The sequence below is a fragment of the Ochotona princeps genome, chromosome 18, assembly GCF_030435755.1.
Source record: "Ochotona princeps isolate mOchPri1 chromosome 18, mOchPri1.hap1, whole genome shotgun sequence".
NCBI lineage: Eukaryota > Metazoa > Chordata > Mammalia > Lagomorpha > Ochotonidae > Ochotona > Ochotona princeps.
Genome location: NC_080849.1, coordinates 23,834,633 through 23,906,721, shown reverse-complemented (window position 1 = coordinate 23,906,721; position 72,089 = coordinate 23,834,633).

Genomic DNA, 72,089 nt, shown 5'->3' with positions numbered 1-72,089 from the left:
CATGTTATCTGTGCACATTAACATAGAGTATAAAATGATATAGATCTCAATTTGGATTACAGGTAAAAGCATTTCTTCATTGAATCACATTATGTATGTAACAATATGCTTATGTTTTCCAATGTCATAATCAGTTATGACTCCCCCACTGTATGATATTAATACATAGTTTACAGAAAAATTTGTCTCTCTCTGTATATAATGTCTTGCTTTATATATGTATAATGTATATGATATAATGTATATGATATATTATATTATATCGTATATTATGTATTATCTATATGCTATACCATATATCATACATATATTATTATATATCATACATATACATATATGTGACATCATATATTATGCATCTATTACATGTTATTACATATATAATATATAATATGCTGTATCTTATATATTATACACATGTATAATGTCTAAAATGAGATGAATTTTGAAAAATTCTAAATTAGGCCCGGCGCCACAGCTCAAGGCTCAGTGGCTAAATCCACACCTTCCATGCACTGGGAGCCCATCCATTTCCCTATTTGCGCCCTGGGATAGCAGTAGAGGATGACACAAAGCTTTGGGACATTGTACCCATGCAAGACACCCGGAAGAAACTTTGGGCTCCTGGCTTTGGATAGACTCAGCTCAGCTCCAGCCATTGCAGCCACTTTGGGAGTAAACTAGCAGAAATCTTTCTCAGTGTCTCTCCTTCTCCCTGTAAATCTACCTTCCCAATCAAAATAAACAATACTTCAAAAATGTTAAATATTTAAACTAAAATAAATCTTATACTTCAAATATTTTTTAAAGATTTATTTTTATTGGAAAAGCAGATAAACAGAGAGAAGGAGGTTCCCATGTAGGTGTAAGGTTCCAAGGCTTTGGGCTGTCCTCGACTGCCCTCCCAGGTCACAAGCAGGGAGCTGGATGGGAAGCAGGGCCAATGGACCTGGAACTAGCACCCTTATGGGATCCTGGCATTTGCAAATTGAAGATTTTAGCCACTAGGCTACCACACTGGGCCCCAGAGAAAGAAAAACATCTTCTGAAAATACATACTTTATGATTCCATTTTTCTAAAATTGCCAAAAATCAAAAACTCTAATGCTAAAAGTAGATCGATAGTTTGCAGAGTTTTATTCCTGGAAGGAATGCAAGAAAATCCAAGCAGACAGCAAAAAGAAAGATTTTAGGATATGGAAATGTATTCTTTTTGTTTTAGTAGTTAGCTGAATTTATACTTTCACTAAAATTTGGCAAATTATTCTGTATGCCAATTTGAAATTACCAGAAAGACGGGAAATGACATGCAAATATTTTTTGCCAAATAGGGAAAAATAAGGCCATAACTTGGTGGCCTTTGGTCAGGATAAGTTGAAGTGCTGTTGCTTCACTGTATGATTCACTGAGGTTCGGTTGCTTAGGACAAAATCATACACTTAGGTTAGGTTACAATCTTAGGTTAGGTACAACAAACTAGATTGAAATTCAATACATGTGGAAGCCCTATAAACCAAACATACTGCTCAAATACAAAGATTAATTTAGGCCAATTTTTTTTGCATTTCATTTTTTAAATTAATTACATTGCATTATATGATACATTTTTTTATGCACTGGGATTCCCCCAGCCCCTCCCCACACCCTCCCCCCATGGTAGATTGCTCCACCTTGTTGCATTTCCATAATTCAAATTCAGTTGACATTCTTTCATTGGAGGTATTTACCAAGCATAAAGTCCAGCATCTTATTGTCCTGATAAGTTCAATGGTTTCTTGGTGAGACCATCTCTTGTCTGAAGGTAGAGCTGGCAGAGTATCATCCCAATCAATTAAAAGCCCCAACATAATATTTCCAACCATTTACAACATTGTGGCATTAATTGACATGGTATTGATTAACCAATATGTTAATAGGAAAATGCAGGTTCTCAACCACAACCTGTGACTTCTTCATAGAGATTTCAATTTTGGTTTATATTCAACCGTGTTCTATATGCCTTAAAATGGCTTAGATTGTTATTCAGCTGTCTCATGCCTATTTTAATTTTAGTATTTAGCAGTTTATAGCATTGAAGCACGTTTTCGCTGAACCTGGCTGTTTTTCAGGTGGTCTAACTCTATAATTCTAACAGGATATATGTCAACAGTTTAGGTGAGCCTGTTTAGGAGGGGTGTGCAGAGAAATCTTTCATACCCCAGTGAGGAGTAACTAATCTTTGTGTCCCAACCAGTGAGTTATAAGTGTATCCCCGCTGACCGTTTCCTGTCTGTTTCTAAGCTTTCCTTGTTGTTCTCTGTCTATCTATTCTAGTTTTGTTTGTTTGTTTGTTTGTTTTGAGGGGTTTCTGGAGGGCTCCTGATGGTTATTACGAGAGGGGGTGGGGACCCAAAATTGGAAGCAGACAAGGACCAGACAAAGCTCCTCTCCCCAGTCCTGAAGGAAGTTTATTGTTCTTCTGTTTCTGCGGACCGCTCAGGGATCCTGGTTGTTGTTCCAATGACCTTGGATCCTGCAAGGCAGGATTTGGGCTTCTTCCATCCCATGTGGTAGATCCAATTGGGGGTGGGTGACCTCAGAGTTCTTGGTCTCCGAAGGCACTCCATTTCCCCATGGTCTCCTTGGCAGTAGGGATGTAGTCCTTGGTGCTCATACTGATAGTCCTTGGTGAGGATCTAGGAGTCTTCAGGTTTGGGGTAAAAGCCTCCTCCTGTCCGCCTGCTCCACTCTGGGGACCCCTCCCTGCTCTATGCACATGACCTCCTGTTAAGAGGTTGTTAGGATTACTCCTGATTCCCCCATTTAATTTAGGCCAATTTCATCCAGTGCCTTTACGGTATTTTCCCCTGACTAGGTGAGGACTTCTCTGGTTGCTTCGCTTCAACTCACTCTTGGTCAAAGTGTCTTTGCTCAGTTGCTCCTGTTAAGTACCATTTATCACCTAATAGTATATTTGCAAAACTAACTCATAAAATAAACCAACACAAGCCTCCTGCATGGATTGAACAGGATTTAGCTCTAAAAATTCAGAGGGTTGTTTAACCCTGAAAGATCTATGCTGAAGGTGGATGGATATAGAATGGGGCTTTGACATGTCTGGTAGGAGGGTTTGTAGGTGATCTTCAGCCCTTTATGGCCTTGTGTCCAGAAGGTAGCTCTTGTGGGAGTTGGTAAGTTGAGCTTCCTGTGTATCTTCCTGTTTCCTGGTTCATCCTGTGATCATTCCTCAATACCCACTCTGTCCTTGCAGCCTTCACCAGATGCCAGGCTGATGGGACCTCCTGGATCTCGTCTGTGATGCTCTAAACTTCAACCTGAAATTAACGTTTTGCTCTTCCAGAAGCAACTCTTGGGTAATTTTTCTCATTTAAGTGATAAAAATCGAATACAATCTTGTAAGAAAAAAATAAAAAAAAAAACTTTTGAGTCCCATGGGGGAACTATGTGCACATCAGACTGGAAAAACATTTATTTTTTTTAATAAGCAACTGTCTTGGCTTTATAAATTCCCCGAATCAACTGATTTTTTTTCAATAATTAGAAAATGTACTTTCCTTTTCCTCTCTCTCTGTTAGGACCTTTTGAAGGCATGAAGCAGCTAGACAAAAACTCAGGCAAAGCTTCAAAAATTGATCTGTTCTACAAGGTAAAGATGATGGTAATTTCACTTCACTGCTCTTGTATTTGCTACTCTCATTAATTCTGGTGTCAAAACCAAGACCTGAAGAAAGCCACCTGACAAGACACCCGGTAGAAATCAAGCATTTGCACTCATCACGAGAATAAAATGTATTTTGTACTACCAGAGTTCAGTGCGCTTCTACAATTTTCTACATGAAATGGAGAGTACTTGGGCCGGGCTAAATAAACAGTACCACATTTGAAGCACAATGTACAATAGCTGAAGTAGCTGCCAGAGTCATTCCCTGCCATGATGAGAAGCTGTCATTGAGCCTTTCAACACTGGATTTTTAAATGATATTTGGATGTATTGTGTGGAGGCCAGATCTTCTGAACCACACTCTTCCTTGTGGCTCTTCCCGGGTGAGTTTGAAAATCAATATCTAATGTGTTTCCTGTCATATCATCAAGCGTATCTGACAGCAATTCCACTTACAGACAAGGATGTCCTTATGTAGAGATTCAACAGCGAATCACTTGTCATGCTCTCAAAACTACATCCTGAACAGGCAAAAGCAGCTGGTGAGAATTCTCCTCTGAAGCCCATCTGTCCTTGTATCTCTATAACTGCCCCATGTACTCTTATACTTTTTGGTATTTGTATGATTAAAATGGTCTTTAAGCTTGTAAATATGCTTTCGCAATCTGTGTAGACAGCTGCTTAGAAAGGACCAAAATGTGGTTCTTTGCTTGTATCTGTATTTGTTTCATGAACTTTATTTTCTCTTTTCAGGTCTCTATTTACCTACAAACTTCGAATTTTCCCATCATTTATTTATATAGCCTTTTGTGATGCTGTGATGTTTGCCTTAGGTAACCTTGTGTCCATATTAATTGAAATTTCACTCTGAGACACATAGTTAGTAAAATAATATTATGCCTTCTGCCCCAAATATGCTGCTTTTTATGCATCACTTAGCTTTATATTGATGTCACTTTCATTCTCTATTGATCCTTTTTTTGTACACATCAAATCTGCTCATGCATTCTTGTTATTTAACTGCATTATTTTTAGTCGCCAATCATATGCCATTTGTAACGCATAAATTAGATTACTTATCATTAGATTTAAAACCATACTCTACCATTGCCTTGATTCCTTCAAGACCCTGAGAATGTAGTGCAAAATGATCTTACATTTGCATTGAAACCAGGCATACTTATTGGGAAGGTTTCTGTTGACATAAAACAACAACATCAATGTCTAGAAATCTACTGTAAAATGTTTGGAAACCACTGAAGGTACATGCTTTAAAGAAAGGATAATCTATTCTTATGTGTCTCTCCCAGTATAATTTCCCAAAGACTTCTAATCAATTTAATAATACCAGAACAAAACATTTTTAAGACAATTAGCAGTTTAGCAGTTGGAAACAGTCATTCTTCTATTGATTTATATAAGAGGTAGTGACTTTCCTCTCAAGTACAATTCTTTGCATTATTTACGGTCTTCTCGGGCACTGTTAAAGCCATGACTCCTAGGAGAGAAGGACAGTTCTGTACACATGTTCAATCATCTGTCGCCTGTGACTGAGGAGGATGAGGCTGACTGTAAGATGTCTGCCTGTGACCGTGACTCTGCAGATGCAGTGACTGCAAATGCCTGAATCATCGAGGGTAACTTCCGGATTCTGTGAGCTCTCTTAGCTCTCCCTGGCAGCTGCCTCTCAAAGTCTGCGGATTTTAATTGCATAATGTATTCAGGTGGTTCTGGAGCTACTAAATACTCAGAAATATTTAAATCCCCTAGAAATTCGTGAGGACACAAATACTCAACCTGGCTAAGAATTTTGGCAGGGTGGTTGTCAGACTGAACAGTAATCCTCATTTTAACCATCAAGCACCTTGTCCTTTCAAAAGATCATAGTCACTGCGTTTGATGAATGCAAAGCATTTCATCTGCTTCTTTTTTGAAAGCATTCAAAGAAATAAAAATAGTTTTAGATTATGCAACCATGTGTAATGTTTCCAGAAAATGCTGAGAAAACTCAAATTATCTCTTTTTTTCATTTTTAAGATATTTGAACTTACTATTATTGTCCATGAACTTAATATACTTAAGTATAAACGTACATCAAGCATTATAGAAGCAAAAATAAAACTTATTTTTGTATGCTGAGAGTCAGTTGAAAAACCCGAATCTCTGCATGATGCTGAACTAAAAACTGTCCCCATTGTCATCTAAAATTAAAATGTGTCCCCTAGTTATCAGCATTCTTCTCATTGCTTCTCTGCATGCATTGATATTTATGGGATCAATATGTAATTTAGTATCAGTATGTTTAATCATAATCACCCACAGTGCTATGTTTGCCTGAACCTATAAAATGTACTATAATGATTCTAAAATGTTTAATTTAAGAGTCACTGCCCATGTGCATATGAATCAGAGACCTGTGTTTAATTATTGATAGCAATTAGTACAAAGAAGCAGCCAAACACCATCTGCTGGTGGAAGTGGTTCTAGAGCTACACTCCTTTCATTTTTTATTCTGAATAATGCACCTTTGATTGGGTTCCTGCAAATAGATAAATAGTTTCCTTTTTTATCCTACTTCTAGAATTTCTACCCCTTTTATCATCACACCATTAGTAGCCACTGATCTCTGAGCTAGGCACAGCCAATAGAATCATAAAGTGAGTTTGATTTCCATATTATAATCAGGTAAATATTTTATGCAGAGAACAATAGGTGTGCGTGCATTTTATGGTATAGGAGAGTAGCTTTTATCTGTCCAAGGAAGCTTAAGATTTGGGAATGAGGGCGGAGTGGACTTAAGGAGATCCTCCAATGCCATTCCTCAAGGGCATCGAATCGCTTTGCATTTCTACTGCTGTCTCACAACAACGTCCTAAACTGCAGATGAAAACATGTCCTTGGAGTCACATAGATGATTGTTTTCTTTCTTGCTGCTATTGTTTAATTCAACTTGTGTGACTCCCATTGAATACAAGATTTTTATGACAGAGCTCTTACTGTTTGTCACAACATATCCACTTCAACAAAAATACAAAATCAAATCAAGACTTGTCATCCTATTCCACTAAGTAGAACATAGCCTAGAAACCTACTTCAGTGGTCAGGAATAAAGGGTTAATTTCTCCTGCTTGAGCCAGGGACCTGCACAACTACTGAAAAGCTTTTGTCCTTTCAGGGGATCCAAGCATGAAGTAGTCAAACAGCTGAAAGCAAAATAAAATTACTCAACTACAAGGTCTAAAGAAGTAGGAAATGATGAGGTGCCAGAAAGTTACACATTGCAATGTGTTTACAGCAAATTGTCCATTCTCAATATGAGCCCTGGAATAGGTAGGAGACTCCTAAACGCCACGTGAGTGATTCGTGATCAGTGTAGGACCCTAATTTGAAGGAAAGTATAGAGGACTCTGAAGAGAGCTCAAAAATTTTCAGAGGCAAAGGAAATAAATGCACAAAACCAGGCCTCTGGCTAGGCTAGGACCTCTGAACCACAAGCACAAAGTCTTGTAAACCTATGAAAATACCCCAGATGCCATATGCAAAGTGGTAACTTTACAGTGAAATTGTCAACACCCCACAACCAGTTTTATCTACTGTTGTATTTGCAGGACAAGTGCTTTCTATTTCACATAGCAGACCTCTTCATTGAAAAAGTACTCATTTAAAAAGTCTAAAAATCTACTCCACCAGACTGCAGTGTTGAGCAAAATTTAACTTCTCAGAAACTAGACTGTGGTTCTGTTCAAAGAGCAGCATGATGTCCTAGCAAAGACAAATGATGGCCGCATAGTCGCTCTTGCTGCCAGGTCATTCTCAGGATCTGAGGTAGTCCCGAAGAGTGGCTGTCTAGGGAAGCACGGGGCGCAAAGACAGGCTGTCAATTGAGATGCACGCAATATTCTTCAGGGAAATTTGTGATACGGGCGTGTGTCTGCTCTGTTTTCAGGGATAAAGTTGGAGAAGAGATTCCGTATGTGACCTCTCCCAGTTGCAGGGAATTTGATCTGGACTTTGATTTAACAAGGCAAGATATATGTTATTTATCCAATCCACTGTTTTAATCAAATCTCTGTAAAGAGGTTAAAGGCATCACAAATTGCACTTTGTTCTTTATACATTGTTCCTGGTCTATAGATAATTGTAGCTACAGGTGTTCATGATATATGTATTCATTCTAGCACGTCTTAAGGAAAGTCAGGAATAATAACATAATCACAATGGAGCACATTTGGGCAAAAGACCACCTATATGTTTTCCCCAACAAAATTCTGGTTTATGATCCAAAATGATGCTTATTTCATCATAAAGTGCAACAAACTAAACCAGTTAGTTACCCAGTGTTAATGAGAAACCCCAACTTTGTTATTTAGAAAGACAGGTGATACATTTTGATCACCTCTGTCTACATTTTGTGGCAGTCTGCTCTACCAAATTATCCCCACACACCCCCATTTCTCAATCAAATAGGAGTGGAACTGAGGTGTTTTTCCTTTGCTCTGGAAAGCCCCATTAAAGTTATGAATGCCTCTGGTAAGGGAGTCACAGACAGGTTGATGGTTAGTAAGAGTACAGTTTATCTAATTGAAGTTAGAAAATCTATTTTAAAACATTGTATCCAATGAGGACTTTCAGAACTTGCATTTGAGGGCTCAGATCAAACTCAGTTCCTGAAAAGGGACAATGTAGTATTTGCAATTCTTGATCTTGTTATTGTGTGTACACACTGGTGGATCACAAGAAAACATGCAGTAGATTTTTAAAAAATCAACCGTTACTTAAATCATAGTAGTTTGGTGGCAGTCAATGAATGATGATAGTAAAATAGAGAGAAATCTCCAGTACAGATTTTTATAAAACAGATTTAGCAATACAATTCAAACAAGTCTTTTATATTATAGAAGGCATAGAAATATTGTTAAATGAATAGATAATAATGAAATTTAACTTAAAATGTTTAAGCCTTATAGAAAAATATGCTATCTCATCATAAATTTCAAATGCAAAATATGTTAGAAGCTGTATGAAGAACAGAAGCACTGTTGAAATAATTGCATGTCTAGATTTGAACAGATTTTAAGTCATGCAGCATTGTGACTCAGCGATTACAAATACACAATGTGATTTCTGAGAGAGGACCAGTGGGTTCTGAACACTCTCAGGGGATCATGAAGTAAATGGCCGCATAATTGAAAGGTTGCCCTCAGGAGCCAAAGGGACCTCTTACCCAATCAAACAGCCTTGACAAGTGACTAGCGTTGCACAAGCTATGGTTTGTACATTTGCAATAGGGGCTTAATAATAATACAGAAGATCACGGTGATTTATTCACACAATCAGTGTTTATTTATTCTTTTCACTTCTGAAAATGTATTTGTAACCTCCAAATTGAAGCCCACATTGTTTTCTTGTTCAATTACTGTCATGGGTCCTTCTCATTCATGTTGGAAGAACATCATTTTTTTAAATCTTATTTGAAATCTTAGTTTAGTTTTTTCATTAAATATTTATTTATTTAAAAGGAAGAGTGAAAGAGAGGAAGAGACAGAGTAATGTCTTCCACACATAGATTGATCGCTTAAATTTCTGCATTAATCGGGATTAGGTGAGGTTGATGTTAAAACAGGAAATTCCATGGAAGTCTGCTTCATGATAGCAGGAGCCCAAGAATCTGACATTCACTCACTGCATTCCAAGTGTACTAAAGGAACATGGTTAAAAGCAAAATACACAGAGCTTGAACTTGCACTCAAACATTGGATCTGTGTATCCTAAGTTGTGGCTCAATCTGTTGTGTCACACCATTTACATAAGAAAAGTCCTTTTGACAGATTCAAGACACTCAGTAAACAATGACTTTATGCGGGGGAGTGTGTATAAAGGAATCTGTGGGGTTACCTGGCAGAGCAGAAAGAGTATTTGGCTAATGAGACAAAAACAAAACCATTTGTCCACCAACTTGTAAATCATTTCTTCTTCATAACCAATTGATATTCTCCAGTCATTCCTTATATTTGTGTTACAGCGGAATGATGGCTGCCATCTTGGGCCTGGCCCATAAATGCTTCTCATATTCTTTGATTTTCCTTGGACTTAGCACAGGTAGTGAGAATGACCATGTGCCTGATTTACACTGGGAACAAATAGCCCATCCAGGAGGAAGACCTACTTTGAGGTTCATATGAATGCAAACCTTCTATCAGATTTTGGCTATTAAACAGTTTGGCATTTGTTGAGACAAACAACAGTACATTAAATATTATAGCTAAGATTTGGAAGGCTTAAATTTTGATATGGATTCTTCCATCAGATGAAGATCAGGTTAAATCTCAGAGAAGATATTGAGTTTTTTTCCTGTATCTTACCATTCTCATTTCTAGAATGGTACTAATGATGCTTTTTCAACCCATTATCCAGGATCACAAGAGAGATCTAATAAGATAATGGATTTGAGAGCACATTGCAAGGCATGACACATGATACAGTGCAAGGCACTCTAGAATAATTTGAGGTTCCTAGTTTCCTCAAGTGACCAGTAAATCAAATTGATAATCCCTTCTGTGAAGAACAGACCTTGTTTCTTCTACATGTAAATGATATTCTGCTAACCTTCTGAAATTTTGATACAGAAAATATCACAATATTCTAGAGAGAGTTAGCAATGGTTTAATACAGCTTTGCCTCTCATATGAGAGCTTGGAGATAAATTTCTGTGTATGATAATTCAAAGTAGAAATTAAAAACAAAGGTCAATAATATAATCTATAAATTCAGTCAAACCTAAATCACATCCACCTCTCATCTGCATTAGAAAAGTATATCGAGTTGCAGTGTAAGCCTCTGGTCAGACAATGTAAGTGGTCTAATTCTACAAACTCAGAAATGTTTTCAAATTCCCTAATCCACATTTCCATTTTCTTCTAGTAATTGTTTGCATATACAAAAACTGCATACACAAATTTAAAATATTCAGAAACATTTATAACCCAAATGATAGCAATATTTAAATTGAATGAAGAACATAAAACATTTTTTTCATATCACATATTAAATCTACACTTTAAAAAATTATCCAACGAAACAAGACACATTGTTTTCATGCAAACTAAACTATATCTGTAGCATTTCTTACATTGCTCTGAAATTTAACTTCCCTGGTCTCAGTCTCCAATTGCATCCACCTCCTTTGTTTTAACATGACTAGTGCCCCAAACATGTACTTCTCCCAAATTAATTTGTTTTAAAAATATGTGCATTTCAAAATTCATTTTTTAATGAAAAGTAAAATCACAGTATGCGTTAACTTTTGAAGCTGATTGTTCCCAATTCATATTGTATTGCTAGAGTTCCTCCATGTGATGCTATGGAAGCACAGTTTACTTGTGCAGATTATTGTGTTCTTTTGTGGACAAGAGAATGGCAGAACAACAATGCCCTAATCTAGTTTCTGTGATGTGGAAATATGCTAAATTGCATAATAAAGGAGACGTAAAGCTGTACAGAAATTAAAATGATGAGATGTTGGCATTTTACTCAATTATCGGAATGAGCCTTAGGTAAGTGTAATAAATTCTTTGTCAGAAGTGAAAGCACGCCAGTCATAGTACATGACAACTTAACTGGCTATTGCTGGTACCGGAAACAGGAGTGGTCAAGGAGCAAAGAATACAAGAGATCTCTAGCAGTTTGAAAAAGAAAGCAAGGGGCCTGGCAGTGTGGCCTAGCAGCTAAAGTCCTTGCCTTGAACGCACCGGGATCCCATATGGGTGCCGATTCTAATCCAGGCAGTTCCACTTCCCATCCAGCTCCCTGCTTGTAGCCTGGGAAAGCAGTCGAGGATGGCCCAAAGGCTTCAGAGCCTGCACCCGTACGGGACACCTGGAGGAAGTTCCTGGCTCCTGATTCCTGGCTTTGGATCGGTGCAGCGCCAGCTGTTGCAGTCACCTGGGGAGTGAATCATCGGACGGAAGATCTTCCTCTCTGTCTCTCCTCCTCTCTGTATATCTGGCTTTGTAATAAAAATAAAATAAATCTTAAAAAAAAAAGTCAGATGTACGGAGAGGAGGAAAGACAGAGAGGAAGATCTTCCGTCTGATGATTCACTCCCAAGTGACCGCAACAGCTGATGCTGTGCCAGTCCGGAGCCAGGAGCCAGGAGCCAGGAACTTCCTCCAGGTGTCCCGTACGGGTGCAGGCTCTGAAGCCTTTGGGCCATCCTCGACTGCTTTCCCAGGCTACAAGCAGGGAGCTGGATGGGAAGTGGAACTGCCTGGATTAGAATCGGCACCCATATGGGATCCCGGTGCGCTCAAGGGGAGGACTTTAGCCCCTAGGCCACACCACCGGGCCCACATCTGACTTTGTAATAATAATAAAAAAAAAAAATCTTAAAAAAAAAGAAAGCAAGAAAACAAGTTCTTCTCTTTAAAAAGCAGAGCTTTTCAAGTTACCTTAGATTTAGTCCAGTGATCCTACTTCAAATTTGAAAACCTAGAAGAGTAAAATCTTATTTTTTACAGTTCAAATCAGTCTATATTAATTTATAACATCAGCAATTGGAGGCTAGTTATACTCAATTTCATGGAATGAATGTGACTATATATCCTGCCATTGTCCCTCTGAGGGAAAGTGTGTTGTTTCCATGTTGTTGATTTAAAAAAAATTGATTTTAAAAAGAAGTTGAACATTGAAACTTTCTTTTTGAAAATTTTATCAGGGAGGAGAAAGAGATCTTCTCTTTGTGATTCATTTATCAGAACCACAAGAGCTCTGGCCCAGTCGAGTAAAATCAGGAGCCAAAAGCTTAAATGGGGTCTTCATAGAGGCCCCAAATGCTTTCCAAATGACTAACAGACATTTGAAAAGATGCTTAGGCTTCCTAGCCTTCAGGGAGATACAAACGAAAACCATATTGAGGTTCCACCTGATTCCAGTGAGATTGGCCAACATACAGAACTCTGCTAGCAACACCTACTGGTGTGGAGGTGGGGAGAAAGGTACTTTCATTGCTGGTGGGAGTGTAAGCTGGTAAACCAGCATGGAAATCAGGATGGAGAGTGCCTAGAACACTGCAAATAAACCTGCCATATGAACCAGCTGTCCCACTGCTAGGAATATATCCAAAGGAAATGCAAGCTGCATATGAGAAAGGGATCTGTAATCCTGTATTTACAGCAGCACGGTCTATAATAAAAAAGACATAGAAACAACCCAGAGGACCATCCAAAGAGGAGTTGGTAAAGAAACCATGGTACATCTACTTCATGGAATGCTACTCAGCCATTAAGAAGAATGAAATTATACCATTTGCAACCAAATGGTCCTAACCTTAATGCAAATTATAAGATCAAAAACCCTTCCAGTGCTATCTTTGTTGCAACCCATGGTTTTTTATATTGTGTTTATTTTCATTTCAAAATAGTTTCTTATCTCTTATTAAGTTCCTCACTGACTCATAGATCATACAGTAGCATCATTTTCTCCAAGAGGCTTTTGTGTTTTGTTTCTCATCAACACATTGATTATTAAAGCAGCATGTTAATTAACTCCATGGTGCTGTAAACGTTTTGTTTTATCTTTATTCCTGTTGTTGATTTTGTTTCATAGCTTATCATTTAAAAGAATGTATAATAACTGTATAATAGAGACTATCATAGCCGTTGTGAATTGGACTCCTAATATATATATCTTGAAAATTGGGTGCTGGACTGTTTGCATTATCTGTACCACCAATATCAGCACACAAATAACTGAATGATAGACTTACGACTGTTTGTGAAGTACTATAATATTGTAGTAATATGTGGGAAATAAGTTGGGGCTAGAGCATATATGGAGGCGGTATGGGAAATCTCAGAGCCTACGGAATTGAAGAGAAAGAATTTTGGCACAATACAATGAGCTGCAGCTTTTGACACTGGATGGGAAGTGGGGCTGCCAGTAAATGAACTCATGTGAGATGCTGGAACTTGCAGGTAGAGGATTAGCTCATTCAGCCATCCCACTGGCCCTGTCTGTTTCCAATTTTATCATCTGGTTAAAAAACAAAAAACAAAACAGAAACAAACAAAAAAAGCTAGAGTAAGTGTGATTAACATGTTTGACAAATAATTTGGAGTACGTTTTTCATAAACTTTTTCTATAACTACGAAGTTTACTAACGCTTTTGTTCAATACTATTGGTTTAATAAAAATAAAAATAACAAATGAATTGCAACAATAAAGCTGGCAGTCAGGTGCTGCTTCAATGTGCCTGTTTTATTACAAGTGCTATATGTATACAATAAGTTATATGATCTCCAAAACTGTTTCAGAGTGGTAAAGAAGCTGAGACATGACATTCTCTCCCAATCATCCCATTAGTGAATGACTCATTTTGATGCATACTATGCAGTCTGATTACAGAGCCCATATTCTTATCCACTAACCCCACCACCTGTCTTCATCATGCACTAAGAAACAAGCATAGGATTAACAAAATAAACAGCTGTTATGCTTGAGGATTCTATCATTGCTGGAATAAGGTTTAAACAAAGAATTTTGGAATATGTGTGCATCTGTGTCTCCAACTTTCCCTTCTGCTATCGCTAGGCGTCTCTTGACCACTGGTGTGTACACTGCTCTTACTTTCCTAAGGACTCCTTTATGTAGGATCACATCCACGTGTGTTTTTTTTACAAAGATTTTGCAATTCTAGTGTGTTGTCCCCATAACATTTTTCATTTCAATACTTAAACTTAAAAATACATGAATAAGTAGAAATCCAACAGCATAGTAATTTGCAATTATTTAAAGTCTTATCATTTTAAATAAAGCGTATTTAGCTGTACTGTCAATTTGTCAATGATTAAGTAATGAGGATACCACCAGTTTAGTATTTTTGCATGTTTCCTTGTTCCTAACATTAGAATCAACTGTCACTTTTGATTACATTGTGAAAATGTTTATATATCTAGATTCTGCCTTGCTACACACACATACACACACATACACACACACACACACGTGAATAGCACATTGGTGCCTTTTTAGCTTATATTTTATTGTGAGATTTTGGTGTCACTCCCCCGCTCCAAGGTAATCTTGCAAGCTAAACTATTCTTGGAGAAAATGTCCTTAGGGAATTTCATCCTAGATTAACTCTTTCTACATTAAAGCCCCATTGCAGGAAAATACTGTAATATATATTACATATGAATTTTGGGGTGAAGCTTCGTCCTTCTGAAGACAGAGAAGTATAGTAAAAAATATGTCAGTTCATGCATTGGTTTATTCCATGTATTCATTAATTTAACATTTATACATGTTGATCATGTTCTATGTGGTAAATATGTCATCTCAAAACTTTATACCCTAGGGGAAATATGCACATTAATTCAATAGAGTATCCAATCTACACATAATTTTCTGTTTCAATTATATATGTGCCTTTTTGCTTAAACAAATAAAGATCAACTTTAATGCATTTCATAAATTTTCTAGGAAAGTGATATGTTCAAAGTGGCCATGAGTTTGCCACAATATGTTGTAACAGTACAGCAATTTGACACCTTCTCTTGTGAAAACATGGATGAAGAAGTCAGAACTAACTACAGAAAGAACACTGGAATTTTAAAAGGTGAAGATTATATGACTTTAGGGAACTAACCCAAGCTTCTTTAGTTCAGATAAAATGTTTTATATACGTATAATATTTACCAGAGACGGCACAAGTTCTCTTAGGAATTTAAGAAAGAGAAGTGAGGTTTTCCTCTTGGAACTGTAGCTATGAGATGCCTAAAAACTTTCTTTATACTAATTAAAAATGAATATAGTAGAGTCAAATGCAATAGTTTAGTTTTGGCTTAATATTTTTAAAAAGCCGGAGTTTGGATTATCAGAGAAGTTCAAATGCTGCCAAACATGGGAAGTAATACTTTTCTATATTTATCACTGGTCACTATGTTGTCACAGAGTAAGCCAACACAGTGGGAAGCCACACACTGATAAGGCTTGAAAAGTTTTTTTTTTTTTTTGCCATTTGATTTTTTAATACTTTTTTATTATTGTTGTTATTTTATAATACAGTTTCATATTCCCTTATCCCCTCCCAGTTCCCTCCCCCCCAGTTCCGCTATATCATTACTGACATAAAGTTCTTCATACTCAGTCATATGTCCATCATTGCGGGCATGGACAATGGCAGAGAGTCCAGAATCCTATTGCCAAAATATAGTAAACAGTTTCATTGTAAGTCCATCTTTGTCTGAAAGTAGAAATGCATGCCACACATCTGAATGTTAGTCTCCATTTCACAGCTACCATACATCCCCTTAAATGAAAAGTCATGATTCAAAATCAACCATAGAAAGAAAAATAGAAATTTACAATGCCATGAAGTTAAATGACATGTTACTAGATATGACAGTCTCCATTGCACAACTGCTGTACATTCCCTTAAATGAAAAGTCGTGATACAAAATCAACAATGAAAAGAAAAATAGAAATTTACAATGCCTGTAGTTAAATGACATGTTACTAGATATGACAGTCTCCATTACGCAGCTACTATACATCCCCTTAAATGAAGAGCCACAAAACAAAATCAACATCTGGGAGAAAAAAGAAATAAACAACATCAAGAAGTTAAATAACATGTTATTAAATGACTAATGTGTAGCTGAAGATACTTAAAGATGTTCTCTTCACAGAGAAGAGGAATAGCACCTACCCAAACCAAAGGCAAACAGGAAGAACATCCCACTAAAATGACAACAGAAGACTAAACCAATGAACAACCCATTTCTAAAATGACAGGACCAAAGTACCACCCATGTATATTACACTCTGAATGTAAATGGCTTAAGCTCAATCAAACATCATAGATTAGTACATTGGATTGAAAATCAAAACCCATCTTTTTATTGTCTGGAGGAGACTCACTTCAACAAAGATCAGCAGAAACTATATCCCATGGGTTTTGTTGTTTTCTGTTGGTTTCATCTCTTCAAAACACTTCCTTCTGATTAAATCATTCAATGACTCACAGATCATGCAGTGGCATCATTTTCTTGAAAGGGTTTTAATTGCTATTGATGGAAAGTGGCCTTGTCACCAAAAATCTCCCAATCTTGAACTACAAAACAGCAGGCTTTATAAAGGAAAAAAAACAACAAAAACAAAACAAACAAACAAACAAAAAAAACAACCCTACAAGTTGGAAGGGCTTCATGGAAAGGAGCTAAGGCAGAACTACCTTATGGATGAAAAATTACTAACTTTGCAACCTTTTGTTGCTGAGATGGGTGAAAGTCGTGTTTTCCTAGTCATGCTTGAATACCCTCACCAGGGGTTCCAGTTTCTTGCCAAGCAGAATGCAGTTTTCTTGGCCAGGCTTCAGTTTTACCACTGGGATGGTACCTCACCTAAAATGGAACCCAGCTCAACACCGAGTCTTCTTTCGTCAGGCCTGTATCTTGAAGTAACCTGGTAACATTCCTTTATTATTTCAAAAAAAAATTACAATGTGCCCTGATAAGTAATTTTTACTAATTTGCAAGTTATATGCACATGACACAATTATTCAATATTACATATGCCTCTAAAAACATCTAGACAGGGATGGGTATGGTGGTATAGTATGCTAAACCTCCACATGCTTGCAGCACAGGCATCCCATATGAGTGAAGTATAGTGTCCCAGCTGCTCTACTTCAAATCCAGTTCCCTGCTTAATGCCTGGGAAAGCAGCAGAGGATGGCACAATCCCTTGGGCCCTACATACATGTGATGGCCTTGAAGAAGCTCGTGGCTCCTAGCTTCTGGCTCCTGGCTTCGGATCAGCTCAATTCTACCTTTGTGGCCATTTGGGGAATGAACCAACAAATGTAAGTGGTACTAAAGGTAATTATAGGAGCATCATTGTAGTGATAAAGGTGATACACAGGAGACAACAGTACTGAATAGAAACAATACTAATACCCAATAAGCCTTCGGAAAAGTTAAAAATGAAGCACAAGTTTAAATTTGATTTTCAAGATAGAAATCCGCCAAGGTTCATTACATTTGTCAGTTTTAGGAATATACATGAGCCAAGGCTACTGACTGACAGTATAGGACTCTGTTCCTATACGTTATAGAATCTGTTCTTGACACTGAACAGTACTTACATAAAGTGAATCTGAAAACAGTCCCCGCTTTCCTTTCCTTCATATCCGCTTTCTTTAATCCATCCCTTGCTACATCCCTGTTTCCTTTCCTTCCTTCCTTCTTTCCTCCCTCCCTTCCTCCTTCCTTCAGTTCTTTCCTTTTATTTTTCAGAAGGAGAAGGAAATGCAAATTAATCACCTCAAGTAATAGCACAATAGACATGCAGTTTTTATTATTATTTTTCTTTCCATTTATGATGATCAATTAGTTATAATGAATATTTATAATACTTAAATATTATAATTACCAACAAAGTGAAAACTCATGTATTTAATAGTCCATTGGCATGTACCTTTGAATATTTTATGCTATCGTTTAAAGAATCTTCAAAAATTGACCTTTTATCCATAAGAATGCGGCAAAACTCAAAGGAAGGTAATGAAAATAAAAGCTGCAGGTGGGGGAGCAGGGTGAGAATGTCATGAAAGGAAAACATAGAAGACAGTGGAAAGCTGACAAAGTCCAGAAGAAACAGAATTGGGAAATACTTCTAAGCTGGTTTGACATGGATGTGATATTTTAATTATACTTTCATACACATAGATTTGTACTTACATGCATTTAAGTCAAAACTGGAGAGAATTAATTTAATTGGGCTACTTAGAAAACACCTACAGCAAAACCAAAAGCAAACTCTGTAGTGTATTATACTTCCCAGGGCGCGATATTGCAGTGAATGCATTTTACCTTTATGATAATTACCACACACTTATGTTTTATGGATAAGGCCCTATAGCATCATGCATGGTCTACTTTACATACCCATGATGATTTGCTACCCTTCTTAATACAGCACAATTTTTTTTTTGTCCTTACCCAATTGATCTTGGTTCCCTGGTGGCTGCCTCAAAATATTGCAGAACATGAGTCATCCAATAATAATAAAAATGTGCATTTTCTTTGATTTTGTTTTCCTAATCTCTAGCCTTAATAGCTGAACATTCTGTTAGCTAGCTTTCAGTTAATTAAAAAACCTGTAGCAGAGAACTGAGTGTGCCCACAAGAAAACCTCAAGCAGTGCAGATGGTCTCCTCCGCACCAGGCAGAAAAGCAGGCAGCTTCGAAACAGCTGTAAGCCAGGAGGCTCTGTGTGGGCTCTGCCTTCTGGCATACAAATAAGAAGAATGTATCTGACTCGAATCTCTAGTGCTCAAACAGACTAATGCTATGGTAAATAGCATTTCAGCTACAAGAGTATCCAAAAATTTTCTGCTTTCTACAGATATATTACTGAACTTGTGTGGTATTTAGAGTGATATATATACAACATATTGTCCAGAAAGCTGTGGCTGAATGCGTGCAAGCACAGAAGATGTGCAAGTTGGAGGAAGGAAAGGCAGTGGTGTCACAGATGTTTTTAATGGGCACCCATTTAATGCCAATGAACAAACCCGAAGGTGTGAGGCTAATTATATCTTCCTACATTTTTTTCTCTGGTTGCTCATCTAGCAGAATTTGGGATGATTCCAGCTTTGGAGATTTGAGATCTCTGCAACCACACCTCTTCTTACTATATTGGATAAGCAATAAATATTGATTGAATGTAAGTGCATTTCCATGTGTTTCCCCACCCTCAATTCCAAACCAAGGAGCCAAATTACTGCAGGTCACGGAGCTCATTTCCTTCCTTGTGACCATAAGGAATCTTGCTGAAAAAGCAAACTGAAACTCAATGACCCTATGAAATTCCCAGAGGTCTGATATAGGAAGAGAAGCTTTGACCCAGAACCAATGTATGTAGATAAGTTTGCGGTGGCCTAACATACAGTGATGAACTTTGTGTTTGGACATCACTTTTAACTCCATGATGAAGAATACAATAGCCAGAGAGATTGTTTTTATTAGAATGTCATCTCTGCATAGGCAAGTTATTATTCTAAACTAGGGAATAAACTAAATCAGTATGTTAGAAAAGAACAAGGAGGTGGTACTCAACACCGAAGTGCAGCCGTTCTCAACCACTTAACTTCTGGGGTTCTGTTTATTACTCTAATTGACCAGATTCCTGTTATCTTGGTTGTTATGCATTGATAGAAGGAAAGATTCTTAGGGAGCCAAGAGTATAGGCTATGTGAAGCTCTTACAGAACACAGCTTAAATATATTCTATATGACAAATAATAAGTGTATTGACAGAAGAAAATTTGATTTTCAGCTTTGGGGGAAAATTTATTCCTATCTGCAAGAAAACCATCTTGTGTGGACAGGATTTATCATACTTCATTTAGGAGCCAGTAAGGTAGTTATAATATTTTTACTGTAGTAAGAAAGCTACATCAGCTTTTATTGCTAACTGCAATTAGAGTGCTTGTATTTAAAACCCAAGAAGAGTTTTGTTTTTAAAATGCCTTTATTTTTAATGCTTACATCAAGATCGTGATGAAATACAACTTACTGTGTGAGGGATCAGGGTGGATATGCAATCACGATTTTTATAACAAATAAGCAAAACCACATTATCATTACAGGGCTTAGTAGGAAAAACTTTACTAATAATCTTATTGTCATATGATTTATGGACTATATTACAACTTGCTTTTTTTAAAATGAGGAAAATTCTTGAGCTATTTAGGATATAAGCAAATGAAGTAACTGCTGCCCATGAATGCAATGAAGCTACTCAGGAAATACCACTATGAATGCCATTATTTATTTTTAACCTTAAAAATGTGCTTAGCAAGAAAATCATACTCTAATTTTTATTTTTGAGTGCCTGATCAGTTTTAATACAGTGCTACATAAAATTCTGGGAGAATGGTGAAGGAATGTTATATAATGTGGACAAAAATTGTGAGATATCATTTTTGGCCAAAACTCCTGCTATGGGCCCCAACAGAAGAGAAAAAAACCAAAAAATGGAATTTCCCTTACTGTATGTCATATATTCAAACAGAAACCAAGAAAGTACATGGATACCAACTCATACCGGTTTTTCCTAAAAGTAATATATTCCCACCTACCTGAGAATAGTAAGAATGTCCTTTGCGTTTTAAGCCCTACCAAACTAGACATCTGAAATAGCTAGTGTGAATCAGCCACTTCTTTTTCTGTTGCTCTATTTTCTTTTTGCTGCGAGGCAAGCACTTGCTTGCACGCTGCCTGATATGAGCTCTCATTGCATTCTGTAGCATACACTCTGCATCAATTCATGAACCACGAATAAAAGCAAATTAGATCTGTAATTAAATTTACTGTAATTGTCTCAGTAAAATTTTCTTAGTGATATCTATCACCATTCAGAGCATATTTTCTCAGTGACAACTGCAAGATTTTATTTTTAAAATGCCCTTATGTTTTTTTTTTACTATGTCAAAAATACTATTTAACATTTGGAGCAGAAATAGTATAAAAATAGTAAAGTATACACTGCACCAGTAATTAATAAATGTTATCGATTGATTGATTGATCTGACAGAAAGAGATAGGGGAAGAAAAGTAAATTCCATCCAATGTTTTACTCCAAAAAATGTGGCAATAGCCAAAATTGGCCAGTCCAAAGCCAGGAGCCAAAAATTTCATGTAAGTCATCCAAATGTATGACTAAGGCCCAAGCACTTGGGTCATCTTCTCGTTCCTTCCAAAGTGCAGTAGCAGGAGTCTGGAGTAAAAAAAAAAATGTAACTGGGAATTAGATGTGCTATTAGAGTGAATTTCATATATTTAGCATAAGGTACATATCCTCTATTTTATGACTATTGAATTAATTTAATGATGTAGGTTTGGAACCAATTGTCAGATACTGATGTCATAACTATGCCATTACTGTCAAAGAAATGGTCCCCAGACATTGGCAAGGCATGCTGAGTATGATTTTTCCTGGTGTGGAAGTACCAGGAGCTGCTCCAGAGCCACTGATTCATAAAAGCTTCATTGCATAGAGCAGACTTATTTATCTATTAGCAGCTTCACAGGTTAAGATGGTTCCTCATTTCTCATTTTTCACATTTAAAAAAGCAGCTGAAATGATCATTACTTTGGTTTTAATTTCTTTTGAAGGTCTAGGATACAGATACAGACCCTGGAGATTCTTTCAGGGTTAACAATCCAATGAATTGTGTTAATATTACTGACAGTTATGGACAGACACGAAGCAAAAACAAAACAAAGCGAAACAGGTCTTCCTGTTTTGGTGGCCTGTTATGGATGCAGAGATATACCCTGACTCTTCCTGGGAAGAAAAGGGTCATTGTAGCACTTAGCCTAGCTCATTGAAGATGGAGATATTGTGCTCAGAAAATGAGGCTTCATTACTGTCTCTGTCTGGTGTCCGAATCCCAGAGCAACAACACAATTGTGATTATGGATATGCATTGGTCATTCCACTGAACTTCTGACTCCCCAGCAGGACTGTGTGGGTTTTTTTCAGCATAGTAATAAAATCTCCACTTCAATTACTATTGCAAACATATCATCTTTGATCTAGATGTTTTTATCCTACCATAAACATAATTATTTCATAATATCTTTTGAAATCTGCTAAAAGTTGGCCTTGTCTCAAACTCATCTTTGGGAACCTACTTAGTTAAAACCATTTTTTTTTTTAGTTTCTCTATTGTACAAGAAAATATGGGAAAAGGAGAAACAAACTCTGCTCTAGAAAATATGTTTATAATCCACAGTTTTAGAATTCTGTCAAAATTATGATTCACTAATATCCACAAAAGGAGGCATATAAGCACAATTTAATTATTTCTCAACAAATATTTCATTATGGTTCTGCTTTTCTTAACTAGACCGCTAACACTTATTTAGAAAAAAGTTAACACATTACTTTGCTATGGCTTATAACGCTCCTGGTTGCAACAGAACATCCATGTTTCTCTTGAGAGCCTCAATTTTTCAAACAGAGTCATAAATCATGCACAAAGTTACATTTTTTTATTCTTTATTAGTTTATTATTTTGAAGTTATACATGAATGATTTGCTTTTTTAACTACATTGAGCCTGTATAATATGCTAGGAATCATGTATCGCATTGCAGACATTTAGATATCAGACCCTCGGAGGCCTTCAGTGTGTCTACTAAGGGCTGGGGTTGAGACCAAAGTACAGAAAATTTGCACAAACAGGTGGTAGACTTTCAGTGTCCTCTCTAGCGTGACACACTGTTTCTTTAAATTCGTTTTTCCAGTTGTAAACGTTTGCATTCTGCCTGATCTGCTTGGATTCAAACACCTGCTACTCTAACTTGCTACACCTTCCTGCCTTTGTCTCTTATATATTATCTTCCACTATGCTGGTCTTCTTGCAATATGACTCTTCTGTACCGTTTTGCAAAGCATTTTAATTGGAAAATTAAAATGTAAGCAACAATTAGAACATCTAATAAATCCATGTGATGATGGAGTTATATTGTTAATCTTCTTATGCAAGGAGAAACTCAAAACTAGCACATTAGTAGACTAAGACTGTCTCCATCTTAGCAAGATATCACTTTGGTAGATGCCATAGTGTACATAAAGAATCAGTGAGCTGAATCAGTGAGAAGGAATGTATCATGATCTTGTGTAAACTTTCAGAAAGCTGATTTTTTTTGGAAATCAAGGTGAAGTGATCCATGCATTTATTATGAGAACAATGATGGCTGATATTAGCAGGGATAACATTGAATTTAGAAGTTATCGAAGAAAACTAGCAAGAGGTTACTTTTTTCCACAACAATATCACTTGATATTAAAGCATAATTAAAAGAAGGCAAGAGAGGAATTGACCTAGGAGACCAATATGCTTGAAGTGGAAACTGTGCATTTCCTCCAACAGCCTTTAATAATGAGTGGGATACAATTTACCAAGTGGGAACATTGTGATGCTGTCCTCTTTGATCAGAACATGATTGATATGTATTCTACAAGGTTCATTGCATTTATGTATGCAATAACTTGTTGTAGTGAAATATTGAAAATTTTAATCTGGTAGGCTACTTATTTGCTATTTCTTGCTAAGCTTGATAATTAACACAGTTTATTAATATCCATTGCACAGCCTTGGGATAGCTATTCCCATTCCTAATAAGGTAGTTTGGAGTTATGATTGGTAAGTAATTAATACTTCTGCCATCCACTCATGTTTTCATAGTTTTCAGAAGGAAATGGAATATTCTCACTTCTTACTGGAGTAAAACCCAATAGTTTATTATAAAAGAACAAGCCTAATCCTTTTATTTCTAGGTAGAGTCTTCTGTGGTTTGTTCTTTTGTAGAAGACTAGAGCAGGTTCTTCCTGGCAGGGCAAATTGGCAGACTTGTCTTACACATCCACATGGAAGTAGATTATGAAGGGCAACCCATGGGAGAGGCTACAAAGGAGCAAGATTCAGTCAGAACAGAAAAAAAGTGATACATTTTGTACATCTGAGAGCCATATAACTTGTAACAGATGATTTTGCAGCAAAAACCCTCTAAGTGCTATTAGAATTTACTAAGGTAGTAGTTAAGGTTCAGTAAATTAAACATTGTGATAAGGATCAAAAAGAAGTCCTGAACGCTCGGTTTTCAGAGGACAATATTTGTTTATGACACAAGGAAAAATTATACAGGGTAATGGAGCAGTTGACATCTTCCTTTGGAACACATATCAGATGAAACACTTTGAACTAGGATGAAGAGGCCAGGAAGCTGTCACATCCTGGTGCTGTCATCACACTCTTCACTGGTATTGGACACAGGATCAGACAACTGCTCCATGCTCAATTAACTTCATTATACTTTTAAAATATTATTGAACTATCCAGCAGTTCACACCCAAGGGCCACAACAGCCTGCGAAAGCCCAATCCAAGGTTGGGGTCAGAAGCATCACTGGGATCTCCCATGAAAGGGGTAGGAACTCAAACACTTGGAACATTCTTTGCTTTTCCTGGTATGTTAGCAAGGAGTTGCATAGCAACTGAGACAGCTGGGACTAACACCCATGTTCATATGCCATGCAGTAGCTCCACATGCTTTGCCACAGAGCCAGCATTACATGTTCAATTGATTATAACAGCTGTCAAAGATTTGTCCAGCTTGGCTCTATAATTTCACATTCTCAACTAATTAAATGAGTGTTTCAAACTTTTTTTTAACACTTATTTATTTTATTGGAAAGGTAGATTTAAAGAGAGAAGGAGAGGCAAAGAGAAAGATCTGTCCAAGTTTTGACTCTCCAAGTAGCCTCAATGTCCAGAGCTGAGCCAATCTCTACTCAGGAGTCAGAGCTTATTCGTTTCCCATGTGGGTACAGGGTCTGAAGCCTTTGGGCCATCCTCTGCTGCTTCCCCAGGCCACAAGCAGGGAGCTGGATGGGAAGTGGAGCAGCCAGGACATGAACTAGTACTGCATATGGGAACCCAGTACATACAAGGCAAGGACTTTAGCCACCAAGCTACAGTGCCAGGCTCTGAGTGTTCCAATTTTATTGTCTCCAATATTTGAAGTTGCAAAGATTATTTCACTTCATTCTGATTTGTATGTGGTAATATTTTGCTTCTGTGCTAATTTCCATTTCTTTTTGGCTAACAATGTTGAATGCATCTTATTGGCTTACTTTCAACTTGTCTATCCTAATGTTTGAAATGTCTCTCAAAGTTTTGCCAATTTTTAATCAATTTGCTTATTGAATATTGAGTTCTGAGAATTCCTCATGTATTTCAGATGTTTGTCATTTGTTATTTAGTATGAACAGTAGGTTTGTAAATTCCTTCATTTCTGTATCTTTTATTTGCACCTTCTTTTAATAGGTACATTGTTAGAATAAGCATTTTTACTGTGACTAAACTTAATTTGTGTTTTTTTTGCATACAGTTTTAGTTATATTTAGTGTTACTTAGCTAAAAATCCAATTTTCTTCTTTTTTCCCCCGTGAGCACATGCTCACATTTGTAAGCACCATGTATTGAAAATTTTTTCTTCTATCACTATATATTTTATACTATAAAATCATGTGATCTTGTACTGTTTAAAATTGAATTTATCTGATACTAATAGAAATATCATGCTCTTATTAAATATTTCATAATACAATTCATTTTCCATTTCTTTACTTTCAACTTGTCTATATCACTGTAATTAAAAATGTTTCTGATAGTAAAGAATTGGGTTTACTTATAGTTGGCTTATTGCTTTGTGATGAAATGTTTATTTTCTTCTGCTTGAAAAGCACAAGGACAGCATGAGCAAGTGACAGAGAAAGAGAGACCATTCTGTTGCTTCACTCTCTGAGAGGGCACAATAGCCATGCCTGTGCAATGCCAAATACAGAAGGAAGGAACTCCTTCAGATCTTACATAAGGGTGACAGGGACCCAGACCCTTGAGCCCCTGTTTCTTATATCCACCAGCTAATTCACAGGAAGCTTATTCAAAGTAGCCAACACGTAAAACCAGCACTTCTCCATGGGACATGGGCATCCCAGGTGGCAGATTGCACTAATGAGCTAAAATGAATAACCAGGGTTATGCTTTTAACTAAAAGTGTCTGTATTCTTTAATTAACATATAGATGTGATATATGTAGTTATTGATTCATTGGGACTTAGGTGTTCATTTTAATTTTTAGTTTCCATCCTTTTTGTAATGCTCCCCATCCCACCTTCCTCTGCCTAACTTTGCTAGAGTATCACTGAAGCCATGATTATTTTATGCACATTTTTCTCTCTTGCTTATAACAATATTAAATATTTCGGACCACATTGAACAATACAATGATTTTGACTCACCAACACATGCACACAAAAGAAATATGATTTTAAGGTTGAACATAAAAGTCTCTTGCATTTGTCTGTTTAGCTACCACATTTTTTGTGATATTCCAAGATTCTTTAAGAACTTTTATAACTTTGAAAACTCTTGTAGCCTGGAGTAGCATTGTTGGCATCAACTTTTCTTAGTTTCCATTTATCTTCAAATGTCGCTTTTATTCCCTATTAGTGACATTATTACTGTAAATATGTAGTTATCAGCAGCATTCCTTCATATTTACATTGAAAAACATGATATGACTTCCTGTCAACATAACTTCTCATCCAAAAGGTAAATACTACTTTTTGTAATCGTTTTCAATGTTTTTTTAGACTTTCGTTTTCAGAATATCGCCATAACATAACTTGATATGCATCTCTTTTGACTAATTCCACGTGGGTTTTGCTCACCCTCTGCTGATGTCCTCTGCCATTTTCTTTTTAATTTTAAGTCATCATTTGCTCAAGTATTGTTTCACTGTTTTTAATCTGTCCATTACTGTTGAAATTTCACTGACAAAAATGCACTTATGCAACTTTTTACATTCTTGAGAGTCTGAAATATTCCCTCAGCTCTTTATTGTGCAGATTAGATAAATCCCATTCTATTATATTACTGTTGACAGCTTCTTGCATTCATTCCCTCCATTCAGCTATTAAGATCATGCATTGAGATTTTGATTTCAGTTATGGCAGTAATTCTAGAATTTCCATTTAATTATTTCTTGCATATTCTTCTTAGCACAGAGTTTCTTTTTTATCTTTTTTTCAATCATGTTTGTAATCCTTCATTGAAATACATTTTGCAGCCACTTTAAAATTTTATCAGATACATTTGAAGTATTTTTTTTAAAGATTTATTCATTTTATTACAAAGTCAGATATACAGAGAGGAGAGACAGAGAGGAAGATCTTCCGTCCGATGATTCACTCCCCAAGTGAGCCGCAATAGGCCGGTGCGCGCCGATCCGATGCCGGGAACCTGGAACCTCTTCCGAGTCTCCCACGCAGGTGCAGGGTCCCAATGCATTGGGCCGTCCTCGACTGCTTTCCCAGGCCACGAGCAGGGAGCTGGATGGGAAGTGGAGCTGCCAGGATTAGAACCGGCGCCCATATGGGATCCCAGGGCTTTCATGGCGAGGACTTTAGCCGCTAGGCCACGCCGGGCCCATTTGAAGTATTTTTCATCTTAGAAATCTAATGAGCTTACGGAACTTTGTTAAAGTCTATCAAGGGTTAAATACTTTGGTTTCTACTTAGACTTCGATAGATTTGGGAGCACTAATTTATTCACTGTGGTGTTTGGTTCAAGTAGACCTCCTATCTTTTTTTTTTTTTTGTCTTTGAAGGTTGCCCCTAGTTTGATTCTTTCTCCAGAGAAAAGAGACTTTTCCATGAATTATGTTTGTGACTGCTAATGTTTTCTAATCCTTTTTATCTTCTAAGTATGATATGCTTATCTAAGGAAGGAAATGCCAGGGAATAATAATGGTTTCAATGTTTGAATCTCAAAACTCACAGACCATCTGAATAATTTCTTTTTCAGAGATTTTTGTGTTTGCTTTGCACTTAACATACAGGCATTTTAATGATGTGAAACAGAAGACTATGAAAATGCATACTTATGCAATCTCTTGGAAGTGTTACCTATTTTTAAATAGACTATGACATGACCTGAGAAAACAGAAAGTAAATATCAATCTTGCAGCCAATTAAGTTCTATCTTTATTTAATCAACATTCATGGGACATGAGCTTGGAGTCAGTTACTGTGTCTTTTGTTGGAGATATGGGATATATGGTCAGTACCTGTATCTGAGGGGTTACATTTTTGTGGGAGAAGCACAAATGAGAAATGGAAATGAAACTCAGTGTGTAATGTGTTACAGTGGAGGAATGCATGGGAGGCTATAGAAGGCAATCAGTTTAATACAAAGAACCGATCATAAAGGGAATCATTTCAACTAAGAATCAGAGACAAAAATTTGTGGGGTGGTCCAGGTTATAGCTCACCAATACCAGGAAGTAACATCCTTCTACAGAACGATAGTAGAACTAGCAAAGGCACAAAGATGTGAAAGACATGATACAGTCAGAAAGTATTAAGTGTTGATAGAAATATTAGGACTATGGAAATACAGTATAATAAAGAATGTTGGTCCTACCAAATGATCACTCCTATATGCCATGATATGTGTCTTAGGTACTACATCACAACAGCAAGAAATTACTAGAAAATGTCTCTTTTTATTACAATATCTTTCAAGTAAAGAAAGTTTTAAAATGTACGTTTCCAGGACTGGAGTTCTGGCATAGTATTGTAAGTTTACACTTGGAGTATTGGTTTCCCATTTTGGGTGCTAGTTGCTGTGTCAGCTGCCCCACTTCAAAGTCAGCTCCTTGTTATTGGCCTGGAAAATAGTGGAGAATGGCTCAAGTTCTTGGGTTTCTGTACCCATGTGAGAGACCAGGAGAACAGTTCCGGATCTTGGCTTTAGACTGGCTCAGCTCTGGCAACTGTGGCCACTGTGGCCACTGGGGAGTGAAACAGCAGATGCAAGATCTCTTTAATTCTTGCTCTCACTTTCACTGTCTTTTCTCTCTGTGTTAACTCTTCCTTTCAAATATAAGCAAATGCTTATAAAAATTTAAATTCCCAATTTCCTCTTCTAGAATATATGTATTTCTGGGACTATCCAGGCCCAACAATTAAAATTTTTTTTAAAATGGCATTTGTGAGTGGTGACTTTCAGCTGCTGACATCCCAGTGGTGCTGCTTCTTGGGCCCCTGCATTCACGTGGAAGTCCTGGAAGCATCTCATGACACGTGGCTCCTGGTTTCAGATCAACTCAGCTCTGACTCTGTAACTCTGCCTTTGAAAAAAAGTAGGGTATTATTTTTATTTTTCATAAATGTTGACTAAAACAAAGACTTATTAATATATCCTTAATATGCTGAAGAAGCTAAGAATATGTGAGCATAAAACTATAATATAATTAGTTTTTACAGCAAAAATCCATTTCAGCAAATGTTGTAACCATTTCTCAAATATCCTGCATTTATCAAAGTTCTCTCAGAAATAAATAAAACCCATTATTGGCATGCAGGTCATGGTTAACTTTGTGTTTTTCTGGGACTGGAATATGTTAGCATACAGAAAGAGCTTATGAAAGGCTCAATAACAATCCAAGGAAACATTGGAAAAATTCCTTTGAAATCATGTCAGAATTTCCTAATAATCCTCCTCCCTTTCAATATGGCTATATATGAAATATTGGCAATAATATCCTTGTTGAGTACATATCTGTGTGCAAACATATGTGTGCAAAAATAAATCACAGAAGTTGTTTTTGTACTGAGGTCAGAATTAGCGTTTTTTTCTCATTAGTTTTAAGTACCTTCTCTGAGACTCCAATAAAAAATAAGACTCATAATAGAGTATTCCTTTATTTTTTGGGGCATACTTTCCAAGAATTAGATCACAGATAACATTGAACTGTATGTTGTTTTCCTTTATACAGACATACTTATAATATTAAATTTATACATGAAGTTTAATTCATAGATTAAGTACAATAAGAGACAATCAGAATAGAATAATAACAAAACAATAATTATTACCAAGATGGATATGTATTCTGTTCCAAAATAGAAAAAAAAGGTTTCTATGGTCATCTGAAATATTGACATACTGCGTGTTACTAATATGCTCCACAGCTGAGCAGCCTTTGCACATAGCAAGTAGAATGTGCAAGGTATGTCCATGCAGGCCAGATGAACCACAGGTACTCTGGCCCTTGCCAGGGAAAGGTGAAAGTTTTATGACATGTCATCTTTCTGCTATTTCTGAAATTGGGCAGATGACACCATTAAAACGAAGGAATTTCTATGGAGGTGACTGATTGAAGCTTCTCAGTGGACTACCCTTGTATTGTCGATAGAAAAAAATCACATAACATTTAGTTTAAAAGTGTATGGAATATACTCTTGATTCCACGTCAGGCAACAATATTACATATGAAGTGGGATGACTGGCCCAATACACTGAACAGAGAAGGTAGACTTTATAGACATAGCAGGTCTAAAGAAAACAGAATCAAAGAATGAAATGTAGATTGGTGGTTTCGATGCTAGATTCCATAAAGGGATATAACAAAAGGGCTGTTCCTTTTTTGTCTGCTCGGGGTAACTAATCACCTGTTAAATGGTAGCTGTGAATCTCCCAGCCCATTTTAGAGTTTGATTCGATGACATGGGAGTTAGCATAATTGACTGAATCTATATGGTTTGGTCTGTTCTGTTGGGTTCCAGGTCAAGAGTTTAGTTCAATACAGTGACTGCCATCATGTTATGTAATGGCAATAAATCTGAGAGTGGAACAGTTACAGTATCTATCTGTCCTCCATGCATGTCCTATCATGCATCACAACACAAAGTAAAAAATTACAAGTGATTTTAGTTACTTTAGGACGTATCATTAGTATAATTTTGTTCCCATTGCTTGTATGATAGGGAAAATCAAGATCCCTATTTGAAGGACAAGGCTTATGTGAGCAAATACTTTAGCTTCAGGGAAATGTTGGTTTTATTCCTTCATCATAGTGTCATTAGTGGCAGAAAACTACAGTTCTCCAGATTCCAACTCAAAATCCACTATATATGTTCTATTTCAGTGCATCCAGCAAAATGATTGCAAGTACTATGGTAAATTTCACTTCCATCTATCTAATATTGGATGCCACACATAATGATTTTATATAATTCAAGATGACATAATTTCTCTTATGTGATCAATGTTTAGAAATTAAAACGTGTCAAATATATTGAAGCTTGTACTTAAAGAATTGATTCAAATATGTTATTCTACTCTTCTCTGATTTTATTCCCACAATTACCATCTATGCTATACATGACCCGCTAGCAATATTATCTCAATTAATTCGTGCCGGTTGACATACATGGGATATTGTCTATTTTGTGTCCATGTACTCTTTTCACATATTTAAATACATGTCCTACAAATTTCTATCACATGCCAATTACCTCATGAAACCGTTTTAAGTGTTAAACATATGCAAACAGAAAAATAAAATCCAAGAAATATATAAAAATACTGCATTGTTTCCACTACCCAATAGCTTTTACTTCCTTAGGAATCCTTAACCTTTGCATTGCAAATTCCACTATTTTTATGATAGCTGTTTGTTCCTGGACACAAGTAATTGAGCTTATTGAATTTAGAATTCCATTTCAAAATACTTAATTATATTACTCACTTGGATTGGGCATCTCATTCCTGTACATTTACAGGAATTGAAGATATATTTCCTGTATATCAACCCAGTAGGGAGAAGACATTTCATATTTAAAGACCAAAATGAAAATGAATTCCCTTTCAAATTTTGTGAACAAATTCATTGTCTATTTGTACTTAGATCAAACGCAAAAAGAAAAAAAAAGATGATGATTCAGAGCTTGTGTAGGAGATTTCGTCTGAATGGACACTTTAACAGTAACCTAGCAGGGCGACTAACTAAATGCTCTCATGGAACAGTGGTCCTTATATTTTGGAGACACAGATGTTATGAAATGCTAATAAAAATTATACACCAAAAACTGAATTTATATATTAATTACAAATATTATTTACCAAACAATGAAATGCTGAACTTCCTTCTTGGCTCTTCATGAACTGGCGAAATGCCAAATGAAGGTGTCAGACAGTCATTCCAATAGGATCCACACACGGAAATTTTGTGATAGATTTAATGTGGTTTGTGGATTATTTTAGCATTTCAATGTAGATGTTACAAAGTATAAAAATATACTTGTGATGTGTTTAGAAAAGAGTGATTTGACCTTCATGAACTATAAGACATGAAAGCAATTCCTATAATTTTATGTAGAATCCATATTTCATAGGAATTTGAATATTAAATATTGATTTCATCCAAAGGAAGAGATATTAAAGATATTTTATCTGGGGTCATATCTAATAAAAATAGGGGAGGGCAATTACCTTTGAAAGCAAAGGGGAAGAAAGTTTCTGAACTAGAAGGGATGCAGGTATTCAATGGTGAAAGCTTGTCCAGAAGTGGCGCTTGAATTGGCGCCTATATCAGAGTTCCTGGATTCCTCTGCTAGTTCCAGCCTCCTGCCAGAGTGCACCATGGGAACTACCGATGAATGCTCAGTGAGTTGATTCTTTGTCACCTTGTAGACGCACATCAATTTGTGGAACCCTGATTTTGGCATGGCCCAGCCCTAGTTGCTGTGAACATTTGGGAAGTGAAACAACAGATGAAATGCTTCTATCTTCATCTTTATTTCTCTGTGCCTTTCACATGAAAATACATCTTAACTTAAATAGAAAGTTACTGCAAAAGTACAAATGAGCCACATGACATCCTGATGCCAAGTGTGAGGATTGATAATGATCATTGCTGCTTCTGGGAAAAGTATTAATAAGAACTATGTCAAGTGTGAGAACAACCTTGCATTACTAACAAGCAAAGGTCATTGTAATGAAAAATACAAAGCAGGTCAGAATAAATCACCCTTGTCTGACTTTCTTGGAAACATAAATAACCAAAGCAGTATGGCTATATAGTTTTAGTCTATTATAATACTGTTTTTAAGCTAAAAGATGTATGACAGTACAAATGAGTAATTAAGTGGAACACTCCCAACTCAAAGAATAAGCCAAGAAACATAAATGAACGTTTTAAAAGAAGCACTTATGTTTCAATTATGATTTTGGTTAATAAATGTTTTTGGAGTGAAAGTTTAAGATTGTTTTTTCATACAAAACAAAGCCCAAAGATTTAATCTGTAATGATACCCTTTTATATCTTATTAGGTAATTCTAGTTCATTTAGAGCACAGAATAAACTACTGAAAGAAAAGGAATTTTCTTGTACCTTGACTTTTTTTGTTATGGCTTCTACTTTTTATTGGCTTTTTGTTTTTAGATATTTTTTACATTTACTTGAAAGAGTTACAGAGAAAAAGAGGGGTGGAGACAGAGAGAGGTCTTCCATCCACTAGTTCACTCTCCAAATGACTGCAACAGCCAGAGCTGTTTCCATGCCAGGAGCTAAGAAATTTTTCCAGGACTTCCAAGTGAATTCAGGGGCCCAAGCACCCAGAACATCCTTCACTCTTTTTCAGGTGCATTGGCAGGGAGCTGGATTGAAAGTGGAGCAACATGGATTCGCATCAGCATCCCCATGTCTGTGCTGTAGGGAGCAGCTTTACCATGTCATAAGATGCTATGCCACAACACAGGACCCAGCTGTTGTTTGTTTTTCCTCATTTCTGATCTTTTGAGACCTTTCATAAATGTCTTAATAAGCAATCCACTTTTCATGTGAATAAAATATAATGTATTTTTAAATCTTTATGTATTCATTTGAAAGTTAGAATCAGGGCAGGGTAAAGAAGAGAGAAAAAGTGGATAGGGAAAGAGAGATATCTCCATGTGCTGGTTCACTCGCCAAATGGCCACACTACCCAGTCCACAATAGCCAGTCCAGATCACAGACCTTGTAAGTAGACCATGTACTTTGGCTGTCTTCTGCTGTCTTCCTAGGCAAGTCATTAGGGAGCTGAACTGAAAGCAAGTAGCCAGACCTGGAGTTGATATGGGATGCTAGCGTTGCAGCTGTCAGCTTAGTTCATTCTGCCACAACATTGGACTTAGGTATGGTATTGAGATACGGAGTGCACATTTAGTTCTCATTATAGCTGATAGCTGTAAAGGCTAAAAAGTAAAGCAACATTGTCCATTTTGAATCAGTTCTGCTTAGGCTTTGGAATCATCTCTCTCTCTGCCTCATCCCTTAACTCTTCCTACTGAATGACATAAGCCTACAATGTTTGTCTCTAACTCAAGATGCACAAATCTCACTTCTGAGTGAAGGCTTGCATATGAAGAGACATAGGGGGCACTTCAACTTGCTTTAGGTTGTTTTAGGTGTGCTAGAAACAGAACAAACTGTTATCTACGCAAAAATGTTTTATGGGAATTCTAATGAAGTCATGAAGGTGAGTAAGATTTCTTTCTGCTTGGCAGGCTAATCCTCCACCTGGGTTCCTGTTTGAGTGCTGGCTGCTCCACTGCTGACCCAGCTCTCTTCTGATGGCCACACAGTTGTGGAGGATGACCCAAGGCCTGGACACCTGCACCTGTGTGCCAGACCCAGAAGAAGCACCTAGTCCCCATCTTCAGAACAGCTCTGGCTGTTGCAACCATTTGGGGAGGAGATGAGCAGGTGGAATAGCTCTCTCCAATGAAAACCACCGACAGTATTTTCTGCAGTCCTCAGCTTCATTGCATTTTAATTAGTCATGTAAGTATTCTCTATTCCGAATCCATCTCAACCTCCATGCAACAATATGTCAGATTCACACAATGATTATAATAGATTGCATTAGAATGGTTTCAGTTCTCACAAATATGACTGTAAACAAAACTATGCTGAGTCCCGTACAAGGCTGCAATGGATCTGCTGACACCATGGGAATTTACTTCACGATTTCCAAGAAGTTATACAAGAGAACCCCCTTCCATATCTTTGACGATGTCGTCTTCATTGATCCTTACTTTATGAACATCAATGCACGTGAGAATCTTTGCAAGTAACAACAACTCTTATTAAAAGAGAAAGTTTCTCAAGGAAAATAGCACGATATCTTTTCTTTCAGTTACTGACAGAAACCAGAGTCCCAAGAGGGACTAAGCAAATCAGCCTATATATTTTAATGTTGTCTATTTAATGGAGAGGTCTGAGGAAGCATGAGAGTACCACATGCTACCAGGGGACAAGTCAAAGAGAAGCTATAAGGAAGAAAAAGCAGGGCAGATGTGCAGGAGTGCAGGCCACGGGGCTCTCCCATTGCACTGGGTTGCGTGAGGGGATTGGAGGGCTGCTCGATCTCTCTGACCAGCACAGCTGCAGAGACCCCAGTATGTGGGAAACTCTTCAGTATTTACAGGTGGAATGCAGCAAACCCTGATTGCCTTTCCAGTATCTGTTTCCATCTTCCTGTTTAAAATAACCTGTAGTGGGCCCAGCGCAGTAGCCTAGTGGCTAAAGTCCTAGCCTTACATGCACTGGAATCCCATATGGGTGCCGACTCTAATCTGGCTTCCTTGCTTCCCATCCAGCTCCCTGGTGGCAGCCCGGGAAAGCAGTCAATGATGGCCCAAAGTCTTGGGATCCTATACCCTCGTGGGAGACCTGGAAGAGGCTCCTGGCTCCTGCCTTCAGATTGGCTCAGCTCCAGCTGCTGCAGCTTCTTGGGGAGTGAACCATCAGACGGAAGATCTTCCTCTCTGTCTCTCCACCTTTCTCTGTATATCTGACTTTCCAATAAACATAATAAAATAAATCTTATAAAAAATAGCCTGTAGTTTGCGACGTTTATGGAGGGGTGTTTCCACGTGTTCATTCTCTTTCAATAAGTACCTGTTTGCAACTTTGTGTGTCACCCAAACTCAGTGTGTGAATTGCTTTAAAATTTTTAATATGTCTTTTGTTAGCAAAGATTCATCAATTGAGAAGCTTCAGTTCTTTATGCCTATAATGGCTGTTTCGCAGACAAAAGACAAAATAATATTTTCCCTCCTTAAATTAGCATCATAGCTGCAAATGTCAACGAAACTAGAGAGTTTCTGGGCTCTAAGCTGTACCACTGAGTTTTTAGAACTAAATCCAATTTTACGTTCCTATCAAAGAGCTATGACTATTTAACTATTTCACCTAGCAATGATAAAAGGACTTTGAACAAACCTCAATATGTCAAAGAAATCATCTGCTTCTTTTTAAAATCTTGGCTGATTCTTCTAAAATGAGATTTTTCTACATCTTACAAAAGTAAAAATACAGAGTTGATGGGAAGGTATTAATATTCCATATGCTGTACTGGTGAAAAGCCTCAAGCACTTTGCTCAGATTTCAAGAGAAAAAATTTCCTTTGGAACATAGATCAATCATTTTATAAAAAAAAATCTCACATTGCCACCTTGGAAATATCAGAGATTCAGATCTTACTTGTTTTCAATGCTGTTTGAAATTTTAGGTGAAGGCTGATTTTGTCCACACCCTGTTTTTTTTCCTTGGCTTTATCTGTTGTGAGGTATTCCCAACCAGCTTCCTCTCTCACACGTACTCTGGATCTGCTTATATGGAAAAATGTTGTCATAGACTCAAAATGATATCATCTATTTTAAACTCAAAAGTCCACCCCTGGGTCAACAGTCTGCTCTTTGATGGATTTTTTTTTTATTCAGTTTCTGAATATATAAACTGAAGTAAAACATGCCTTCATCTCTCTCTTACCCATAACAACTCAGTTTTAGGTTAACGGAAACTTATTGTTTATGTGATTTGTAAATTGTAAGTTTTTAAGAGGAACTCAGAAAGAGCACAACAGGATTATAATAAGGATCTCCAGTACCAACAGTATTGGTTACATTTCTTACAAAAGAACCCAGGCAACAATTTGCTTTGCTTCTCCAAAAAACAATTTTGACCCATATCCTCCTCTTTCTTTGATGAGATAAAAGTTTTTTGAAAAAAAAAAAAGCAGCTATGCTGTGCACTTGTGTCTGACCTTTCTGTTTTGGCAGGCAATGACACTAACTTGTTGTTTTTTATGTGCAGGGTAGTGCTTGGCATTTTATATCACTGCCCAGTCAGTTACCAACCACTTCAAGGAGTGTGTGTGTGTGTGTGTGTGTGTGTGAACATTAAGAAAAAAGAATGCTTATTTTTCATACAAATAATGTAGTTTAAGCATGGCTAGAACATAGAAGCACCATGGAAAGATGTATTCTTAGAATTTAATTGCAGTAAAATCTCTTCTTCACCCCCTGCTACACTATAGGCACAATGAAAGTGTGGATCTTCATCTATTTTATTAACTCCTACTTCCTGCAGTTGTAGAATTATCCCAATATTTATTTCTAAATGATTATAACATTTTTACTTATAGAGTAGATGATTATTTTTACCCATAATACATTTTTCTATCCATAATTTGCCTTTCTAAATGTAATGATTATGTATTAGTGCCTAGGCTGATACGTTTTGATTTGGCTAAAATGAATAGCGTCTTTTCCCTTATTATCTTCTCATATTTCTAGCAGCCTACTGTATTTCAGAAAAAGTGTAAAACATGAATCAGCATTCCCTCTTTCATTTCTCCTTTGTTTCAGTGTCACTAATGCATGATCCCAGTCAGATGCATAGAACTGTCAATCATACCAGGCTGTGAGCACTTATTAAACGATGTTGCATAAGAATTGGGAGTCATATACTACATATATAAGACAGGAACATATTAAATGCATTTGGCATGTGTATAATAATAAGCAAAATATTAATAGGAGGAAGATTTAAAATTCTTAACTCTTATAACTGATGGATCATCAATGTAGATTTTCAGATTCTATGAGTTCAGTGTAAAAAAATTACAGGTGGTGTGGAGTTAAATGAAGAGTTCAAATTACACCATAAAACTAAAGAACTGCCCTAAAGCAATAAACTCAAAGTCCCTAAGTTCCCAGAAAATAAAACCATAAAGCTTAGTTCTCAATGGCAGTGTCTGACTTTTATAAGATAAGAGGAAGGCAGGCAGAAAGGAGAAATCACAAAGAAAGCAAGAAAGGAAGGAAAGGAGAAAGGATTCAGAATATTCAAATAGAAATCCATTGGTTTCTTAAAAGTCTTTGAATATCTGCTATTGCAATGCATATTCCTGCTCCATCTGGTAACAATTGTAACTTTCACTCTTTGCCATCTTCTTTTCAGGAATAAGATCTGTGGTTTCAAGAAATCACATTTGTCCCCTTAGACTCTGACAGCTGGGTAGTTAGACTGGGCCATTGGTCATTCTCCCTGTGTCAGAATCAGCTGAAATAACTCATGCATCAAAAGAGGAAAACATAAGTATCTCTCAATATTGTTTTCTTCATTCTTTCTGGAATAGTTCTTGAATGCTTCATGGAAAAGGCTGTTAAGTTACAGAAATTATATATTCTTATCTATGTACATTAAGGGTAAATACCCTGATTACTTACAACAGAACAAAAACATGATAAAGGACTGACTTGATTCTTCGGAAATTGTACCAATCTTGATGCTTATCTAAGCATTTAGTGAGATTGGTTTAGCCTTGAGTGCAGTGATTGAAACAAAGGACAATTAAAATGAAATAACTCCCCCTACCCCACAGAAAGTTCATTCAGTGAATACAGAGGAAGAATGATAAGAGTCAGAGTGCAGCTGTGCCCGTGGGTGTGCTGTGAAGGTGTGTCTACCACAATAACAGGTATACCTTGCCTTTCTTCACTCTGAAGACTGCAAGGTGTACCTGTGTCCCTTTACCTCACATGGATGGAAAACCACACCAGAATTTAGGTAAAAAAAGCTTCTTGCAGAGTTGGACATTGTATAGTGTTACAACCCTACCTTATGTAAGCAGGCTGACCCTTTAGGTTCCTACCGGCCAGTTGCAGCCTGCTTGGCTCACCTGCCCAATCTGGGTAGTTAATTCACATATTAAATTCCAACACTTTGTATCCAACTGAGAGAGCAAGCATCACTACAAATTACACAAAAGGGATAGACAAAATCCCAGAGCAACATTTCTTTTCTTTTTTGAGATTTATTTATTTTTATTGGAAAGTCAGGTATACAGAGAAGTGAGAGAGGAAGATCTTCCGTCTGATAATTCACTCCCCAAGAGACCACAATGGCTGCAGCTGAGATGATCAGAAGCCAGGAGCCTGGAATCTTCTCTGGGTCTCCCAGGCAGGTGCAGGATCCCAAGGGTTTGGGCTGCCCTTGCTTGTTTTCCCAGGCTACAAGCAGGGAGCTGGATGGGAAGCAGGGCTGCCAGGATTAGAACCAGCGCCCATATGGGATCCTGGGACATTCAAGGCAAGAACTTCAGCTTCTAAGCCACCGCTCCGGGCCCAGAACAGCATTTCTAACACTGTTCAGCAGGGCAAAGTAAAAGTTGCCTTGATTATTTTACACAGCTGACAAACTTAATTTATTGTATCTATTCATGAAGACACCATACAAATTTCTAAAGACCTGAGAATTCGATGTGAACTGAATATGAAATGTACTCTTTTACAAGGAACTTTGAATAAAGTGCTGATCTCTGGCACTTAGACTAGGCACTCTTTTTTTTCCCCCTAAGATTTATTTTATATTTATTGGAAAGTCAGATATACAGAGCGGAGGAGAGACAAGAGAGGAAGATCTTCCGTCCCATGATTCACTCCCCAAGTGACTGCAACAATCTGAAGATCTGAAGCCAGGATCCAAGAGCTTCCTCCAGGTTTCCCACATGGGTGCAGGATCCCAAGACTTTGAGCCATCCTCAACTGCTTTCTCAGGCTACAAGCAGGGAGCTGGATGGGAAGTGGAGCTGCCGGGATTAGAACCAGTGACCATATGGGATCCTGATGCGTTCAAGGCGAGGACTTTAGCTGTTAGGCCACTGCGCTGGAACCAGGCTGAGCACTCATTATGTCCCTTACAGCTCCCTGAATTAAGATCAAGCATAACACTCCTCCCTCTGTCCTTCTAAAGTTCTGGTATGTCTGATTCGCCATAAACAATTGTGATATTATTGACTCATATGTTTATGTAAGCAAATTTGCTTCTAGTCTTCATTAGCTCCAGATTAATTTTGACTCTTTTTTGTTCTCCCAAAATTAAAGGCTTTAATTTGTTATTTCATGTATTAACCAGCATTTATTTGTTATTAGTTTACCAAATGCTATTCTAGTCAACAGATGAATATAGAACAAATAGGGCTCCACTATGATGTCATCCACAATGTTGTGAAAATAGCTAAAAGAAAATATTTTTACTTATTCTTTATGATTAAAAAACTATCACATACATTTCTAGGGTGTACGTCAACAAGGAACTTGAATTGAGAGTGGTGATGGGGCTTGAACGGAGGCATTCTGATATGGAATATGTGCATCTCAAACTACTGCACTAAATATCCATGGCCAACATCCTAATATTTAAGATAAATTTCTGACTAGTATGTATATATATGTACATATACACAAAAGTACTTCATATTATGTGTTTTACTCATTTCTTAATTAAATTTCTGAATAACATATATATTTGAATTAAATTTCTGTTTGTATATAAATTTATATACAAAAGCCTTTTATTAGCCACATGTTTTCCATTCCCAGCCAAGGCAAGAAATGTCACCATGGTTTACAAGCAGATATATGTTGTACCTGGAACAGGTACAGAGTAAGCGCTTTCAGCTGGCGAGAGATAGGTTTTGTAATGTCTGGACTGACAACCTTTGTTTCCTGTTACATTTTGTGATTGGCTCATCAGAATGACTCTAAACATTTGCAAAGATGCACAGCTTACCTCTGACTGGTCCTTTCCATGGAGATGGGTGTCTTACTCAGGGATCTTATCTGTGAGAACAGGACCCTAGGGTAGCCATTTGTATGTCCTTATAAGGTACCCTTGCTTCAATTGTCAAGGAAGCACATAAGGATGCCTTGATCTTAGGATTCACATGCAAGAAGCTTAAGAGGTGCTCAGTTTTCACAACAAATTCTGGTGTAAACAGAGTCTATGGTTACATGCAAAGCTGATGAATCACCTACCTATTCTCATCCCTCTGACACTGCTAACCTGAGTACATTTCTGCCGTGTTTGACATTCATCTTCAGGGCTGGACACATCCCACCTGCTAATTCCTTAAATTTGTGGCACATCCTTTTGACTTTTTTTTTTTGCCTTCCTGGCTTCTGGACACTTTGAGAGGCGGTAGACGTAAATATCTCTTGGCTTTAACTTAGCCTTCACTGTTCGCTAAGCCACAACTGGTTAAAATTGCTCAAGTTCCCTGTAGCTAAGTCTTCATTATTTTTTATTTCTTCACAATGTTTTCACATAGGTTCAACCAAGAACTTTCCTCAAAAAAGAAGGAAAAACTTGCAAAAGGCAACCTCATAGCCTAACAATCTTGTTTCTCAGAGAATTAATATAAATTTGGAGATAGAATGAGTTTGGGGAACCAGGTACAACTTCTGGGATAAGTTCTTTGCATGTGGAAAAGGAAGCAGGCAGTTATTGGTAGACTTCTCTATCCTCAAAATTTTAGAATGTTTGTTTCTGGTTTTGCTTTGTTTTCAAAAGTTTTTTTTTTTTTTCTGTTTATTTATTTCAAAGCCAGGAGAGAAAGAGAGATCTTTGACACAGCATTTTCCTCAAATGTCCATAGACGGGCCAAATGAAAGCCAGGAGCCAGGATCTCCATAGCATTCTCTGTACGGGTAGCAGGGGCCCAGGTACTTTGCCCATCAGTTGCTGCCTTCACATTAAAGTTATCAGGGAGCTGGGTAGGAAACGGAACTGCCAGGACTCAGCCTGAAATGTGAGATGTCTGTTTCTTTGTAGTAGCTTGATCCTCTGTGTCACAACGTTGGTCCCTGGAGTATTTGTTGTCTGTGGCTTACTCATTTTCCCAAGCATATATTACTGCATTCAAATGATTAAGTCTAACTGAAACACATAATTATAGCCAGTACATAAAGTCAACCTGTCATTTTATTTTTCAATGAAAGGAGAATGTTACACAGATGGCAGAGAAAACATTAAAGAATCTAAAAATAGTGTGTGCTCCTTTCCAGCAACAATTTGAAATCCTAATGACATGGCTGAAGACACAGGAAAGCCCTATCTCAGAATTCTAGCATAAATAAAAGGTGAGTCTCTCTATTTTAGTAGCTGAAATACACATACATGACCACATATTCCAGAAAATCATTTTTAAAGGGGGAAACAAGGAGTTTGGTATCATCTATAAACTACAAAATTCAATTACTCTGTGATCACCTGCATAATTGTGATTATCTTCCTATTCTTCCTCACTCAGCTTGCACTATCATGATCTCACCACAGCACCCACTTCCCCATATCTTAATGTTTTGTACTACCTCTCATCCTGTAAGCAAACAGGATACATTGCAGATATTTGTGTAAATACATGTGGTTTCAGTCTAGTCTTTCGTGGAGATGCTGATGACGTCAATAACTCCAGTGATTTCTTAAACAAGCCTTAAAGTTTACAAAAGGAAGCTCTTTTTTGGACCCTGAAAAATATTGAATGACAGATAGTGGAGGTTGGCATATTAAAATAGGAAGAAAATCCCCCATCCCGCCCTCATTGTCCTACAAACGAAGTTCAGCTTGCCATAGTTTAGTGATTGGGTGTGCTCATTTTTAGCAAACATTTGAAACATACCTCCCTTACCCTCAATTTAATTTCCTATGCAAAACTTTTACCACAGGCTACCAGCTTTCTATGTGTAGGTCTATCTCCTTGCTAAAATAAAAATTCTAGATTCTTAGACCTGTATGTTTCTAATGCTCTTCTCACAGTAGGCCTACACATGATGTATATATATATATATATATATATATATATATATATATATATATATATGATGCATGGGTTAATAAAGCAGTGAAGAAAAATCCATGATGATGAGCACATTGAAATTTCATTAAGAACAGGCTATGCAGAGGTAATTTCTGCTTTATCAGGTTTAATATGAGCTTGCTAAAGTAAAAAAAAGAATTTTTTATTTCTCCACTCTTAATTAAACCTTCAAGCAGTATAAATTATTTCTTTAAAACAGTGACAGTCCAAAGCTGCAAATGGCTATTTTATTCAGACACTTGCCTCTTACTCGATTTCCTCAAAAGTCATCAGAGAGGACAGTGTGAGTGCAAAGTGCCTAATCAGAGCTAAAAATATTGTTTTACAGGTATAAGAAGCTGTTACTCTTTAAGCAAGCATTATCAGCATTGTTTTAAGACTTCTTGGAAATATCATCTCAGGTCTCATTTACACTGACTGCGTTAGAATTGCCTTTAACAAGATCCCTGGGTGGTTCAGATACACCCTGAAGTTTGAGAAACTTTCCAATCTCATGAATATATCTTGCAAAATTGTAGAAAAACATCTCTTCTAAATTTTACTAAGTGGTCTTGAAGGAAGTACCAGGGATATGTTTTAAAAGTAACAGTGACAAAAGTGGAGCCTTTAAATGAGTCTTTAAAACTAAAATGTCAGGGTAACTCAAGCATTTTATAGTAAAGTATGTAATGCTTGAGTTAATTATGATTGAAATCAATACTAAATATTTATAGGTATCATTATGTAAAAAGAAAACTTATAGCATGTAGGTTTGAAAACCAAGTAAATAACTCCTTGATGAAAAAAAGCACTCACTCCCTTGTATATCTTGTAAAGACAAATCACCTTGTTTATCCGTGTCTTTGGAAGCGCTAATATGGAAGGGTGCCCTTATTTCCCTGAATCAATTTCGTTAACATCATTTGGGTCAGTGTGACATATTTTCTAGGCCCCTCCTGTCAATGATTCTCCATTCCCCTCCACTTCACCCCCACTCTATATTTTAACTAAGCTCCAAGCCAGGTGGCTGATCAATGGATTTTTCTTTTTCCTATATTAATCATGGAAGTTTATTTGAACTTTACACTGTGCTTTCAAGGAGCTTGCATTTCCTTTGTTTTACCGAGCTTAGAGTTTTTAAATGGTGGGTAATAATTTATTAGCGATCATGAAACAGCTTTCATAGGGCTAGTGGGTTCTAACCAACATCTGAATACATGAACAGAATATAATTAATGAAATAGATGATGATATATCTTATATAGCAGAAAGTTATTGCTATTATTTTAGGAAATTTATTATGAGTATGTTGACAGGAAAAACATAAAATATATCACCTATGTTCATCTTGCACTCTGAAAACTGGATCCATGTGTTGTAACTTGTAAGCCACAGATATATCCATTTCTACTTTGTTGACGTTGGGTATTGTAAAGCAATTACTTTAAACATTTTGTTTTTCCTTCTTACCAACAATGTGCCATGTATACTCACAGTCTTATATGATCATCTGTATCCTCTGATTACCCATTTAAAAAATATGGCCTTCCCTCCTACCATAATCCATAAACTCAGAATTGAGTACTTAATTGAAGTTAGAATACGCGTGATTCCATAAAAATTTTAAGAATACAACGCAGCATATATGAATGCTCACTCTCTCTAAAAATTTTTTTCTAAACTAAGAAGAGAAGGAAATGTTCTCATCAGAAAAGAGGGGAAACTTAGCAATAGGTTCATAATATCACTAGATCCTCGCTCTATAAAGTTTTCTAAGTGACCTATTCATGGATATTATGACAAATTTTGGTATGTCTTAATGGTTAAGTACTAATTTCATGTAAGTTATAAAAGTTCATTTGTAATAGCAATAAATGTTAGTGAGGTCTTCAGTTGAAAAACTCATTGTTTAGTATTTACTTCTCTGGGCTTTCTGGCATTTTGTCTGTTTGAGAGATCTTCTGACTCTGAAAACTGTAGATAATTGACAATAAAAAATGCAATTCTTTTCAGTTTTCTTACCCCGTCTTAGTTACTTTATTCATTCCTCACAGTTTCTTAGTAAAAAGTGCTTACTTTTATTTTCTTCCATAATACTAAAAGTATATTTTCAGTATTATAGCAGACTAAAAAATACTAAAAATGTCCTTGGCTAATAGCACCAAAGTGTGGTAAGGAAGACAATACAGCTACATAGTCATACTATTAGTTTTAGTTTGTCTAAGAGATCTTCTGCAGGCTGCTTTAAATTGATTCTAAATAAGTAATAGCAGAGTGTAATGAAAACATTAAAGAACGTTTAACAGGAAAATTAAATTTCTGAGTTGAGCTTGACAAATTGGTGGGGTTGGCACTGTGTCACAGCATGTTAAACCACTGTCTACTGCTCCAACATCTCATATGGGTACCACTTCAAGTCCCAGCTGCTCCACTTCCCATCCAGTTTCCTGCTAGTACACCTGTAAAAGCAGCAGAGGATGACCCAAGTGCCTGGGCCCTGAACTGGCATTGTAGAATTGAAAGAACCCTGGCTCCTGGCCTTGGCTAGGTCCAGCCCCAGTCACCACAGACCTTTGGGAAGCAACCCAGCAGATGGAAGATCTCTCTCCTTCACTATCTCTTCTATCCCTCTCAAACTCTGCTTTCAAATAAAACAAATGGTTTAAAAAAGAAAGAAAAATTAGTAAGATTTTATAAAATTGGAAAGCAGGTGGCAAGCATGCTGGAGTTGGAAATACAAGCATGCATATATGCTGTCAAACTGACATCTTTGGGAAACCCAGCAAGTTAAATGTGAACAGGATATAGAGTCAGAGGGGAAGACAATTAGGAAGATAGATGGAAAAGAGAGACAGATCTTGGAAGTTTGATTCAATTAATTACTTTTTAGAAAATATTTATTATTTGAATAAAAGAGTTATTTGGGCTAGAGCGAGAGAGAAAGACAGAGAAAGAAGGTGAGAGCGATTACTTCCATTTGCTGATGAATTCCCTAATTGGCTACAATGGTTGGGTTGGCCCAGGTTGAAGCCAGGAGGCTGGAACTCCATTCAGGTATCTGTCAAGTCGGAGGCAGATGCCAAAGCATTTGGCTCTCTTCCACTGTTTTCTTAGGGAGTATGACGGGAAGTGGAGCAGCCAGAACGCTAGTTGGTGCCCATGTGAGATTCCGGCTTTGTGGGCGGCACTGACTTGCAGTATCATAATACTGATACTCTCCATGAATTACTCTGACTAGCAATTTTTAAAAAACATTGTTTTCACTTTAGACAAATAGAGAATAAAGATTTTTTTTCCATCTCCTGATTCACTCTTCAAATATGCACAATAGCTGTGGATAGTACAGGCTGAAGCCAGAAGCTTGGAATCCAGTGTGGGTCTCCCAAGTGGGAGGTAGCGGCCCATTACCATATGCTGCCCTGAAAATATTTATTAGCTGGAAACTGAACTGATAGAAGGGTAGGGATTTGAACCAGTCACCCTGATCTGGGTTGGATTATCCAAAATTGTGTTTAAACTCAGGAGACTAATACAAGCCCCAGTTTTCACTTTCAAAGGGGTGTTTCATAGTATTCTGAGTAATCTTGGGCCAGTTGCACATCACTGTTTTTGGACATTGCGTCTTTCCCCTGATCCATGCCTCCGTGTTGTACCTTGGGTGGCCTAATGGGGCCCACATAGTGTGTATTCCTTCGGTGGTTTTACTCACCTCAAAGCTGTAAGTCACATAGAGATCACGTTTATTTAAATTTGGCTATGTCATCTTTGGTCACACTTGGAAGTGTTCTCCCAATCTGTGTGTAGAAAGCACCAATCATTCGTGGAGGTTCATAGAGATTACCATTCATGGTGCAGCTCACAGCTGTAACAGACATCTTTATACAAAAAGGACTCAGAGAAAAGAATCCATGCATTCATTTCCAAAACTGTCAACTTTTTCTTTGTAAAATAAGGTTTCTCCTGATGAATATTTGTGATAAAGTAACTTCCTGACCTACTTACACCATTCTGAGTACAGTTTGGGTGTAGATGTGATTGAATTTCCACGTTGCACTCTTATTTTCCATTTACCTGACATACTCCATCTGGCAATGCTTCAAGTAGAAAATTCACCAATCTTTCCTCTTAGGCTCCAGCTTTCACCAGACTCTCCATATAGGGATTATGATTTTTGGTTTATTAAGGAAGATACTATATTCTGTCTTTTAAATTGGATATCTGATAAGTGTCCTGAATTGGAAATTATTTTTTATCAAAGACAGTTTCCCTATAAATATTACATTTCTGTTCCTCTGGCATAGGTCCTTAAAAAATTAAGTAGCTCCAATGGAAATTGATTTTAATATCGGTGGTGGAAATGGCAAAATAATGGATATTGAAGAGGAAGGGAGCTATGCCTAATTTTCAAATTAGAAATTTGCATTCTGAGATTCAATGCTCCTGTTTCACTCTAAGATGTAAAATTTCCTCTGCTGGTCTAAACCTTTTTATGCATAATGAGCTGGAAGTTTTACAAAAGGCTTCAATCTGTCACTAAGCCTGGTGACTAGGTAGCTGGTACAGAATACTTCAAAAAGTTTGTGGGGAATTGAACTGAAAGACATGCTTATATTAACACACACACAAAAATTATTCTCCAAATTCAGCAACAGCAGTGAAGGAAAACACAGGTGTTCAATAAAAGTTCCCTGGCCAAATCATCAAGGCTTAAAGATGTTAGAACACAGGTTTTCATTTCATTTTGTTTTGTTTTCTTAACAATGGTCAATAGCTCTTCACCGAGATTCCTGTGTCAACTGTATGGCAAGCTTAACAAGGAACAAAGCTGAGCCAAAATTCATATCACACAAATAGGGTCATGAATTCAGTCATTTAATGCATGTTGCATTTCAAAGAGTTGATGGTCATTAGTGCATTTTTGTACTAAGCAGTAAGACCAATATGCTAAGTTGTTTTCCTATAAGCTGACAAAGAAAATGAATTTCGACCAGTAATAAACTTTTAAATTAAAGTACATTATGCATCTAATTCAAGTAGCAGGCTGGGAGAGTCAGCTATCTTAAAATTGATCATTATATTTCTGACTGAAGAGTGCAGAGTATATTCTAATATATAAAGAATTGCACAGGATCCAAACAATGAAGATCATAAAAAAGGAAATCCCAATTGTTCTATACTTTTTGCACATCTGCTATCAACACGTTTTCAGTTTTGTTTTTAAATCCTTGCTCATATGCAATGTGAACTTTTATGTGAACTATAAATTTGATGACAGCCAAAAATATAGCTCAGCCTTTGTGCTTTAAAATGTTCAGTTACTAAGATACTTGAGGTATTTATTGAATAATGGTAACATAATAGGAGTGACATACTCAATTATAGTGAATGTATACTAAAAGCAGGATTGGTAATAAATTGCCCGTGATACAGCTGTGTCATCAGTTGATATCATGAAGAATAATTTAAGAAATGTCAGATCAAATCATTTAGAAAAGGTTTATTTTATTTTTATTTTAAAAGCAGAATTACAGAGAAAAGGTGTGTGTATGGGAAGGAGAGAAAGAAAAGAGGGGGGCAGAGAGAGAGAGAGAAAGAGAGAGAGAGAGAGAGAGAGAAAGAGAGAGAGAGAAAGAGAGAGAGAGAGAAATCTTTCATTTCACTCCCTAAATGACTTCGAAGATCAGTGCTAAGCTGATATGAAGCCAGGATCCTGGAGCATCTTCCAGGCCTTCCACATGAGCACAGAGGACCAATGGCTTGAGACATCTAGCACTGCTTTGCCAGGTTGTAAAGTGGCAGGGAGCTGGATTGGAAGCGGAGTAGCACCCATATGGGAAGCTGACACCTAGCTTAAACTGCTACACCGTGATACAGACCCCTAGACAATACCTCAATGATGAAAGTTAAAACTCAGATATCATTAGTTTCTGCTTAGAATTTTCCTGGGGTAACATGGACTGAATGTATTCTGTATTAAATGCCACATATCAAAGAAAAGTGCAACATTTATCTTTTTGAGATCAGTTTATTTAGTCATGCATAATGGCTTCCAGTTGTATCCATTTTGTTGTATAAAATGAGATTTTATTCTTTCTTTATGACTGAGTAGTAATGAAGTGGACATTTGGTGAAGTGGTTGTCTTTCTACCTCTTGCACATATACCTGCAGAACTGTGGTCTTCCTACTTGCTATTTGTTGACTATTATGGCAAGTAGTGAGTTAAGCTTGCAAATATAGAGTAGATTAAAATTGTGTTTGCAGAAACTGATATAAGGAAGAGCAGAAGGAGGAATGGGAATTGAAGGAGGAGGGAGAGCAATATAATTTTCTTCTTGGGTCTGTAGAATATTCTATTGCTATTCAATGCATGAAATGTGTTCTCTTTGTATGAATATAAATAAATAAGAGACACGAGTTAAAACAAGAGAGTTTCCAAGCTACGATTCTCTGCTGTCTTTCCTTTATGCTTAGTGTCTTACCTGACATAAAGCATTGTTATTTTAAGTCTGACATCATTTTTGTTGTCTTCAAGAGGACTCGTTATCACCAAAAACAAAAAGGCTTGAATATTTCTCCAAAATTTTCACACTTAAAATCTGATGGAAAATTGCTGATTCACTCCCCAAATATTCATGATGGTCAGAGTTGCTCCAATCCAAAGCCAAGAGCTTTCTTGGGGTCCCCAAACAGATACAGGGTCCCAAACATTTAGGCCACCCTCTACTGGTTTTGCAAGTCACAAGCATGGAGCTGGATTGGAATTTGAGCAGCCAGGATATGAACTGGCTCCCATATGAGATCCTGGCACATTCAAGCCAAGGAGTTAGCCACTGAGCCACCTTGCTTCACAAATACAGTATTGTAATCCACTCTGCAATCACTGGCTTTTTCAACCACTTGAATCCCCAAATATGTGGAAACAAAAGCCCTTTTTCTGATTCCTGAACAGAAGAATCCTTGAGAAACAGGAAATTTTGCTGTGTGAGTCACAACATTTTTTTCTGACTTGCTAAACAACGGGCCAGCATTTGGCGTGCTGAGGTAGCTGCCACTTGGCACTTCTCCATCCCATACTATACTACCTGGTTGGTATCTCATGTTTCCTACTCCTGATAGAGTTTGCTATAAATGTGTATTCTGGAAAGCAGTTAGGAATGGTTTTAGTACTTGAATCCAAGCCCCACTCCATCTGCCCAAGTAGGAGAGCTAGCTGGATTTTCTGAGTCCTGGCTCCAGCCTGGCCTGCGTCTGGCTATGGCAGACATTTGGGGATTGAACCATGAATGGAAGATGCCTGCTTCTGTGTCTTATGTGTGTTTGACTTGCAATCTTTCAAATCAAATGGAACAATTCAGTTCTTCCTACTGAATATCTAACATACATGGAAATAATAATAATTACATTGGAAGCATGGGAGTACGTCTTTTTTTCTGTTACAGCTACAGTCACTAAGGTGAACTGTGCTTGGAAATTTTAGCAACATTTATTTCATAATGGATTATGATGGTGTATCCGCAATTCATATTTCCATCAATTGAGAAGTTTTCAGGTTAAGAGCCTGGTCCGACAGCTCAGTTGTCTATCGCTCCCCTTTCAAATGCTAGAATCCCATTTGTGATCCAATTCCTCACCCAACTGCTCCCGCTTCACATCCATCTCCCTGCTTATGACCTGGGGAAGCAGTAGAGGATGGTTCAGGGCCGTGGAACCCTGCATCCACATGGCAAACCCAGAAGATCTTGACTCCTGACCCCTGGCTTAAGGTTGGCTCCGTTCCAGCCATGGCGGCCAAGTGGTGAGTGAACCATCTGGTTGGAGATAGCTCCGCCTTTCCAGTAAATAGAAATAAATCTTGCAAAAAAATTTTTTTTTCACCTTGAAACTAAATATCCATCTTGAATGCTAAAGGGGGTAAACAGTTGACTTGGCTTGGCTGTGATGTTTCACCTTTTGTGTGTGTAGGAGATCTACCCAAAGGTCTACAATAACGGCTCATTCTGTTCTCTGAATAAGTGCTTGGCTTCAAAGGTATTTCCACACTGCGATTCTATGATAGAAGAAATGACAAACAGTGGAGTTTTATTAATCATTACTTTTCTCCTCCTCATCATAACATTTCCCGAGTGATTATGGTGTGCTTGACATTGACTAATTGCCTTATATGAGCATCCGACTGAAGCCTGACAGCCACTCCTCAGGGGTAGTTCCTGCTTATTCTTCCTTTTTTATAGATGAGGAAAATGTCAGACTGGGTTTGAGATTTCCTCACAACCTCTCATACAGCCAGTTGTAGTTGGATGTAGAAGTCATACTATCTGGCTACGTAATCCATGTATGATCTATTTTTAATATACTTTCTACTAATGAAGAGTATGGGTCTAAGGTTGTCAATTTAAATTACTATAATATTTTATCTACTGCTTTTGTGGTATGTATATTCTGACAAGCATCTTCTACTCACACTCCCTCAAATACAAAAGCAGGTGTCTCCAAGATGGCTAGCTCAGTCCAGAGTTTCAGTGCTTTATAACTAAGAGTAGTGAGGTGAACCAAAGAAATAGCACACTGAATACAGCAATAGCCTGGGAAATAGGTAAAACAAAAACAGAACTTTGGGTAGCACACCTTAACCATGAATTTAGTAATGTTTTAGACATCCATGATAATTTCTTCCTCAGCCTTCCACAGACTGTCAATTCTCAAAGAACCCTATTAAGAATTTCATGTAAAAAAGGAAAAAAATGCAAATGTTCAAATGGATGTCATGGCACAGCAGCAGGGAATATAATTGTGACTCTTCGTTTCTCAGAATAAAAATGAGTAATTACTGTAAGTTATGAGCTAAACAAATTTGAATGGAAAGATGAATTTAAAAAGAGAAGAATTATTGGATTCAAACAAATAGCAACCAGGAAATAATTATACATTTCTTAAAAAATGCCTTCATGAATTTCAGAGATGATTGACTAAAATGACAAAAGGAAAAAGAGGTTTGTTGGACAAAGAGTGGAAAAGAAATTCCAACTCTTTCGGCTTTATAGTATTAAAAAGAATCAAAGCCAGGAAAATGCAAAGCAGATTAAGAATAATATGACACAGGCCATTTACCTAGTTATGACAGCACCAGCTCCACAGTTACCTGGTAGAAAGTGATTCATTGCCAGAATTGAAAAGATCAAGAGGTGTAAAATTCAGGATATTCAAACTATTAAATCTGTGACTATGATTATATACTGAAAGCTACCTGAGTTTAGAAAAAATTCTTTTTTTTTAACATAAATTATTTTTTGCTTCACCTGAAGAGAGATGTTATTGGTTAATCATTGTCCAGTAAGAACTTTTAAGCAGGATTTCAGAAGAATAAGTTTCTGCACAAGAAGGTCAAAATGTAGTCATTAAAGCTTCCCATTCTCTCTCTTGCTTTCTGTTCTCTGAAAAAGTGTGAGACCTAAGAGATATTAGAAAGCAATAATGCATATACTTTCTTGAATACTGACCTAAGGATTTTACAAATAATAATGTATTTATGTATTTGTTTGTTTTTAAGGAAGAGAAATGATAGATGATAGATAGATGAATGGATGAGATAGATAGATAGATAGATAGATAGATAGATAGATAGAGATCTTCCATCTGTTGATTCACTCCTCACATGTCCACAATAGCCAGAAACTTCATGGCTGTGTTAGATTGATGTCAGAAACTCAGAACCCAATCTGGGATTCTCACAGCCACGTGTACTGTACCTGCTGCCTCCCAGGCGTGTATCTGCAAGAAGCTAGAATCAGAAATCGAATCAGGACCTTAGCTCGGATTTTGCAATAAGGAATGTGGCTTTCCAACTGTGCCCTAACATGCCATCATCAAATGATCATGTCAATAGCCCCATAAAGTTAATATTATTATGTCCATTAATCGGAGACTGCCACATGGCCTAAATGAAGGCCTAGCTCTCAGAAACCAGCGTAGTCCCTCTAATCTGTTGAGACATGCTACAAAGGTAGCCAGCCAGTCAAGTGTGCTGTGTTAACAATTACCATCGTCAGTTGACATGTATCACAAATTTGCTGAAACAGTTAAGGGAGTGGTATGGACTCTGGTAAACCTTTATTGGGCTCTAGTTAGCGATTGCGTGACAATAACACATGCCCCTCAAGGTTTCCCGACATTCTGATTGATACCTTAGTGATCAGTTTCTCAGTAACCAATTATATTTGTGTTTAAAATACATTTTTCTAAGCACTGAAGCATCCCATTGTTCCCTGTTACGCTATACTTAGCATCTTCATTTCAAGGGCCTGTTTTACGTGACCCTGCACATTATTGATGGTTGATCACTTATGTCAATGATGAAAATAAAAGCTTGGAAAAGTCTAAAACCTTGATGTCTTTTGTCCTGGACTAACAGAGTGCAAATCTGAATTTGTTTCTTTAAGTCATGTATCACCATTCCTCCTTTAGGTCACCTTGACACCCTGCTGTGCTGGACTATGAATGGATTTGCCCTTGACAATACAAAGTCTTCAAGAAGGTGACTCACAGAGATAATAGGTAGATAATAATGATGATGTATCAGAGAAAAACTTTCATGGGGAAAAAGAAATTTCTGTCTATGAACTTACATGTTTGGGAAAATCTAATCCTGCCTTTTTTTAATGGATATTCCTTGCTTATCTTTAAATTAGGTGATTAAAGACTAATACTTGTGCTTTAGCCATAGGTAACTCCTCTCCCCATTTTAGAGTGAAGAATCTTATTGCAAATTTCTTTTTGGCTTTATGGATTATGAATCGTCTCTATGACAACTACTCTGTATTGCAATTGTAGAGTGAAAACAGCCATTCAAAACAGGTAAACAAGTGAGTTGGGCTGTGATCTGTGACCCAGTGAGCAATACACAGCTCGGTGCCTGTCTTAGTCTATGAAACAGATCTTCTAAAACTGTTACAAATTCCTGAGTTATTAAGGTGCTAGGAAAATCGTTTGTTAAACATGTGCTCTCTTTTCTGGTTACTGAGTTAGAACTTATAAATCTCCTGCCACTTGCCAATTAATTACAGAGATTTTTATCCAAATGAGGTAACTTTTAGTGAGCTCCTGGAAAGAGGTTAGGAATAAGAAATACCAACCCATGATTATAAGCTTGGAGAAGGGACAAGGGAGTGAACACGGAGCTGATAGATAGGCTAAATAAAGAAGGGGTTCACAGAGATCCTGGAATGGTGAACATATTCACATACACAAGTGTGGTGCATTTACTCTTCCCCACTTCAGGGGGACAGGAGAGCCTGCACTTGTAATCCTCTGTACCTTGATCTGTGTATTTCTTCATCAGACTCTTCATTGGTATCTTCTTTTTGATTTTTAAAATTATTTATTTGTTGGCAAACTAATAAATGCATGTGAAGTCTTTGCTTAATTTCTGTGAGCTCTTCTAGCAAAACAATTGAACCTGAGAAAGGGTTGTGGTTCTGGGAACCTCTGTTTATAGGTAGTGGCCAGAAAGGCAGATGGCCGCCATCCTTCTAGGATCTGAAGTAAGTGGCAGCCTTTGGGTTAAATTGTCAAGCTGTGGGATCTGAAACTCCAGGTAGACAACATCAGAATTCTGAGTCAAAGGACAGCCAGCTGGAGTGGGCTCAGAATCCATCAGAAAACCTAAGAATGTGGAAGGGTTTCTCCACACAGCTGGCATCAGAAGTGTTGACTGAGCATAGAAATTAGCATCGAAAAAACAATAAAACTAGGTTGACTGGTGTTTTGCATATGCGGTTTAATAAAGCTTAATTACAAAAAAATGCACAACCCCTGCCTGGAATTTTTAGCCATCCCTCAAATGCAGTTTTTCCTCCAGACTTCATGCATTTATTTTTATTTTTAAAGTTTTAATCAGAACTAAAATAACATAATTTCCACCTGCAATTTAAGGATTTAAGTGGATAAAGAATAATTTATTTGGAAATGTAAAACGTACATTAGTTAATCAGTTCTCAGCTTTTGGCATTTGAACAGGTTCACACTGACTCCCCATGATGTTAATGTTCTTTGCGGTTTTCCTGATGCATGGGGCACATCCCACAGAAATGCAAAAGGAGACAACTTAGGATGTTTCTGTTTGGATGGGAGGTGACAGTAATCGGTAATGTTTGACTTGACAGTGTTTGTTTGGACCAATTGTGTATTTTCTTTAGAACTTGATAATTGCCTTCATTGATACCTCCTAGTTACTCCTTTATGAATGAGTTCAAATGTATTTCCAGCCTGCTTCCTTAATCGATGGCAAAAAAGAAGAGGGTAGTAGAATCAATTATTTGTTATGCCCAGGCCATAGAAAACAACACTCATCACTTCCATCTCAATACTTTCAGTGAAAAGAGATCATTTATGGTTAAATTATCACATTGATAATTCGTAGGTTTCAGAAGAACAGTATATGCTTTTTCTCAACACCTTTGCAAAGATACCTTTTCCATATTTAAAAAAAAAATAACAAAGACACATTTTTGTCATCTAATGTTATTTATAAGGAAAAGAGGAGAATTCTGTTTCCAGATCTACAAACATAGTTAGTGTTGACCAAACTATCCCACTGAGGATCATTGCAAGAGCTGAGCTTCAGCCACAGAACACCTGACTACCCCAAGGCAATCAGGGCTTCAGGGCTAAGATCAAGGCAAAAGGGAAAGACACTGAGCAAGACCCAAGTTCCTCACTGGTTTTCCCAAGGACGTTGTCCAATTTGCTGCAGGTAAGACCATGAACAGAGCATTCACACACAAAAGTTCAGGATTATGATATAGAACTTAAGGTTCCATGGTCCTTGGGAAAAGAGACTTGTTGGGCTCATTTCAAACTTTCCTAAAAGGCAACTGCTGACTCCTAAGTAGAACATGCAAGAGTAAACTAAATAAAATCAAACGGCAACCAATTGCTCAGGAACTAACGATCTAAGCAGAAAATGCTACAGTCTTTATGGTTCATGGAAAATAAAGATTGGACTTAATCCTCCACCAAGTAAAAGAGGCTCATTAAACAATTCAGACGCGTCCTTGTCAACCTCTTATTCAACCCAAAGAATAAGAAATGCTGGCTGTAGTCATCTTGTCTGAACACTTCCTACATCCTGCCAATACTGTCTACTTTCCTTATAGTGACACAGAAGTGAGAAACTGGAGAAGAGGAACAATAAGAACTGTCCATGGAAAGCCAGAAAGAAATCTGAAAAAGCGGAAAAGGAGAAATCCTGAATTTGCAACATAAAGTAAGATTGAAGAGTGGACTATTTTATATGTTGAAACACAAACATAGAACATTGTACCCAGCTAAAGGTTCATTCAAGAATAAAAAGAATAATGACAGAAAATTCCTTCCTAGAAAATAGCACTAAAAATACAATTGAATCAAAATTAGCAAGGAGTGGCTAAATGGTAAGTACTGAGGAAAACAGAAATGAATATTGGCAGCTTTCAAATTCTTGTACTATGTAAAATGTTCGCAGAATCAAAATATATGACAACAGTTGTAAGTTGCGAGTAAGATAAACTAAAAGTGTGTGTGTGTGTGTGTGTGTGTTTTAAGATTTATTTATCTTTATTTGAAAGGCAGATTTACAGAGAGAAGGAGAGACAGAGAAATAACTTTCACCGGGTGATTCACTCCCCAAGTGGCTACAATGGAAAGAGTTGGGCCAGTCCAAAGCTATCCACCGTTTTCCTAGATCACAAGCAAGGGACTGGGTTGGAAGTAGAGTGCCTGGGACATGATGTGGCACCTGTATGAGATGCCGGTGCTTAAAGGTAGAGGATTAGCCTGTTGAGCATCTGCACCGGCCCTGTGCATGCTTTTATGTGTATGTGGGTATGTGTCTCAAAACGATACATTGCACAAATAACAGAAATGTATATTTTAACTCCCCACCTGAGTAGAATTTAAGGGAGAATTATTAAAGATGAACAGTAATATTTCACAATAGTCAACTGTTTTAAGAAAAATGCATAGCCACTAAATAGAATTAAATGATCAGATTAAACAGTGTCTAAAGTTAAACAAAATAGAAAAGTGTGCATTAGAGGGAGAGGTTGAAGTCTACCTGGTGAAACATTAAGCCTTTGATTATTAACTAAAAGTTGATTATGCCAAAAGGTAAAAATGAAGATGAAATAGAAATAAGTCTAATCTCAGGAAACAATAGAGTATGTTAGCAGTGTCTTAGCAGTCCTCACTCTAGTACAGTGGGTTATACTCCCTGTGTGTGCTGCTTTCCTGCTGAAGCATCCTGGAACATAGCAGATCATCACCCCAATGGTTGGCTTTCTCTCTCCCATTCGGGAGACGTAGTTAGAATTTGTGGCTCCTTTTCAAATGCCACAAATTGAGGACTGAAACTGTGTGTAGAGGATTTCTTTCCCCTCACTCCCCTCTGCTCTCTGACTTTCCATTACATAAACCAAAAACCAAGAACATTTCCTGAATTTTGATCCTTAGTTCTGGCTAAACCAAAATCATTTTCAAATAACTTGCAAAACTAAAAATGGAAATTCAGTACAGTTTTGGGACTGCCAAGAAAATGATCCACAACTTTAGTTGGATCATATCTATGCAAAGATGCTTAATTTGACTTAAAAGAATGACAAATTTTGCTTCAGTAAGAGTAATAGCTATGCAATTACTAAGGATCTATTATGTTACATTGAGTGATTAAAATATAGAGGAGGGTGTTACTATTTCCCAAATAACTCGTGCCATAAAATATAAAGAGTATCTATAAATCAATAAGGAAAAAAAATCCCAGAAAGCATTTCCCAAATATTCACCCTAATGATGCCTTCCAAAAGCAAATAAAGCAATATAAATAAATTTAAAATATTTGCTCTGCTTATGCATTTCAGAAAACAGATGAAAAATAAAATGAGACCATTGGTAATCAACATAATAGGATAAACAATCATTTATGTATTAACACACTGACACTATCAAAGGTTAATGAGAATGTGGTGAAACTCTAATTCTCATTTGCAGATAGAGACAGAATTAATTACTTCAAACATTAGAACAATGGCTTGACATAGTCTCTGAAGATGACCACATGCATGTCTTAGGTGCCAAAATCTTACTAGATTATGCTAACAAATGCATATGTGTGTTTCAAAAACATATTTAAGAAATTGCTCTCAACTGAATTCACAGTAGCTTCAATTGAAAGCTAACCACAGGCCCAGCGCAGTGGCCTAGCAGCTAAAGTTCTCGCCTTCAATGCGCCAGCATCCCATACGGGCTCCGGTTCTAATGCCGGCAGCTCCACTTCCCATCCAGCTCCCTGCTTGTGGCCCTGCACCCATGTGGGAAACCTGGAGGAAGTTCCTGGCTCCTGGCTTCAGCTTAGCACAACACCAGCTGTTGCATTCACTTGAGGAGTGAATCATCGGATGGAAGATCTTCCTCTCTGTCTCTCCTCCTCTCTGTATATTTGTCTTCCCAAATACAAATACAAATCTTAAAAAAAGGAAAGCTAACCTCAAAGTGTCTGAACAGTATAATGGATAACTGAGTTTTAATATATTCAAAGAAGAGAATTTATTATATTGATGAAAAACTATAGTTACACAAAACAGCATGCATAAATCTCAAAGGCGTAGTCTTGAGGCAAAGAGAGCAGACATTGAAAAGTACATTACATGTGACTTTTTAAACAGAGACAAATTATCTGCACCTAATCTAAACAGGGGTAGAGGTCAGAACACGTTTATACATGTGTATAGAATGTGGGTAGATACTGTGACTTGGTGAAGCCATAAATTAAGGAGAAAGATGTTCTGAATCTTTAGCTTGGAGAGGCTTATTAGGAGATCTGACTTTGTAAAAGTAGGTTGAGATATGTGTGTATTTATATATTACTTGGGTTCTTGATGGTACATATGTTATATTTCATTAAAATAGTTTAGACACACGTGCACACCAATTCATTGCCGATTTCAGCACAGGTCTATTCTTGAACATGTATTATTATATTAAGCACACTGTCTTTTCCTTCTTTATCTTCCTTTTGTCCAGTTTTCTTGATTCACTCCTCATTTATCCTGCTAGTAAATTCATGTATTTTTTTTGCTTTCAAATTTTCCCCAGTATCTTTTTTTACTTTTAAAGGATTTATTTTTTTTTCCCTCTACACAAGTTCGCTTCACTTGTCTGTTCTGCTCAGATCACAGGAACTTGAGCAAATGAGTGTTTCCAATATATATGTCATAAAATCTTTAATATCCCTGTTCACTTAGTTCAAGTTTTTATGGGACTGCTAGTAGAGGAAGTGTACTATAAACTCACAATACGGTTAGCCTCCATTTATTTCTCAAGTTATGTGGATTCCAGTTGTAGTCATTTTAAAAGCTCGGAGAAGCCTCATTAACTTTACAAGGCAAGACTGGATTTACAGAACCAATATCTTTGTGAGGAAAGAAATGCCTGCAGGTTCTGTTTTTGTTGAGGTTTTTCGTTGCCATTTCCCCTTTAATACAGATGACTTTCTGAAATTACTTTGAATGGAGCCAAAGCAACAGGTAATTTCCAATTAAATGCAGTTGGTGAGATTTCTTTTCTACTTATACTCAAGAGTAAGGATACTCACAAAGGCGATGGATATTATGGGGGGTTAATGAAGTTAATGCATTTTATATTATTTTGAATATTATTTATACTATAGATAGAGTCCAGACCAGTGTTATGTAGCATATTTTCAAAACAATTCCATTTAGTAATCTTTTAAAACAAAGTATGAGAAAATTATTGTAGCTCTCAGCTATTTTTCTTTGCTTAACCTCTGCTTTCCAGAAACAAGATAGTGAAAACAAAAAATTGAATGCATCTCATTTTTATTGAGCTTGGGCTAGTGTTTCTGGGGATTTCCTCTTTGGAACATATAATGAAGGAACAACATGGAACTTTAAGGCTGCCATCCCTCTGTCTTAGCGAGTCCGATAGGCACTTGATCAGTCAAAGGAGAAATAGATATGGAATGAACAATTAAATGCTGATTCAAGATGCATGTAAAATGTTGGTACTACTTACTACCATGTGAAAAACTGATAATAGATGTTAGTCGTTGCTGGGGTTGTCCGATTGCACCTTCCTCAAGTTGAGCTAGCACTGCCCTTTGCGTCTCTGATTCTCCTGCCTGCCAACTCTATCAAGCAGATCCATGGTTCCATTTCTCCTGGTTTCATGGTTGGATTGCATTTCTCCATGTTCTTCCTGCAACTGTTGATCATGTGATTTGTTGTAACCAGAAAAATATGAGTGAATGCTGCAACCTCATCACAAAGCAAGAGTCAGTGTGAGGCTGACCCTCGACTGGTTCTCTGTGCTAAAGATGCAGCAATGCGCCTAGGCGTGTTTGCTCTGGAAGCCAGAATCTAGCAGTGAGCAGGATGCATGGAAAACCTATGTTAAAACATGTTTCTTCAGTGAGATATAAAAAATAGTTTTAATGTACTGAGAAGTGCAGATTATACATGACCTTACTATAATGTAGTACCCCCCATTTTTAAAAAAGATTTATTTATTTTTATTGGAAAGGCTGGTTACATTTACACAGAGAAGGAGAAACAAAGAGATGTTCCATCCTCAGGTTCACTACCCACATGACCACAACAGCCAGAGCAGAGCCTCTCTGAAGCCAGGAGCCAGGAGCTTCTTCCAGGCTTCTCAAGTGGGTACAGAGTCCCAAGACCTTGGGCCATTCTCTACTACCCCAGGCCACAAGAAGGAGCTGGATGTAAATTAGAGCACCAGGACACTAAATGATGCCCATATAGGATCCTGGATATTTCTGAGGAAAGATTTATCCATTGAGCCATTGTACTAGGCCTTATCCAACCATTTCCATATTTGTTCTTATGTCACTTTGTTTTTCATGTTGATATAACATTAAAATAAAGGGTACTAATTCAATATAGCTTATAGATACAATACTAGGAATGTAATGTTTCCTTCCTCCCCATTCCTCTCTCTGCCAGTCCCTTCCTCTCTCTTTCCTTCCTTCCCTCTTCCCATTTTGATTTCCGTCCTTCTTCAACAACTGAAAAAATAAATAAATAAAAAGAAAAAAAGATTCATTTTTATTTAAGACTTTTTCTTTGTATTTATTCTTTTCAACTGTTGAATTATTCCCCCAATGCATGCAGCACCAGGGTCGGGGTGAGGTTGGTGTTAAGAGCCCAGCACTTACTCCTGGACCCCATGTGAATGACAGGGACTGAAGTACTTGAACCATTGTTCTTTTGCGTCCAGTGTATGCATTGGCAGGGATTTGTATAACCACAGTCAGGATTGAAATCAGACTCTGCAAATACAGGAAGCAGATATCCCCTGCAGAATCATAACTGTTGTTTCAGTTCCTAATCCCTGAAATAATGCATTTTGATCCTGCTACACAGTTACACACTAAGCCTTAAATCAGTCAGTTTAGTTACTGCAACGAAATAGTTAATCAAATGACTGTGGGCTTGGTGCAATGGCTCAGTGGATAAGTTCTCTTCCTGCATACAGCCAGTTCATGTCCAGGCTGCTCCACATCCCATCCAGCTTCCTGTTTGTGGCCTGGGAAGGCAGTAGAGGACGGCCCAAAGCCTTGAAACCCTGCACCTGCATGGGAGACCCTAAAGAAGCTCATGGCTGCTGGTTTCAGATCAGCTCAGCACTGGCCATTTTGATCATTTGGGGAATGAACCAGAATATGGAAGATTTTTGTCTTTGTCTCTCCTTCTCTCTTATATATCGGGAAATACATTGCCTTTCCAATAAAAATAAATTTTAAAAATCTGTAAAACAAGACAGAAAATGAATTTGCAAGAAGAAGATGCATATTTAACTCAGTTTTGGAGGTTGAATAAGGCAGCCTTCACTGGTTTTGAAATATTCTGAGCATGCAGATTCCACGTGGAGAAAAAATCACATGGAAAACCAGAAAACCTAGTGTGGCTGGGGCACATGACAACTTCCCACAAGGAGTATGCCTACAGTGACTTAAAGACAATTTCGGGCCCCACGGCGTGGCCTAGCAGCTAAAGTCCTCTCGCCTTTAACGCGCCAGGATCCTATATGGGCGCCGGTTCTAATCCTGGCAGCTCCACTTCCCATTCAGCTCCCTGCTTGTGGCCTGGGAAAACAGTGAGGATGGCCCAAAGCCTTGGGACCCTGCACCTGCGTGGGAGACCTGGAAGAGGTTTCTGGTTCCTGGCTTCGGATCGGCGCAGCACTAGCCATTGCGGTCACTTGGGGAGTGAACCACCGGATGGAAGATGTTCCTCTCTGTGTCTCCTCCTCTCTGTATATCTGCCTTTCCAATAAAAATAAATAAATCTTTTTTTTTTAAATCATGACAAGACTGTAGTGAAGCCTGCTTTATCACATACTCAGCAAGTTTTAACTAAACGGTACAGCTGTTGGTGGAAATTACAGAATTGTGTCGAAGTTGAGAAAAGCTGATGGCCATTAAATTGCAACAGAGATTTACGAGTCAAATATCTTAGCAAGGAGCACTTGCTTAGCCTCCAACTAAAACGCCACTGCGCACAAAAGGCACACAGGATGACAGGAGTATCGCGATGTGACGGAAGATTGGGCAGCCTCCAGAAGACCTCTTAGAGATAGAACTACAATCAGGTCCTCAAAATGGTAGAACTTGAAGGGTCAAACTTAGGATGGGACATAAAAGCATAAGGAAGTCATTACTTTCAGGCATATTCAGAGTAAAAAAAAAAAGTAGAAATATTTAAAAGACACATGCAACATATAAATGTAAGATTTGAAGCAGGTAGGTTGGGAAAGGTGTTACCAGATCAGATATTGCAATTCTAATGATCTCTGGGAATTTGGATTCTATCCTCTATGCCAGAATCATGATGATTTCCTATCATGGGATAACAGAAAATTCAATGAAAACTTTAAGGGCCAAAATGTTTTAATCATAAGGATTATAAGTAAAATAAAAAGTGCAATTGGTACACATTTTCCAAAGTTTTCTGAGATAATGTCCTTTTACACAGTGGATCTTTAGCTAAAATTTGGTGATGAAAAAAGGGAAACAGAAGACAGTGAGCTACAAAGCAGGGCTTCATAATCAAGTATTAGTTATCAAGCTGAAAGACAACAAATGCCAGCAGAGTGAAACGGGACACAGCTGAGCCCACATTAACTGTGCCAGGCAAGTAAAACCATGCCAGTTATTAAATCCACAGGCATACTTCTGTATAGAAAATCTCAGGGATCACGAAAAACTGAAAATCCATGGATTTATTGCTAATTGAAGAATGTTACCAGCAAAGCTCTTTGCGCTCACTCCTCAGCTTAGTATAGAAAAAGCTGGGAATCCGTTTTGGACCGCGAGTTTTGTTTCCAAAGATAACAAGTAAAAGTGAAAAGAGGAAGGAAGGGGAACGCACTCCCAGGGTGAATCCTGAGAGGAGAGAGACCTGGAGTGTCTTGAGGATTTTAAGGATTCCTTAACTACTCTTTGTCTAGACAGGAACCTGCTGTAGAACTTTCCACATTGAGATCTCTAACAAAGTAAGAAATGGCTGGGCAATTCCTCTGCTGCCCACCTGAGGGCGCTATTGAGAGGTTGAAAATAGATGCATTTCCCAATATATGTGTTTATATACAAACATGGGGCTGTGAGATGGTGGCCCCCGGAGGATGGCCTCTCAAGGTGTACCCTGGACTTCACACAGGGTTTTAGCATGCTTGAACAGTCTCAACGAACTGAAAACTAGTGTATCAAAAAGGGCAGAATGAGTCTGTAAGTATTCATGTGGTTGATTTAAATAACTGCACCTTAGCAAGGAAAATCTTGCTAGTTACAGTAACAGAGTGAAACACATAAGCTAAAATGCCGATTTCACCAGATTAAAATTTGTTGTAATGAAACTGAAAGTAATTTTTGATATCTTAGGCAACAACAAGAGCCACCGTAAAAGAAGTATTTTTCTCTTGAAGTATTTATTCTGCTCAATACTAATGGAAGTAAGAATTATTTTCCAGTTCTGGTCCTCCGAGCTCTGTCGTGGCCACACGGTGGAGACGTAGTCTCCCTTCACAGGCGCTTTCTCAAAGATTCCTTTAAATTTGAGATTTGGCATCTTGTATTGCCCATGGGCTAAAAAAGCAGAAGTTTATTCTTTATTTCTCATATTTGTATTATCTTTTTCCTCCTAATAAACTATTTCCAGGTCCCACCATTTATCATCAGAAAATATTTTCCTTAAATGTAGGCAAATGGCTCTGCAATAAATGTGAATTCTTCTCCTAACTCTCCACTAGGAGGCGCGCATGCACAGCAGTGGTTACCACGGACTGCAGAAATCGCAAATGTTTCCTTCCTACCTATTGGAGATGGCTTACCATTCAACGAAAGGGAAAGAAAGACACTTTTGGAAAGAATGTCAAATGTGAGAAGGAGTGGCAGGCAACATGAGAAATTTAATGAATTGCCATCTGTAAAATAGCATTCTGTTAAATGCTTAAACAGGAACATTTACACCTAACTGGGAACAGGCTTGTAAAGAAAACGAGTAGGATTTTTACAGCACCATTGCAAACCTACACGCTCCACTAATGAAAAGAATGTTTACTTTCCAGGTATCTTCCTTCTTTGCCTGAAATAAGATCTTACAGTTGTCAATTTTTTTCCAAGACCAAAGTCACAGACTGAAGGAATTACTTTTATCTTTTTGTTGACTTTAACCCTCTTACTACCTCATTGGTTAAAAATAATCCTAAGATGCTTTGTGCACTTAAGAAATTTTAATATCCCACTGACAGAAATAAGAGAGACCTGGTTTTCCAGCTGGTTTTGTCTCAGATTTTCTTTAACATTTGTTTCCATGAGCAAGTCTTTAAACGACTGCTGCCACCTAGAGGACTAATTTAATATTGCTCTACAGTCAATCTACAAAAGGAAAACTATACGTTGTTTTGGTGGTTGCTTTTTGGGTAGGAGAGAAAAACACCATTTTCCTAAACCATACAAAAATTCATAGTACTGAAAGATGTATATACGGAAGAAAAGGCATATAATTTTATTTCAGAGTTTGGCATGACACCTAAGCCTTCAGGAGCGAAGGTCCAAACAAGTGAACCTATGTATTTCCGAGTCATGTAAAAACGTGACTGCGGGGTCAAGGGGCAGAACTGCAGGAGCTAATGGAATGGAATGTATTGAGCATAAAAAAACCTTCCTCTGTTTATTTCATTCTGTGCCTATCTATTCTCATTCTGCTCTGCTGGGTTTAGGGAGGACTGTTTTGGAACGAGGGTCTTACAACTTAGGTTAGAGAAAGATCAACTCGAAATTATTGCTGAAGTACAGAAAGCAGAAGTGAGCAAAGCTCGTGAAGACATCTGCTTACTTTTGCTTTTTCCTCAAATGGCAAGGTGCCAGAGTCGGGGACATCCTGTCTTGCGTGTGGCCATGTACTGTTTTTCACTTTCTTGGCCAAGAGTAGCCTCATCCTGCTGTCACTGACATTGATACCTGAAGATTAATCCCAAATATATATATATATATACACATATATATATATATATAATTATATACATATATATATATAATTTGACTTGCTGATAAAATCAATCCTTAGAATTTTTGAAATCAATACCACTCTTACTCATTACATCTGACAATAGTATCGGATCATTCAGAGAAAATTTTACATGATGATATCGCCAAAGCAATGCAATTCACATGCGTGTGTATTTGTATGCTTATCCTATGTGGAAGATTACTTCCATTTGTATTCTTTACAAAGGAGATATAGAATATAACTGATATGTAGTCATGGGCCAAACAACACTGTGTTCAAACTACTCACAGTTCTGACTGACCGTCAGCAGTATCTGCTGCTTAGTTGTGGCCACTAGTAGTAACTTAATTTTTGAGTATTTAGTGAAGTTTGTTGGTAAAATACAATATACTCCTGAATTCCATTTCTGAAGTTTAATAACCTAGGCCTCTAAACTTTCATGTTATGCTGGAGTTAATTTTTTTATTAATAAACTATTGTCATGAATTCCTTAACCCACTACAACTTGACTTCTGCCTTTGGTTTCAAACTGAAATTGTAAGAACCATCTATGGCATTATCAATTACCACAATTATCACAAGGCGTCACATCTGATTATTTCACGTCTGCATGTTTTTCAGTTACCGACCTGTCCACACTTGCCTCCAGTTCCACCCCTACAGGGTTGGTGGCAGCTCCGCCCTGCGTGATGTTTCATGCACGTAATAACAATCAGCTCCTTCACACCCTGGGGTTTTCATTTCAGATAATTCTACAAAATTTGACTTGTCTTTTCTCTCTTATTTCCAGAAGACCCACATTCTAGAAGAAATGATTCAATCAAAGGTTTCAAAGTCACGGCTTACATCTCTGATCCTTTTTTTTTCCTTTGTACAACCTAATACTTTGTTGATTTCCTGGTTGTTTGCTCCACTTTAGATCTTTTGCTCTCCTTGCTGTCTGGAAACATAGCAGCTACTTATCTTTGTTTTGTTTGTTTCAAATGTCCTTCCCCTGGATTTAACTCTCCAAACATTATTTTCTTTGTATCACTTGCCACTCTCTCAAGTCATTTTTAGCTTGCGTCTTACCCTCCATAACTACAGTGTAAGTTAGAGGAGGTCAGGAGTCTGTCTTCTTCTTGCCTGTACTCTTGCCTGAATTTTCAGAAAACAATTCATTCAGCCTCTTCACTTAGTATGTTGGAAAATCAAAATCTGATGATTTACATCTATCTGGTCTTACTCTTTAAAGCAAAACTAGAGGGCCTGGCATGACAGCTCAAGGCGCTTAACTCTCACCTTGCACATGGTGGAATCCCATATAGATTCCAGTTCATGTTCCAGCTGCTACACTTCCCATCCAGCTCCCTGCCTGTGGCCTGGGAAGGTAATAGAGAATGGCCCAAAGACTTGGGACCCTGCTCCAGTTTGGGAGACCCTGAAGAAACTCATGGATCTGGCTTTGACCATTGGGGAATGAAGCAGCAGATGGATGATCCTTTCTCTCTGTTTCTCCTCCTCTCTTAATATGCCTTTCTGATATATATAATTTTTAAGAAAATGGGAAGAGATGGATTCTGTGACCCAGCAGGTGAAGCTACTACTTGAAACATAAACATCACATCTCAAACTGATTCAAATTCCCTGGTTGTGGTGAGCTCTCTCTCTCTCTCTCTCTCTCTCTGTATCTTACATATAACTAAGTAAATGAACATTCATCTAAACAGAAGATGGACTCCCAATGAAAGTGTTGGGTATATCTAGACAATGGGATGATGGACTGTCTGACATTGTCTGTTACGGTAATGTCAGGGCACACTTACGTAGCAGACTGGTGGAATTGAAACTCCTTAAGAAGAATGTGACATTATGGGAAAAATCAGTCAGGAGGAGTAAAGTGGGGGGAGGGGAATCCCAGACTATACAAAATTGTATGATGAATTTCAAAAATAAATATTAAAAAAGAAATAGTAACAGAGGAAGTACATGGTATGCCATGGGATATAGGGGATAAAGTCCACTATAATTCCCAATGGACATATCTTCCTTTGAATTTCTGCTAAAAATGCAAGTTTATTTTCCTATTTTTTGTTCATGAAATATCTGTACTGAAATTAATTGAGAAAAGGAACCGTTGAGTGATGACTGAATTCAATGACAGGGCAGCGTGCATGAGTCCAGAGAACTTTGGTATAAGCACTGCAGATCAAATATCAGTTCAAATATTTATGAATCATGAATTGAGAAATATTTCTGTGTTCTAGATTTGTTTGTATTTAAATTATGACACTATGGTTTCTATGCCAGAATTTTATGAGAATTCAGAGGTGACTGGCACCTGATTGATGATCAATACATGTGACAGAGTATTATGATCATCACTGTGGGAAATGTACCAGTGTACAGTCTGAAATGAAGACTAGACATTTTGTGCTGGCTTATTATCTGTAGCTGGGAGAGTTCCAAAAGACCTAACCACAAATTCCTCCAAATCTTCCATCACAGGCAAGTCCTCTACACAGGACATCTTCTCGCCAAGTTCCTCCTTGAATATTAGAGATGAGTTCTTGTTCCCTGTCAGCTCATGGTGGTTTTCAGATAAGCCAATTCCATCCTCCTCACTTCAAGGATTTTTCTCCCTGTAGCCCCTGACTGTTTGCTGTGTTCCGGAGTGTAATTCCTGAGTGGCCTTGTACAGCATGTGTTGCTCTCCCTCGGACTGTGAGTATATGGTTAACAAACTGTGGTTAATCTGCTGTTTCCATGGTCATATGTAATGCTTATGGCAGCTCAGAATGAGACAGGAATTTTGCCACCACCAGGGAGTGAACAGGAGACAATTGTAACAATAGCTTTATGCCCCATGTTCAAAAACAAGTCAGTTCTTTAGCTTCTTGAATCAGTCTGCCTCATGAGCAATTTCGTTTCAACCTATATTGAACACAAACAGCAAGTGTTTTAGTTTAGCTATTCTGCTTTGCTTCATAGGAGATTTAATCATGCACATTATGATATCTAAAATGAAAACTCAACCATATTTCTGCCCTACATTAAGCCCCGATGCAGGCTTTGATCAGGACAAACAAAACCCCCCTATAAATGCACACCACGACCTAACTTTCCCTGGCACATCCCACCGTACATTTTACGTTTGAATACTAAGAAGCTGCACATTGATTTTCATTTCATGCTTCAGATTTTTGCAGATTTCATTTCATCTGCTTAAACCTGTGTTCTTTGCTTTTCCTCACCTGGATAGCTTCAATCATTCTTCAAAAGTCAGCAAACACATGATCTCTTCTAAGAAAATCTTTCCAGAATTGCAACTTGGAACCAATATCCACCGTCGGTAAGCTCAATGGTAAATATTATGGCTTGACATATTCCTTCTTCACATTTTTTGTTTTATTTCAGGGGAAAGTGTGCCCTATCCATCATTGGATCGCTAGGATGGAAGGAAGGGGTGAAGTGCAAGCACCCAGCATCCGTGGTGGTAATGACCTCGTCCCACCTCTTCCTCTGTAGTGACCTTTCTCTCCGCGCTCGACAGTTGTCACACTCCTTGTATCCAAATAAATCCACCCTTTTTCTACATAAAGCTAAGGATCGGTCTCACAGTCTGTATTTTCTCTGTGTCTACATTGCACATCCAAAAATCATCAAATCATTTATAAAGAAGACACAACCACAAACAGAGAATCAAAATGATTAGACTGACACAGCGCGAGGCAGTACTTTAACACTCATTGTTAGAGGGACTGCGTGACAGAATCAATTGGAATTTGAAACTTCTCTAAAAGTTTTAAAGAATATTTAGCAGATGACAGAACTCTGTACAAATATGTTAAATGTATCCTAAAACATAATTGAATGAATAGTTTGACTGAATTCACCCTTTTTGATCATCCTTCTTTTTACTTGCCCTGGTCTTTGTCAAGCTGTTTGAAAACAGAAGTTAATCCTCCAGAAAAATTAAAAATTGATTTTTGATAAAGCTTCACATATGAAGTGACAACAGTGGAGTAGTATCTTTTTTATATTTTCTCTGGAAATATGACCTCTTAACATTTTATGTCTCATTGTGAAGAGTTCTCGCCATTCTTTAAGTGACAGTTTGAAGTATCAACAGCTGGAAAATGAAATTGTTAGAATGAAAAGGGGTATTTTCAGTTTTCTGGGCCTGCTTGGCAACTGACAAGCAAGAGCTTCGGGAAATGTATTGGTTTACTAGAAAATAAAGCATGTGAACTATAGGGGCCCCGCACGATAGCCTAATGGTTAAAGTCCTCGCCTTGCACTCCTGGGATCCCATATGGGCACTGGTTCTAATCTCAGCAGACTTGCTTCCCATCAGCTCTGTGACCTGAGAAAGCAGATGAGGATGGCCCAAAGCCTTGGGACCCTGCACCCACGTGGGAGACCTGGAAGAGCTCCTGGCTCCTGGCTTCGGATTGGCTCAGCTCCAGCCATTGCACTCACTTGGGGAGTGAACCTTCAGACGGAAGACCTTCCTTTCTGTCTCTCCTCCTCTCAGTAAATCCGCCTTTCCAATAGAAATAAATAGATCTTAAAAAAAAGAATGTAAACTATAAGAAGTCACCAAGACTTTTATTTTAGGAGTACGTTTTGCATCATTCTTTCTCATAAAAATGGGGAATGAGGTATGTGTATAGCTGTGTTTTCCAACTTTTTAGGAAATGGAGTGTATATCTTTAATCCACTCATATGCTTCCCAATAATTAGAAATTCAATTCTACTATGTGAAAAAAGATTTTTGTATGATCGAAATATCCAACAAGTTCAGATTAATGGATTTGTGGAGCAGTAGATTATGCTGCTGTTTGGGTCACCACATCTCATATCAGACCATCTGAGTGCCAGCTCCCCTGCGCCTCTGGCTCAGCTTCCTGCTGACGCCCCAGGGAGGCAGCAGACCGTGGCCTGATGACGGTATTCCTGCTTTGAGTTGACAGACACTGACGGAGTGCCCGATACCCGGCTTCGGCCCAGCCAGTCTTGCTTATACTGGAGGCTGTAGGTGAGTCAATCACAGGAAGGAAGTCCTCCTTCTCCGTTTCTCCCTCACCCTTCATCATCCTGCCTTTTGAATCATCAAAAATAAATCAGTTGTTTGATACCAACCAACCAGTCATGCTTGAATAAAAGCCAAGGATCTCATGTGTATTAATTTTCCCCTCAGAGTTCTAAAGGTTGACATGTTCCCTTGAGAATGTGCAGTTATTTACATTCTGATAGATCCAATTATGTCTCAGAAGAATTTATTTTCCTATAATCCTCCAAAAATGCGGTTTTGCTCTGCCGTCTGTCCTCATGTGAAAATATGTATTGTTTCCTTCGATGATAAAGCCTAGAGATACCATTGTCTTTTACCCTGTAACCGCTTTTATAGATGGGAGTTGAAACCATTTTTTACACAAATCCATTCTATGTAATGGCTTCTGATTAATATCTTCTTGTAGAATTATGTTTGCCAATAAATAGACAATGAACCAAATTAATAAGTAATTCATGCTGGACAAATGAAAGTCATGAAAGACCCACGCCACTTGGCAGGAACCGAAGGCTCAGGGTGTGACTTTGTGCTGCCGAAAGGAAGCCCAGATAGGCTGAGGGGAAACCTCTGGGTACCTATGGGAGAAAGCCCAAGAAGGGCATATCAGATACCCTAAGAGAAAAAGGAGCTAAAGAAATATGCTGAGGAGGAAAGTGAGGTATAATTTAACATGAAAAGATGATAATTTGTGATTTATTGAATATAGTAAACAAGCAATAAATTGCAAGCCCTTAAAATACACTGGTTGATGTGTTTTGATGTACATAGGAGCATTCTAAATTATCATCAAAACGAGAAGCACATTTTGACTCCAAGAGTTGCCATTAGGCCTCTTCACAATGTATTTCTCCCAGTGTCCCCCCCAAATCAATAATATGTGATCCAAAATCAAGGATTACTTTCACTTTTCCAGAACTTTAAACAAGTTTAGTCATACTCTTTCATGTTTGGTTTCTTTAATTTATCTTAATGACTTTTAGAACTGTCCAAGTTTTTCACATAAGCAATGGCATATTGATGTTAACAACAAATTCTCCAAAGGTAGTGATGATGGTGAGGATATTATCTTCCTCCCTCCCTCCCTCCCTCCCTCCCTTTCTTCTCTCTCTCTTTCTTTCTTTAATGATTTATTTTTCTTATGATACAGTTCCTTAGGCTCAGGGATTTTCTCTTACACCTTCCTGCCCCCAACCTGGGTTCCCCTATTTTGCAACAATACTTTAGCCCCTAGACAGCAGTTACAGTTATTCTATACACTTAGTGTATCTTCACATTGCAGGTATAGACAACGCTGTAAAGCCCAGCATCCTAGTGTCAGGATGTAATTGGCGGTTTCACTGGGAGTCCCTCTTTTTCAGAAGTAGAGATACTTCTTTGCATACTTCTTCGCATCTCCACTTCATGGTA